Source organism: Tenrec ecaudatus, chromosome 7, assembly GCF_050624435.1.
Source record: "Tenrec ecaudatus isolate mTenEca1 chromosome 7, mTenEca1.hap1, whole genome shotgun sequence".
Lineage (NCBI taxonomy): Eukaryota > Metazoa > Chordata > Mammalia > Afrosoricida > Tenrecidae > Tenrec > Tenrec ecaudatus.
In genome coordinates, this window is record NC_134536.1 from 158670883 (window position 1) to 158742169 (window position 71287).

General features: G+C 48.7%; 1 protein-coding gene across 1 annotated transcript; it reads right to left on the reverse strand.

Moving 5' to 3' along the window:
* Nucleotides 1-31278: 31278 nt before the first annotated feature.
* Nucleotides 31279-48831, reverse strand: TFAP2A (transcription factor AP-2 alpha). Its single transcript, XM_075554141.1, has 7 exons — nucleotides 48738-48831; nucleotides 43796-44230; nucleotides 40610-40661; nucleotides 38426-38657; nucleotides 36513-36631; nucleotides 34514-34655; nucleotides 31279-32524 (listed from the first exon to the last, which is right to left on the reverse strand). Exons 1-7 carry the CDS (start codon nucleotides 48786-48788, stop codon nucleotides 32236-32238), a joined length of 1320 nt encoding a protein of 439 aa, XP_075410256.1. The 5' UTR covers nucleotides 48789-48831; the 3' UTR covers nucleotides 31279-32235.
* Nucleotides 48832-71287: the final 22456 nt, after the last annotated feature.

Consider the following 71287-nt stretch of genomic DNA (forward strand, 5'->3'; position numbering starts at 1 on the left):
TCTACTTCAGAATTTTATTCATGGGTAAATGCTGTCTGCCCATGGGTTTCATTGTCCTAGGGAGCACTGACCTACCTTGGGTGTTTGCTTATTTTTTTTAATTAAATCATTTTATTAGGGGCTCATACAACTCTGATCACAATCCATACAGACATCCATTGTGTCAAGCACATTTGTACATCTGTTGCCCTCATCATTGTCAAAACATTTGCTTTCTACTTGAGCCCTTGATATCAGCTCCTCATTTTCCCCCATCCTCCCTGTTCCCCCCTCCCTCATGAACCCTTGATAATTTATAAATTATAATTTTGTCATGTCTTACACTGTTCATTGTCTCCCTTTACCCATTTTTCTGTTGTCCATCCCCGAGGGAGGAGGTTATGTGTAGATCCTTGTAATTGGTTCCCCCTTTCTACCCCACCTTCCCACCCTCCCGGTATTGCCACTCTCACCATTGGTCCTGAAGGGATCATCCGTCCTGGATTCCCTGTGTTTCCTGTTCCTATCTCTACCAGTGTACATCCTCTGGTCTAGCCAGATTTGTAAGGTAGAATTGGGATCATGATAGTGGGGGGAGGAAGCATTTAAGAATTAGAGGAAAATTGTATATTTCATCATTGCTACACTGCACCCTAACTGGCTCATCTCCTCTCCACCCCCACCCTTCAGTAAGGGGATGTCCAGTTGCCTACAGATGGCCTTTGGGTCTCCACTCTGCACTCACCCTCATTTACAATAATATGCTTTTTTTGTTCTTTGTTGCCTGATACCTGGTCCCTTCTACACCTCATAGTTACACAGACTGGTGTGCTTCTTCCATGTGGACTTTGTTGCTTCTATGCTAGATTGCTGCTTGTTTACTTGTTTACCCAGATGCTATATCTTTTGGTAGCCGGGCAGCATCAGCTTTCTTCACCACATTTGCTTATGCGCTCATGTCAGGAAGGTGTGCATCATGGAGTGCCAAAGTGATAGAACAAAATGTTCTTGCATTGAGTAAGTACTTGAGTGGCGGTTCAATGTCCATCTGCTTCCATAATACTAAACCTATAAATATATGCACGTAGATTGCTTATCTTATAAACCCACTGCCATCAAGTCAGTTCCAATTCATAGTGACACTATATGGCGTAACAAATATGCTTCCTGGGGTTTCTGGAGCTATAAAGCTTTATGGGAGCAGAAAACTCATATTGTTTGGCTGAAAGTTGAGCCACTAGAGTGAGTTCCACAGTTCCAGGTCTGAAGGGTGACTAAGGTGCACACTCCCTTTAGACATATAAAATAAACAAACAAATAAATAAATAAAAGAAAGAGGGGAAAAAACAGAAACTAAATTGCTATCAGTTCCCCCTTTTTCCCCCTACCCTCATGCTATTGCTGTTTCTGAGGGGTTTATCTGTCTTGGCATCCATGTGTTGAAATCTCTTATCTGTAGCGATGTACATACTCTGGTCTAGCAGGATTTGTGAGGTAAAACTGGGCTCATGATAGTGGGGTCGAGGGGTAGGGGTGGGGGAGAGAAGCATTAAAGAATCAAAGGAATGTTGTGTGGTTTGTCAGTGCTATTCTGCACCCTGGCTGAATCGTTCACTTCTGTGTGACCCTTCTGTGAGAGGATGTCCAATTGTCTACAGATGGGCTTTGTGCTTCCACTCGGACCCCTCTCCTTCACATCCATATAATAATTTGTTTTTGACCTTCTGATACCTGATCCTGTCGATAGCTCACAAACTTTCTACAAACTTTGCATCTGACATCGCATCATTCACTGGCACATGCCCTGGGAAAAGAAGATCTGAGCATCAAAAGCCGAAAGTTGCCGACCAAGAATATTCATAAGAAGACTGAACTTATTTCCTTCTTACCTATGATTCCCCACCCACCTAAAGAATGTTTACAACATCAAGTCTCTTGTTTATTTTTTAAGTTTTTGCCAAGATGCCACTTACCTTCGTGCTATTAATGGAGAGATATAAGCTGGATGACAATATAGGCGGTGGTGAATGTAACCATACACAAGAGGCTTCCCTCATGCCCAGCAGTTGGCTAGGGGCTGCTGTCCAGACTCAACAGCCTCCATCTCTTCTTGGATCAACATTATTATTCATGAGGATGCTCAACACCCTGCTCCAGGAGGAAGCTTCTTGGCTCAGTGCGTGGCCTGATCTTGTTTATCCTTTCTTAGGTGTCTTCATCTCAAGAGCTAAACCTTGTGACAAAATGATTCCATTACCCCTAAGGTGAGTGAGAAAGAAGAAGCTTTCTACCCAGGTAAAGAGTTAGTCTCGGAAAGAGTTCTACTCTGTCCTGTGGGGTCTAGGAGTCAGAATCCACTTGCTGGCTGTGAGTGAAGGACTTAAGGTGTTATTACAAAGATGCTGTTTGTAGCATCTTTGTGACAGAAGCACATTTTATTGACTAAGGAAAACACTGATGAATGGAGGCGGATGCTCATCTTGACAAAACGATATATAAATATATTTATCAAAGGATGCAGTGTTTTTCCTCACATGATTATTCTTTAATCTCATTTTCCATGAGCTTTTTGAGGCTCCCTTGTATCATTCTTTAGAAGTCTGACCCACACTCGATAGTCAGTGAAATAGTGTGTTGTCTGCGTTAATTTTTTTGTTGTTGTTGCATGAGCTGATCTTTCCAACTATTTGAATCAAGAAGCTGCTTCCCCTAAAAGAAATTCAAGGACAATAACCTCTTTACAAAGATTTTGAAAGCTTAAATTCCAATTACCATTAGCTTTAGAGAAGACAATGCATTGGTGCTCAAAGAAGTGCTCTGAGAACCTGAGTGCATAGGGTGAGTTTAACAGCTCCCCAGTCACATTATGGATATGATATTAACAAAGAACATTTTGATTAATCTATGAAGTGCTGTTTCCCCAATTTTTAGACCATAAGGAGGTTTCCAAGGTCAGTCGGAAACTGAGCGATGGAATAAATGTGCAGACACTCTCTCTGCAGTTGGTAATGCTGCCATTGGAGGGTGGGTGCAAAATGGATTGGGGGTGATGGTCCACAATGGGACATCAAAGGCCGAATGACCCACTACCATATAGATGTCAAGATTGCAAAAATGATGCATGATCCTGACAGAGCATAATTGGTTCCTATTTGCATATAATTTCTGATATGTTTTATAAGTTAATTGAGGTCAACAGGAACACAAATTCCCCTTGGCCCGTGCCTTATGCAACCCCAGTTCCTTCCATTCTCTGATGAAGGAGGTCAGACTAACCCATTCCAAAAAAAGAAAAAAACTCTGTGTTCCAGCCCAAACCAATGGCTTTCTAAGTCTACATCCGGTAGCTTTGCTAAGTGCGTCAATTCAACCGTGCTGGCCCCGCCCTCAACTCCTTACAGAGATTACTATGAAAGTGTCAGGTAGATTGGTTAGGAGACATTCATAAAAGTCAGCAGATAGACCTGGAAATATTTATAGGCTGTTTAGTTTCTGGTTTTATTTTTCTCTTTCTTTTATCTATTTATTTGTTTTGTTTATTTTATATGTCTATCTATATAAAATAAGCAGGATAAACATTCCCAAAGAGAAAGCAATGGGAGTAATGTTTGAGGTGGGGTTGGTGGTGGGGGTTGGGCATGGGAGAGGTAGAGATCGGGGAGGATCATAAAAAGAGCCAAGTGGGGAGCCAACAAACTTCAGGACAAGGGAACAATAAAGGATCTAAAATCGATGGCAAGGAGGGTATAAAATGCCTGGCAGGATTTGATTCATTGTACTGTAGTCGAGAGGAATTACTGAGAACTGAATGAAGCATGAATATGATAGTGGGGCAAGGAGAAAGTAAAAGGAAACAGAGGAAAGAACTAGGAGACAAAGCCATATAGAGAGGTATAAATATGTAAATATATAAGGATAGGTATATTGATCTATGCACATATATTTATGTGCTAAATGGTTAAGGTAACAGACAGACTTTGGGCCTCCACTTAAGTCTTCCCTCAACACAAGAACACTTTGTTCTAATAACCTGGCACTCTATGATGCTCACCTTCTCGACAGGATCGCTGGAGGCAAAATGGGTGCATAAGCAAATGTGGTGAAGAAAGCTATGGTGCACGGCTATTAAAAGATGTAGCACCTGGGGTCTTAAAGGCTTGAAGTTAAACAAACAACCATCTAGCAGGGAAGCAATAAAGCCCACATGGAAGAAGCACATCACCTGTGTGATTGTGAGCTATCGACAGGATCAGGTATCAGAAGATCAAAAACAAATTATTATATGGATGTGAAGGAGAGGGGTCCGAGTGGAAGCACAAAGCCCATCTGTAGACAATTGGACATCCTCTCACAGAAGGGTCACACAGAAGGGACGATTCAGCCAGGGTGCAGAATAGCACTGACAAACCACACAACATTCCTTTGATTATTTAATGCTTCTCTCCCCCACCCCTACCCCTCGACCCCACTATCATGACCCCAGTTTTACCTCACAGATCCTGCTAGACCAGAGTATGTATATCGCTACAGATAAGAGATTTCAACACATGGATGCCAAGACAGATAAACCCCTCAGAAACAGCAATAGCATGAGGGTAGGGGGAGAAAGGGAGGAAAGGGGAGAAAGGGGGAACTGATAGCAATGATGGATGTATATATAACTCCCCACCAAGGGCGAGGAATATCAGAAACGTGGGTGAAGGGATACAGTGGATGGTGTGACATATGAAAAACAATAATAATATATCATTTATCAAGGGTTCATGAGGATGTGAGGGTAGAGGGGGCAGAAAAAAGAGAGGAGCTGATCTCAAGTGGAAAGATAATGTTTTGAAAATGACTATGGCAACATACCATATGTTCAAGTTTCCTTGATATAATTGACTTATGAATTGTTAAAATATCTGTAAAAAACCAATTAAAATGATTTTTTAATTAAAAATAACAACAAAGTGTCAGGTAGAGCATTAAATGCATAGGCCCTACACCACCAAGACTGTGAGATAGGATTAAAGCAGGCTTAATTAAAGTTACCAGAAATAAGTTATAAGAAGTCAGAAGAAATCATTGCTGCCATATACCATGTATGAGATAAAAGAAAGATTTATGAGATAAACTTTTAAGCTAGCATTTAAAGAATTTTTAGAACTATGTTTTTGAAGTTTCTGAGTGAGAGAAATAGCTTTCTGGACTGAACAAGGGCCAGAAAGCATCTTACAAGATTCTTTCTGCCTCACAGCATCCTAGAGGACAGGGAGGAACTGCCAAGACAGTGACTCTTCATAGGAGTCAGAAGCCTCATCTGTCTTCTGCTTGTAAGGTTATCCAATTGTGAGTGGTTTGGAGAGGAGACATCAATTGGGGCAGAATTCAGAATGAGCACTTGGACTGGGGTTGAAGAAGACCTTACATACCAGGCTGCGAGGCCTGAGCATTGATGCCTAGGCAGCCCACCAACCACTGCAGTTTTGTGGAGAGAGATGGGTATCATGGGATCTGTGTAAAGGAAAATAATTCTGCATGTACAAATCTCACCTGTAAGTGCTAATGGCAATTACACTGGGGTAGGACTGGAAACTAAGAGTGAGACAGAGGCGATGAAGGGGGTCTTCACCTAGTATTCTACTATGTTGTTTGAATATCGGATCTTCTTTTTGACCTTAAAGTGTACTTCTGTTTTGTTTTGTTTTTAAAGGGAGAATATACAAAGTGGAGGAGGGATATAACTCTAGACTACAAAAAAATATACTCAATGCATACAATGGATTGGAGTGAAGAAAAATTGGATAAAAGAAGCTCAGAAGGGAAATAAGCCTTGGGGCTAGCTCACTCCCCGTCACATTACAAACCTACTTCCCATTCTCAAATCGCTCTACAGCTTTTACAGGATCCTGTGTCCATTTAGCATTGTCCCGGTAAACACAAGTTTGGAAGTTCAAATCCACCGACTGCTCCTTAGGAAAATGGGAAGGTTATCTGCACTCATAAAGATATACAGCCTCTTGTACGAGCCCCCAATAAAATGATTTTTTTAATATATACAGCCTCGGATAAGCTACGTCAGATTGCTAGGAGTTGGAATCTACTCAATGGCGTTGTTGGTAGGTGCCGTCAAGTTGGCTCCGACTTACAAGCACCCAATTACCACAAAATGAAACACTACACTGTCTTGTACCATCCTCACCCTTGTTCTTGTGATTGAGCCCATCCATGTCGCTCCTGTGTCAATCCATCTCGTCAAAGGCCTTCCTCTTTGTTGCTGCCCCACTACCTTACCAAGCATGATGTCCTTCTCTAGTGATTGGTATCTCCGGACAAGAGGCCAAAAGTACATGAGAGGAAGATTCGCCATCCTTGCCTTTAAGGAGCATCGTGGCTGTACTTCTTCCAAGACAGAGTTGTTGGTTCTTCGGGCAGCCCATGCATGGTGCTTTCAGTATTTTTTTACTGTTTCTGTTTTGGTCTTCCTTATTCAACGTCCAACATTCACATGGACGCAAAATGACTGAAAATACCATGGGTTGGGTCAGTCTACCTCGATCTTCAAAGTTACATGCTTATTTTCCAATCTGCTTCCATGAGCATAGGTTGTGGATCCAAGCAGTACACAATCCTTGACAACGTCAATCTTATCTCCATTTACCATGATGGTACCCTCTGGTCCAGTTGTGAAAGTTCTGGTTTTCTTCATACCCTGAAGGCTAAAGTCTTTGATCTTCATCAGGAAGGGCTTCAAGTCCCCCTCACGTTCAGCGAGCAAAGTCGTGTCACCTGCCTATGCAGGTTGTAAATAAGCCTTCCGCTCATCCTGCTGTCACATTCTTCTTCAAATAATCCAGCGTCTCTGATGATTAGCTCAGCATACAAAGTCAATCATGGCAGTAGGCTTAGGGAGGTGGCTGCTGTTTAAATTTGCTCACCTGTGAGTGTACAGTAACCCTGTAAAATATATGTCTTAGTAGGTCCATTTTGAGCACTTCAAAATAGTGGCATTGTAGGTTGTGACTTGGGCTGCTGACAAGAAGGCCAGCATTTCAAAACTGCCGGCTACTCAGAGGGAGAAGGGAAAGTCTTTCTACTCTCTTAAACAATTACCGTCTTGGTCACTATGAGTCTAAATTAAACTCCCTGGCAATTAGTTTGAGTTTATTCGGGGGGAGGGGTTGTTTTTGTTTTGAGAGGCTCATTTTAGAGATGGATAAATGAGTTTTTCGTATTAAATGGCTTGCCCACAACCAAATATTAACAATTCACCAAAGTCCACCCCTTTCCACTAAACCACAGCCAATTCCAAGTATGTCCATCTTTATTCCACAGAGAACATTACTGACTCACAGATACATGGTGCTGTAGATTAAAAAGATGGAAATATTTGAGAGTTTTGATCATTGTTTCCTTTCCAGAAAATATTGGAAAGGACTCAGCTATCCATGTGCATCATCACCCACATATCAAAGATTGTAACACCAGGAAGAAAGCTGATGGTGCCCGGCTATTACAAGATATAGCATCTGAGGTCTTAAAGGCTTGAAGTTAAACGAGTGGCCATCTAGCAGGGAAGTAACAAAGTCCATATGGAAGAAGCACACCAACCTATGTGATCATGTGGTGCCAACAGAATCAGCTATCAGAAGACCCAAAACAAACAACCATCTTGAGATGAATGAGGGGAGTTGGAATGGAGACCCAAAGCCTATCTGTAGACAATTGAACACCCTCTCACAGAAGGGTCACAAGGAAGGAACAATTCAGCCAGCATGCACTAGAGCACCAATGAAACATGCAACATTCCTCTAGATCTTTAATGCTTCCTTCCCCCACCCCAACTCCACCCACTATCATGACCCCAGTTCTAGCTTACAAATCCTGCTAGACCAGAGCATGTACACTGGTACAAATAAGAGCTCTCGACACACAGAATCCAGGACAGGTCAACCTCTCAGGACCAATAATGAGAGTAGCGATACCATGAAGGCAGAGGGGAAGGTGGGGTTCAAAGGGGGAAAAGGGGGAATCAATCACAATGATCGATGTATAACCCCAACCCCAATCCCCCCCAAACACAGGGGAGGAGCAACAGAAATGTGGGTGAAGAGAGACAGCGGACAGTGTAAACTATGAAAATAAAAATAATTTATAATTTTTTAATGCGACACCGAGATTTAAAGTGAAGCAAATGTTAGCAGTCAAGTTCTAAACTTGTTGGAAACTGTGTCAGTAAAGAAATTACAGCCACAATAGCAAGGCTACAATAAAACAATCAATACTAACACGGTGTGAATGAGAAGAACTGCTTGGTAGGTTGACTGAGGAATGTGGGTCAACCTCCTCAGGCTTCCCCTTTAGCCTCATCTGAAGCCTGAACAAAGAGCTTCTGTGTCTTTCTGTGTGGGACTGTGGTGTGTGACCGGACAGGCAGCGACTTCACATGGGAAGGCTTTATCTGTAAAGGTTTATATCGACCCGTGCTCAGGCCTTCTGATCCAGATGGGTCGAAATGCTAGTTCAGAAACTTTGTGGTCTGCCCGCTACCCCCACCCTTAGCCCTGGTTTGGGAAATTACCTACTTCGGCTTAATTGCCTTTGTCCCTTGTTGGCAATGAACCCTACCCGGGTTTTCTGAAAGCATACCCAAATGGGGTCATAGATTCTGTAGAACTACCCGGAACCTCCCTGTGGGTGGTAGGACTTTTTTTTTTTTAACTGTAGTGGGAAGGAGTAGGGGAAGGTCAAGTATTCCTTTTAAATGAGGCTATTTCAGGTTCCATTTTTCAGTTTTGAGTTTGTTTGTTTGTTTGTTTTGGTGTAGGGGGTTGCCACCATATTCATCCCCTTTTGCCAAGAGTTACTTTTCTTCCTCCCTTTCACTCTCGTTGATCCGTGATTGTCATCATTTCTGTTTCCTTCATGGTTGGGATCCAACGACTTACTACAGTTCCCAGTCTTGGCCAGTGTTCTAATTCAATGTCTTTCAAGAGTGAAAAGTTCCTTCCAACGCTGTCTCCAAAATCTCAGCTCTTGGGCTCAGCCATTTCCTAGGTTAAGCAATATAGAAAAATGGTGACTCCAGTTAGCCCAAAGGATAAAAACCCCCAAACCAAAGAAGTGATGTGCAGCCTTGTGCAGGGATTTGGATGGTTTTCTCAGTGTGTTAAAATGTAGTATCTTAACGTCCACGTGAGTGAGATTTGCAAATCCAATCACCTGTAGTTACCAAATATGAAATTTCAGCTGTCCAAAGCTTCTCCCTTCTGAAAAGTGTCCACCTTTATCTAGGAGTCTCCCTTGGTAGTAAGCGAGGAACTAAAGGCAAAAGTTGGTCGGTTGTGCCTCCTCAGTGCTGGTGGAGCACCGGTGACAGTGTGGTTACCGCCCGGAAAACTGGGAGCTTGACGCCACCAGCAGCCCCCAGGAGAACGACGGGACTTTCTACTCCCATAAAGACTGACCATCTCAGGGGGGCAGTTCTAACCTGCCCCATAGGGTCGCTGTAAGTCCACAAGGGCAGGGGGTTTGGTTTGAGTTGATTAGAGTGAGTTCATTGCTGCGTGAGTTAGAAAATTGATGTATTTTTGTTTTCTGTGTTTTGAGGTGGGGGAGGCAATCAATAAATTCCGTACATACGAGGTTCAGGATCTCCCTCAAACAAGTCGTGAGTCAGAGGAAATATTTAACAGTGAAACAGAAGCAAGCCTGTGGACAAAGCAGTCAAATCAGCAACTGCTTTTCAACCTAAAATTCAGGGTGAAAGTCATCCATTTAGGCCAGTGATCTCAAGCTTTCTCCATTAATGTCCCCTTAAGAGGGGAAACATTGTTTTTCATTGAAACCCCCCCTAATGAGATCAGAGAAGGCATGCTGGCATAGGGAGTTAAGTGATGGGGTGCTAACCTCAGAGTCATTGGTTACATCTTCCAGCCGTTCTTGCAGATCACAAAGGGATGAAGCAATGTCTGCTCCCATGAAGATTTCAGTCTAAGAGACCCTAAGCATCAGTTCAACTCTGTCCTCACCATGAGTTGCGATCAACTCAGGTTTGGGTGTTTATGTTTAATGAGATCAATTACATACTAAGGTTTCTTTCAGATAGGGTTGAATTTAGGAGGGCCACAAACAATTATAATCTGTAAGGTTCCCTAAGAACCAATTTTCGTGCCTTTTGGGCTTGATCACCCTCATTAAGAATGCATGCCCTGGTCTGATCCCATATATCAAAGTGATTAATCCAGTCCAACTCAATCCACAGAGCTCTATTAGGAATTCCTGTAAATGGCATTCATGTTCATCTGACTCCCCAACAGCCTAGGAACTTCTCGATGGAGTGTTTGCATTGTCTGCAAAGAGTATAAGCGTGTTGGATAAATGAAACCTAAAGATTATTACAACACTTAAGAAGCCGGTATGTCATTCACAGCTCAACTTCTTTGTCCCCTAATTGACCTGAATTTCAGATTTTTGAAGGCATTCTTTGGGTGTTGCCCAAAATAGAAACTCCATGATGAAGCACTAAAGATATTCAAAGCCTTACAAGATCTTGCCTACTGTGTGGCGGAGGATGGTGCAAACAGAGAGGGAGACCGGGTGCCTGTTTGATGTCTTCGGGTTCTCTCTCTACCAGACACAGCGCTGTGGTACAGAACGCAGTAATTATATTGTCTCAAAGCAGCGTGATCAATTTACTCACAAAAAATGAACACCTAATCTGTTCTCACCGTGATGCCCGGATTGTTCCCTGACTGCGGAAGGGGATGGCCAGAGCAGTCCAAATGACCCAGGCAAGGCAATAGGAACTCACTGCCACGGGGTCTATGCCAACTCATAGAGGCCTCTGGGTTTCCAAGACTGTAACTGTTTATGGGAGTAGACAGCCCCTTCTTTCCCTTTCTAAGGGCCCGGTGGTTTTTGAGCTACCAACCTTGTAGATTGTGACGACTACACCACCAGGGCTCCCTAAGGCGACCAGGAAAACAGCCTGCAGTTAAAATAAACCAAAAACCTGTTGCTGCCATTCATTCTGATCCGTGGCCACTCCGTATGGTACAGAGTAGAACGACCCTACAGTGTCTTCATCGCTGTGAGGTTTTCGAAGCCAGTACTTTCTTGTGAAGTAATTGTCAGACAAACCGATAAAGCAAAACTCCCTGATAGCCAGTCGATTTCCACTCATAGTGACTTGATAGGACAGGGTGGAATTGTCGCTGTGAGTTTCCAGGACTGTAGCTCTTTTTCTTTTTTCTCCCCAAGACTGGAACTCTTGACTGGAGTAGAAAACCTTGTCTTTCTCCTGAGGAGGAGCTGGTGGTTTCAAACTGCTGACTTCTCATGGTTAGGAAACCAAAGCATAACTCCGACTCCCCCAGGGCTCTGAAGGACTTGTCGATCGTCTGAAACCTCTGTAGAAAGATGAGAGACACCTACTCCTACACTGCTTCCTCCCTCTCAAGATCCCATGAGATGCTGGAGAGGCTCAACTTGAACAGCGAAGAAAGGCATCTCCAGCAGAGCTACCATTGTTGACCCTTCCCCTCCCCACACAAATACATACAGCCTGCCTCTGCCAAACCCTTCACCACTCAGGGCCCCAAACCTCTAAGCCAAAGTTCCATCCATTTCAGTCATCATGCAGCAAGCAGAAAAAGCCGTTGTGGGTGCTATCAATTACGGATGAGAAAGAGCCATAATACTCATAACAAGTGCTTTATATTTATGTAGCGTTTTAGCATTTACAAAGTATTTTTATAAGCAGGTCGAATTTTAACTTCACAGCCCCGTACAGGTATCAGCCATGTTGTGTGAATATGAAAACTGAATGCAAATGGCTTGCCCTGGGTCACAAAGGCTGATTCTCCTACTGCAGGGAACAGTTCGTTCTATTATTCTAGGGAGCTGGTCCCAGATCCAGCACAAATGTTCAGCTACTCCCTGGTGCCTAAGGCACATGCCTAACCCCCTCTAAGCCTTACTTTCCTGATTTGAAATAAAAAGACACTAAGAATAGCCCCTATCCCAAAGGGCTGTTGGAACGTTTACAGGAGGGGAAAGCCTACAAATGGATGAGCTCAATAACTGGCGACTGATAAGGACTCAAAAATGAAAGTTATTTGTAGTCATTCTTGTGCTGAGATGACATGAATACGCAAAATCAAACGAACTGGGCTCAACAGCTCTCAAAGAGAACAGGAAAATGATATTCAAACGGTCTCCCCCACCCCCAAAAGAAAGAAACCAATAAATCCCTTCATTTCCTTCAGAAGTGGAGCAGTAGACAAAAGTGATCCCACTAAAGAAAGATAAGATGCTTCTTCAAAATACAGATTCTTTAAGTGATGTTTACCAGTAGAACTCATATCTGGTCACTTGAGCTCCAGCCTGGAAAGTGAAAATTAAAACATTTTCCCAAAGTTAGACAGAAAGTCATTTGTGCATCCATTTGTAAACTGCAATCATAAACACACACACGCACACACACACACTGTCATGAGGTTTAGCCTGACTCATGCCGACTCCATAAATAAATCTGAGTCCAACTGCTTTATCGGATTGTCCTACCTGTAATCTATACAGGAGCAGATCAACCGACCTCCGTTCTGCTCCCGTGCCAGTGGGTGATTTCAGACTACCAGTTTCCAAGTAGGTGCATAAGCGCAAACAGTTAGTGGCCCTCCCGGCACCTTCACCTAAGGGGCCCAACCCCTCCAGATCAAAATGCAGACTTCCTAAGGACTGGAATTGCTTTCTGGTTGTTTACAGGACTGTGTATTCCCAAGACCAAGAGCAGTTTCCACCATCAAGCAAATGATCAGAAACTATTTTTTGAATATTGAAAATATCGGGAGCTACCATGTCCATATTATTAAATATTCTACATTGCGTTATCAGGCTGTCACGAAGCCGGTCATATGCGTTTCCACACACGTGTCTATTAAGCACTAACTGAGCGCCAAGTAGCAGATCCCTGGCTGGCCGTGCCAATGGCTTACGGTTTCGGTTCTAACTCAGCCTGCAACACTACAGAGAAAATAAAAGAGTAAATATTACTGTAGGATTTGCAGAGTAGTTTTATTCTGTAACGAGTAACGTTGCCGTGTGTACAATGGCCCCTGTCACAGAGGAGGAGAGGGATTTGGTAGGAGCCAACCACCTGGCTGGACATGGGAGGGAGCATGCAACTTCTTGCTCTAGTTCACAGCCTGAGGGACAGAGAGGCAGAAAAGTAACAATGCGCCACCACCAGTTGTGAAAGTCAATCAACTTTCCTTCTGCTAACCATTCGCACAGGGCTCCTTTTGTTCGTCTTTTTCCCCTATTTTCCCCTATTGCCTGATTTTGAAGTGCGTTGAAATTTCCGTCCAAAGGAAAAGATTCTATTTGCATCCCAGTCACCAACTTCTGCATCTCTGCATCCTTTTCGGCTTGCATTGCTGGGACCGCTGCTCTGATACTGTTGCTGCTCCAGCCCCAAACAAAAGAACACCAGCAGCCCAGTCAGATCGCATAACAATGGTACTGGAACTCCAACTACCGGAGCTATCAGATACAATGTTGCTGCCGCTGCTGTTATTTTAATTATGATTGTAGGTTTACCATCACCTTCCTTCCTGGGCCTCCCTTCAGCTGCAATGATGTATGTTACTTTTTTGGTAACTGGATTTCATTAACATTTATGAACTCTCATAAAGTAGTAGAAAAAGCAATTTGTGTGGAAGAATTTTCCACCTCATTAAACAGTGTTCTTTTGGGGGTCAAGCTGGTATATTTTTTCGTTGTTGGATTTTTTTTTTAATAGGTCCTTTGTCCTTCTCTGAGCCCTGGAGGCTGCCAGGAGGCCCTTTCACACACTGTGGGGCTCAGGGAGCCCTATAGAAGGCGCTATACCCAGCCGCGTTTGGCGCACACTTCCGCCTGGAGTCAACTGCTGCCTCTCAGACTCTCCCAAACCAAGAGAACCCACCCTGGGTCGCTAATGACAGATTTTGACTCTGTAGCTGCCCGTGATGGGGGCACCTGGCTAAGGCTGTTTGAAGGACCTGAAGGAAGCTCACATCTGGGGCCCAAGAGTGATGTTCTGGGCTATTAATAGTTCCTTGGGGCTCCATCACATCCCTGCATCCTATGAGGGTGGTCCCCAGCACATATGGCTCCCTTTGGCTCCCACGCCCTGCCAGAGGTGCCCTGGAGTCCCCACCTCTCTGGCCTTTGAGGCCAGTGGCAATTCAGGGGAAGACCTGTCCTGAGGCTGGGGGAGGCCCCATGCACCCTCTGTTTTCCAAGGGCCCTTCCCACCTGTCTTATGCTGAATTGCACCTCCAGCAGGAAGTTCCTAGACCCAGAAAGCTTGCTTTTGGTGTCAAGCCTGGGCTGCACGCACGTGCTGACTAGGCAGGTGAGTGGGAAAGTGTAGGGTTGGCTCCATGATGGCCACGGGTGCCCAGGCAATTGCTCCCCCAGCCACCCACCAAATCGTTCATCCACCCACCGGCCTGGGGCCCTCAAAGGATGGAGGGTGGACTGCAGCCCCCAGACCCGGGAGGAAGACCAATCTTGGAAGAAGGAGGCTTCCCCTACTCCACCATCCCCAGTGGTTTACGAGGGCCCTCTGGGGTAAGTGGGCATGACTGTGAGGGCCAGACTCAGAGAAGCGTTCCTCCATGGCTCTAGCCCAAGGAGGATCCATTGATGGCCCCAGGCCCCTGGGGAAAAGAAAGGGGGGTGGGGTGGGGAAAGAGGCTCGGGAGCCTTGAAATTCATGATAATAAAGCAGAAGCCAGAAGGCATAGAGCCTGAGGGTGCAGTATAATAGCCAAGTCACCAGGTGACAGGTGCTAGAAGAAATGAACATTCAAAGACCAGCTTATTCTATTCTTAAAAAAAATAGAAAGAAAGAAAAGAAGGGAAAGGAGGTAGAAAAATAGATCAAACTTATTGGGAATTTTAAACATTTAACGCCAAGGAATTGGTGTTGAAACGTGTTGCCAGACTCACTCCCACGTCAGAACCTTTGTGGGAGCCACGAGCAGGTGAGCGAGGCGCAGCAGGAGCTGGTCTGCTGTCCAGCCAAGGAAGGAGAGGTTCCCTCAGGCGGCTGGGGTCCTGGTTGTCCCCACCCCCACGCCCCACCCCTGCTTTGAGGATTTGCTGAGTCAGCCACAGGCGCTTGGCTACTTCCAACCCAGGCGACTGACTGTGCCTCGCAGACTGGTGTGTCGACTTCGTGGTGTAATTATTGTTTTGTTTGCTGATATGTAATTACTCTTTGTCTTCGCTATTATGAATCCACCGAGCTTGACTGGAGTAGCAAGATGGATTCAAGTTGAGGGTTGGGATTCTTTGTGTGGAAAACGTTGGCTCCCCTCACCCCGCCCCCACCCCCCAAAAAAACAGTGGGCCAGTGCTCCGTTCCTCCAACGACACGGGGGGAGCGGGCGTCACCTGAACCCCGCCCCAGCTGAGCGGCTTGGGAAGGCAAACAGGATTCGCTGAGCTTCAGATTCCCCTCCTGAACATTTATAAAAAGGGAAGAAGAGGGAGAGGAAGAGGCAAAGGGGGAGATTGAGGGAAAACAGGGCTAGAAGGTTGAGGGCAAACATCACCTCTATTCCCCAGGTGCTGTAGTGAGTCACCTCCAGAGGCCGCCTCGTCCCAGCGCCAGGCCCACTCCGGGCTCACCCTGCACCTTTCCTCCCCAGCCTCCCATCCCAACAAGGCGACCCTCTGCCACCTATGGGTGTCACGCCCACCCAGGAGCCCCTGAAAGACTCCAGCAAATCACCGAGGCCGCCAGCATTCCCCTCCGTGGCGGACGCCCACGAGAGGCGCTCAACCACCCTGCGGGAGGAAGTGGGTGCAGCTGGGACCCTTGGTGGCGCCCTCCGAAGCCCCAGCAGCCTTGGGGAGGCATGGCAGTGAGCCCTGCGCCCAGAAGGGAGGGTTCGGGGGCCCAGGAAGTGATCCATTTTCTCTAACCATGGGCCTGCTTGTGTCAAGTTAGCGCTGTCTCCTGGGCTGCCCGGAGGAAAATGGGTTTGAAAAGTACTTGCAACAGAGTGACTCCCCCACCTAAATAGCATTGTAATGTGGCCAGCTGCTGCCCCGAACTAGGGTCCCTAACGCGGGCCACTTCCTCCCCCTGAAATGTGTACCTCCTTCTTCAGTAATGTAGGCACCTGGGAAGCTGGTCAACTATAAAAAACCTCACTGCCCAAACGCCTAGGTTGCCATCAACCATGTTTTTGTTTTACGTAAGATGAGCTTTGTGTGTTTAGCTGCCCCCTCCATCCTATTTGCATGCGGCTTTTTAATGGGCTTTTATTTTAGCTTTGAGGATCTGCTTGAAAATCTAAAACTAGAGTTGGGAGAGGGGCGCCCCACTTGCAGTCCCGGTTGGATTTGCTTTGGGGGGGGCCTCCTTTGAGGAGGCGACGCCTGTGGGTTTCGACTGCAGATGAATATTGATGCCAAGGTGGGCTACGTGAAGGAACGGATAAGATACGTTCCGTTTCATAAATGGCAGGGTTTCTTTCTCGCAAACAATGCTCCAGTCAGTGTTTGTGTATGAGACAAGTAATTGTGCTCCAAATGCTTAAATAAATCATTGATGGGTGAAATTACACATGCTCACTTAAAGTGTAATGTGATTAAGAGATTATGAAATTGAAGCTAATATCTTGTCTCCCAGCTCCTGGTCCCAACTCTTGACACCAGAAATTTATCAACGACAACTGTCCTGCAATCCACAGATTCGGTAGGTTTCCGTTGACAACGAATCAAAGGTAAATCCTAAAAAATAAAAATATGCGTGTATCCATATTGCGCTTGATCGTTGGGTTTATCAAAAAAAGGACATAAGGGAAAAGAGAGACTGATAACCTGGGGAAGGGCTGGTTGCTTGTTTTATCTTTTATTTTTTAAAAGTCAATGAGGCTGGGGGGTGGGGGTGGGGAGAAGCGCCCTGTCGGGGAGCAGATTACTCCTGTCTGGCCTGGGCTCCGGTCCCCGCACCGTGGGTAAGTCCTTTATCGGGGGACGGCCCGGCCTCGCCCGCAGCGATCCTTTGCCTCGAGGCGCGCGCTGGGCCGGGACGCGGGAGCCGCTCGGCGGCTCCGTAATGACCGGGCTGCATCGCAGCTGCGCCCTGACCCTTTGTGATGGCGCCGATAGCGCTCGGATGAAATTATGTCCTTCTCCGGGTGTGAAATTACCATGTTTATTAATTGAGGCAGACATTAGCTTTACCTTTTTTTTTCTTTTTTAAGCCGTGCACATTTGCGATGCAGGGCAAATGATGCTTTGACGGACGCTCGCCTCCGCCGGGCGCCCCTCCCCTGCCGGCGCCCCCTCCCTGCGCCAGCTCCCGGGCCCGGCCCGCGTGCCAGGTTCAAAGCTTCCGAGAAAGCTCGAGCCAACCGGCCTCAGGTTGAGCAAGCGAGGGTACCTGGCAGCGCGCACGCGGGTGGGTTCTCCTCCCCGGGAGCCGGGAGCCAGCAATCAGAGCCCCCCATTCTGAATTACCGCTTTCCCTCTAGATTTGACCAGGAAAATCCAAATCGTTGTTCAAGACAAAGACACATGGACCCAGAGACAAAGGTTTAACATATTAGATCTTTATTAAAGATGATGGCAATGATGTACTGGGTTTGGCAAAGACGTGGAGTTTTATTTGGGTGTTGTGGTGGTGGTGGTGGTGATGTTTGCTTTTTTATGTCTAAGATGGAGGTGGTGGTGGAGGGCCCTACCTCTGTGCTTAGCCCTCATTGTTCCGATCTGGGGGCACCCCCTTGGACTAGAGCGGAGAAGCTGACCCCCTTGCCTCCTGCAGGCCCTCTCCTTCGGTTTCCTGAGGAACAAGTACCTCTGGTCCTCCTGAAAACTTCCCACCGTGGTGGTGGTGTTAAGCAAAACTGGGGTACCGCAGGCGCATCGGGGACCGTAAGTTGGCCCAGGCAAGAGAGGAGGAGGCCTAGAGAGGAGGGCCGCCCAGGATGCCCCTACGATTCCGGAACATTTTCTTTATAGCCTAAATAAAGTCCTTGTGCCCCAAGTCTGAAACTGGAAGGAGGGTGTTCCCAGAGGGCTCTCCGGGTCGTTTTTTCTGCACAGGCTGTCGTCCTCGGAGCAGGGCTGGCGGCAGGCGCTGGCCTCCTTCCGAGTTGCCTCTGGGTTCAATTGCCCATTCGGACCTCGCGTCCCCGTCAGCCTCGGGGCAGGGGCGGAGGAGATTTGGAAGTGGGGGGGCGTCGACCTCAGCAGGGAGGCGCTACCCGAAGTTTCTGCACGGCATCTCAAATGAATCCAATTCTTAACTCCCTGGGAGAGAGGGCAGAAGGGAGGGTCTAAAACCTGGGCTGCTGGCTCCTCAGAATGATGGCTTCCGCTTTAACAAGATGTATTTGTGTCTCCATCTTCAGACACACAGACAGCCACACGGGCTGAAAATGAACTGTTGGAATCAATTTCCTTGGACTACGCAACTTTTTTTTTCTATCATATTTCAGCAATGGGCTGAACGCTGTAACCCAGTTGATTCAATTTAGTATTTGCATAACCACGAGAAGAAGGTGGCTTTTGCAGACTCCATGAATAGGTCTCTTGTTTGTTGTGTGTGGGGTGGGGTGGGGGAGGTGGGTGTTGTGAGGTTGGGTTTTTAAATACAGTTGGGAAAGGAGCGCAGTAGGAAGGCATCTCTGGAGGCTGTCTGTGTTGCTCAGCTTCTGAGAAACGGGAAGCCTGTTGGGGGAGGGGAGGGTTAAAGACGATTTTCTCACTCTTCTAGATTTGCCTCTTATCCTATCTACTCGTGGAAATGCCTACATTCCAGCAGTCAGTTGTTGGGGTTTTTGGTTTTTGGTTTTCATTTGTTTCAGGCAACCCAGACTTGAAGATAAACTGTTTGGGTAAAATTGTTTGAAATAATTCGGTAGCAAGAAGAAATTCTAATGTTTTCTTCTACTCTGTATAGGAAAGGAACAAGAGGATTTTCAGGACAGTCTTCAGAAATAGAGCCAATTTTAATAGGTTCGCAATCAGTGCACTAATTAAATACTTCACAGCTCCCAAAATTAATGTGCTAACATTGAGAATTTTCCCCCCATCAAATCATACAAATTGGCCTTCTGTAACACCATCCTCCACCTAAGTAGCCCCCTACTCCCACCCACACACATACACACTCCCTGCCTCAAACTCCTGCCGCCCCCATTTTCTGAATGGCATTACAAAGAATTTTGTTAAAGAAAAGCCAGGCTAATTGCTGCCAGAAGACCCAGTCTCTTAGAGAAGTCTGGTTTTCATAAGCCAGAATCAGTAAGGGTTGTGGTTAAATCTAAGCCTAGTAGAAGGTTCTTAAGGTTTTCTCAGCAAAAGAAGGAACTACAAAGAAACAAAACCATTCAGTAGAGAAGATGGTCTGAGAGCAAAATTGTAGAAGGTTCTATACACTGTTTCCATCAAGATGTATCTTCTTAGGAAAGCTTTCTCCTCAGAAAAGCATTCTAGCAAGTTGTAGTGCTTTTAATAAGTAACTCTAGCATCTCAGAGAGTCTCAGCTCAATTCAATTGATGCTAATGATGTGGCTCTAACTTCTACAGCCTAGGAGTTATGTTCGAAAGAAGAATCAATGAATTTTTCAAGCACAAGATTCCCAGAGGCACCTCTCTAGTCAGCCAGGTTAGCCTTCATCTCAGCCCTCCCATTAGAATCAACGTGCCCCTTCAGAAGCAGGCAGGTGCAAGGTAAGTTGGCACAACACAGCCCACAAACACAAGGTTCTACAGCCCACTTTGGTGAAAAGCAACTGAGATCGAAAAAGCTCCCAAGTGGCCCTCAAAAATGAAACTATTGGTCTCTCGCATCTGGAGGATATCAAAGATGCCTGAAAGCAATTAGTTCAATGGATTAATGGACCCTAAGAACATAAATCTCCAAAAGAACTAGATAGTGCTCAACTAACACCACCAGGTATTCTGGAAGAAATCACGGTAAAAGGTCCCAAATAGAGGTGTGTTAGTCCCGCTTGACTGGAGAAACAAATCCAGAGACACTCATATGTGTGTAAGAGAGAGCTGTTTATGAAAGAGTAATTGTATATTAAGAAAACATCTCAGTCCAATTCAGATCAAGTCCGTAAGTCAGAAATTCGTCCACATCTGTCCGATACCCGTCTATAAATTCCTCTTCAGACTCATGCAACACATGCAATGACACCGAATGCAGGAAGATCACAAGCTAGTGGGTGGGAAGTCTTGTGGATCCAGTGGCGGTGGAAGCATCTCGGCACTGGTGTGGGTCTCCATGTGGCTCCTCCAACTCCAGAGCTCTGGCTCCATCAGCATAGCTCCATGTGACTTGTCAACAGGAATTTCAAGCTGAGACAGTGTGTGTCCCATTTCCAGGGAGGAAGACAGGAGTTTCCAGAATCCTCAGGAGAAGGCCATGCCCACACAGAGGTATCATTGGCTGGCTATGATCTGATTGACAGGCTAGACTCCACCCCTTCACTCAAGTTGACAGGAGATTATGTAACTGCCACAGAGCGGAAGCAAAATGTGAAACAAAACTGAAAATCCTAAGAAAGATCAGGCTTAATGACCAGATAGAGATGGGTGGAACCCCTGAGACTGTGGCCCTTCTTCACCCTTCTAGCCTGGAAATGAACTCTCCCCCTTAACTCAAGCCTTAGCCAAACCATAGACAGATCTGTAAGGGAAACATTCGCATTAGGGAGGTGCACACACCTTAGAATAACCAACCATTATAGGATATGTAACTCATGTGCCAATAAAACTGTTGGGTACATAGATAAATTGGGAGAGTTTGGGGGGGGGAGAAGAATGAACCATTGGAGATCAAAGTGGTACCCCTTCCTCAAGGACAAAAGTTCAGAAGGGTGAAGAAAGGAGAAACGGAAACAGAAAACAGAGGGAGGAAGTGCGATAAGCCATGGTATATTTGAAGGAGTTCCAATGAATGACATGAAATGGGTATGAATCGTTGAATAGAAAACTGATCTGCTTGTTAAGCTTTTATCCAATTCACAATAAAAAGTTCAGAAAGAAAGAGGCAGATAGACTCTCCTCTTTCTTAGGCATGCCACTGAGGAAAGGCAGTCTTTCCCAGAGCTTGTCGTCCAGGCAACCAAGACAACCCTCTCCCTGGCTTTCCTGAGCTACACTAGCAAGACATCATCAGCTTTGCAACAGCGTTGGGATGCCTTAGTGGAGCTGGGTCTTGGAGAGATCAACATTTGTGTATTTGGTGGAGAGGGACTGCTAGAAATGGTGTCATATTTTAATATTATTGTGTTTTCAGCGAAGGGTTACACAGCAGTTTGGGTTCCCATTCAGCAATCTCTATATGAAGTGTTCAGGAACACTGGTTAGGAATGGTTTCATTTTCAACAGGGTGTTTTAAGCCTAGATTTTTTTCCCCCAGAAGCAGTTTTCTCTATCCTATGGTCCCTGAAGCTTTTACAGATGAAATCCCAGCCCTGGACCCCCTGGAATTCACCCTTCTGTAATGATGGGTTCCTCCCAAACTCCTCTTGACCCAAGAAGCTGAAAGCACTTAGGTCTCCTGAAGCAAGGAAAGGAGAAAGCCACTCAGCTTTCCAGCCTCCAAATTGATTGGAAATCTTCAAGACCATCCTGGTTTAGGAAAAACATCCTTCAGGTTGGACTCAGCACCTACATGCTCTATGGTTGATGATCCAAGAAACCATTTTGGTCTTTGGAAGGCATTGTCTTCCCATCCAACTGCTGATGGAGAAACCCAGAGACAATGCAACCACTATTGAGCATTCTGTCTATTGTCTGTTGAGCACCGTCTCCCCCACTAGAGGCAAACTACCTCCTCCGGATGCTTAGTATTTAACTTCTTTGTGGTCCCCAAGATCATTTCTACATTCTGATTCTTTCTTTCTACTTCTCTCCTCTTCTCCTGTTTGGTTCCTTCTCCTCTCTCTCCCCTTTCCTCCTCTATCCTGTTCTCTCTCCTCCCTTCCATTGACCTGGTGTCCCTGTGTCTTTCTTTTGTTGTGTAATTACCAAAAAGAGATGACAAAATTAACAAACGAATATATATATATATATATCTTCAAGTAGCTCTCCGCTTTCCCTAGACACTCCTGGCAGTTTCAGTTTTGACAACTTTTATTCTTTCTTTACAGTTTTATAAGTATAACAAAATGATTTCATGTCCTCAAGACAGAGAGAGCTCCTTAGTCAAGAAACGTATCTCACTTCCCAGCGCCAGGATTCCTGTCAGCACAGCTTCCCCCTCCTGCCTTTTCCCCCACACGAATCTCCTTGCTTTCTGTCCCTCTGTCAGAACATCTATGAAGGCATATTAAAATCAAGTATTAGAACAATGGTCATTGAGATTGAACTTAAATAAATACCTGAACTTCAACAGTACCGCAAATTTGACTCAGCCACTCTAGTCGCCCCAGAGACCTCACTAATTTCACCTAACTCTGGAACTGCCTCCCCTTGGATCACCAGCAGGGTCCCAGGACAGCAGGAGAAAGCTGGTCACTTCCAAGTCCAACCTAGCCTTCTTTCTGTGGGCTCGGAAGTGAACTAAAAGCCCCCATGGAGCCTGGTGCTAAGAAGGCTCTGGGGACTCCAGGACAGGGGAGAACAGGAAACTCTGTCCATTTATATCACCTTTTCCCAAGCACAGTCGTTGTTCTGAAATGAATTGTTGCAGAAGGAAACCCACCTGCGAGCTGTCCCAATATAGGTATAGGAAGATTGGGGACCTGAAGGAAATGGTTCACTACCTTGAAGTTCTCTTTCTATAAACAAACAGCAACGCCCCGTTTCCCCCAAGAGAAGTACCATCTCCTTTATCTGTGCCTGGTTGCGTACTTGCAACACCAATTCAAACCCCATGCTCTCTTTGGCACTTGACTGCATGATTTGTTTCCATCGCTTCACAAGTGCCAGCCTTTGCTCTCCGGAGCTGGGAGCCCAGTCAACAGGGTCATTCGGAAGAGCAAGAGCGTGGGCTTTCCGTATTCAGCACGAGGGGGAGAAGGAGCAGGTCACCGAGAGCGCCTGCTGCAACTTTTATTTGTGCGATTGGATATGTACATGGGAATCAGCCCTGGGATTTTTCCTTACAGCAGTTCGAGGCATAGACCATCAGTAACACAGTAGCATCCTTTAGACAGGGGCCTTCTGTGGGTTCTGCTCATTAGGCCGCCGAGCGTGTTTCTGCCTGTCCTTTGATCCCATCTGACTGCCCGGAACTCCACAGAGGCAGCTGATTTCTTGTTTCCAAAGGTGGGCGGGCAGGGGGGGTGGGAACTGAAATGAAACATGTTTGTTTTTTTTTTCCGGTGAGAATGACCTCTGGTCTTTTCTTTCCAATATACCTTAGAAAGAGACCTGTTTGGGTGTGGGGTGCGACTGATGCTTTTTATTTCCGTGTGTGCGTCTCTCTCGCTCTCTCTCTTCTCCTAGGCACGACTCGGTGAAAAGTTGTTGCGATTTGGACGCCCCCCCCCCCTCCGCCCCCGCCGCCCAGTTTCCCCGGGTCGAGGGAAGCGGACAGAACACCGAGGGTGTTTTGTTAAATGCTCCCGCCGATCGCAGGGGCAGGGACTTGATAAACGGGAGAGCGTTTTTCTGAAAAGATTTGATTGAAATGGCGTGTGCCAGGGCTGATGGGAGCCAGCGAGGGACAAAGCGCTGCGAAATCCATGGACACTCGAGCAATTACGCCTCCGCGCTGAAGGTGGATTAGCGCGCTGGAAAGAAGCATGTGTTTGGCCCGGGGCGACACTTCCCCCCGGCTGAGCTTAGAGAATGGGAGCGCTGAGAGCGGCTGGACCCGGAATACCAACTATCTGCGCAGCCCCCCCTCGTCGGCCCAGCCCGCCCCCGCCCCCGCCCCTGAAAAGTGGGGACTGGCTGGTACAAAGAGAGGAGTGGGGGAGAGGGGAGTGGCGCTAGGGGGAGGGGATCCCAGAGGTGCAAATGGGCCTGGGAGACAGCTTCCCGTTCAGTCCGTCTGTAACACGAGGCTGAGGCTCGGAGGTCGCGATCCAGCAGTGGAGGAGGGGTGCGGGGGCTGGGGGGGCACTCCAATAAATGCTCCCCAACAAAACTCCTCGTTACTCAGGCCGGAAGGCTCGAACAGGTATTAAAGGCCAGTCAAATTGTTGCCATCCACTAAGGTCTTCAGGACTTGGAAAAGATCAAGTAGCGGATGGTCCCCACTGCAGTGGGACGAGAGGCGCCCAGGGCCTGCGTGGGTGCCCGGTGGCGCCTTCGGTGCTGGCGAAGAGTAGCCCTGAGGCAGACAGACAGGGGGGGGGGTTATGCGAGGAGTGGGCTCCCCAGGAGACTGGATCTGCTTAGAGACCGGAGGTTGGGCGCTCCAACTTCGTGCGGGGCCGAGTGGCGGGTGTCCCGGTTCGGTTCGTGCCTTCCGTCCCAATGGATGCGCGGAGCCTGGGACAACTGCCTGCAAACCTTGCCACTGCGCTCTGGCGTGGCCCTGCGCACTGCACCCGCCCGCCCGGCCCGCACAATTGCGCTGCAGCTTAATGTGGTCCAACTTGGAGCCAGGCCCTTGAGGGCGGGAGGGGGGGCGGGGGGGCAGTCGCCCGGGCCACTCGTACCCCCGGCCTGGTTCACCTGCCCGCGGCCCCCCCGCAACTCCCAATCCCAGGCTAGGCCCGAACCTCCAGCCCCATTCCACCTCCACGTCCCCGCCTCTCCAAAGCCAGACTGTCCACATCAAGTGGAATACAGAAGAGGCGCAGGACAGGATTTTTTCAGGGAATTTCTCTGGGAGTGCAGGAGGGCGTGGACCCTGGGAGGCTGAGGCTGAGGGAGGTGGAGGGGGGAAGTGCCCTTCCCTAGGGCTCTGTCTTTGGGGACCGACTTCATGCTGGGGACAAAAGCTCAGCCTAGACTTGGGGGCTCCAGAAAAGACAGGGGGGAACCTGAAATAGGATTTGGGAGCTGACAAAGCACACGGAAATTTGATCCTGGTATTAACTTAGCGCCCCAGGAAACAAAAATTCCTTTAAACTATACCAGCTAAATTTAGTTTGGTCAAAATTCTCTCTCTCTCTCTCTCTCTCTCTCTCTCTCTCTCTCTCTCTCTCTCTCTCTCTCTCTCTCTCTCTCTCTCTCTCTCTCTCTCTCTCTCTCTCTCTCTCTCTCCCCCCCCCCCATCTCCATCTCTATCTCTTTACTTGGAGAGAGAGAGAGGGAGGGGAGGGAGAAAGAGAGAGAGAGAGAAGTGGTTATGTGTTGGGCTGTCATTTGCAGGGTCGCAATTGCAGCTGTTTGCATGAAAGGCTGGGCTTTCTACTCCCATAAACAGCTACAGTCTCAGAGAGAGGTCGCTATGAGTCAGCATTGACTCGGTGGCAGTGAAACACACACATAACTATGTATCGTCTAGACATAGAGTCTAGATATATATAGTCATTACGAGTCAGGGTTGACTGGATGGCAGTGAGTTTTAAATATATATGCACAGATAGTTCTGATTTTTAACAGGTAATGAATACAAAGCAAAACTCACAAGAAAAGCTCAAGGGGAAGCTTGGAGAGATTTATCCTGGGCTTTGGGGATTGCGAACGTTGAGAATGGTAAAGAGAACCGACCAGCTGTTCGCCAGCCCTTAGGGGCTGGACCAGGCACTACAAGCTCACTTGGAGGGCTTGTGTTATGACTGTGACTGGAATTCAGCTGGTACAATCTTTGCTTCCATGGGAAAAAAAATAGTCATGTCAGCTAAAGCATAGTGATGGAGTTGGTTAGATGTTTTAATTTTTTTTAATTCCTGTCCTGCTCTTGAAAATATCCCCACTTCTAAAGGCACATCAGTAAGGGAAGACAAACTAATTTTACCAAGTCAAAGCCAGACTCATACTGACATGAAGGAGGAGGAGGAGGAGAAGAAGAAGAAGGAAGAAGAGGAGGAGGAGGAGGAGGAAGAGGAGGAGGAGGAGGAGGAGGAGGAAGAAGAAGAAGAAGAAGAAGAAGAAGAAGAAGAAGAAGAAGAAGAAGAAGAAGAAGAAGAAGAAGAAGAAGAAGAAGAAAAAATTATGTGGAAAGATTGCCTCCTTTGGGCGTTCATAAGCTTCCATTGCTCCAGCAGTATGCTAAATGTCACTCTTTGGTTAGAAGCAAACTTTTCTGTGAGAGCAAAGTTGGCCTGGTGCTGCTTTTTCTTTTTATTTCTCCTCCCCCCCCCCTCCCCTCTCCAAGAGGCTTCAGAGATGGAGAAATGGGGCTTACAGAAATGGGTACACTTGGGACATCTTTTCAGAAGCTCCAAATTCGATTCAAAGTCTTTGCCTCTCACCTTTGCTTTTTAAAGTGATTATCTTTAGCACAGGATGGTCCCATATGCATGAGTGCTGTGGTTTTCCATGCCCACCATCTCTTCTCTTCCCACTCTGATGGTCAATGAGTAGCTCCTGGTGGGAGCCACTTCTTGGGGGCTGACTGGGACCATTTCACATTTATGCCCAAACAGAGATGAGTTTGAGCTTATGCCCTCATAGGGAGAGAGAGAGAGAGAGAGAGAGAGAGAGAGAGAGAGAGAGAGAGAGAGAGAGAGAGAGAGAGAGAGAGAGAGAGAACAAGCCTTGTTCTTGCAGAGGATGGCTTACTCTGTTTATAAATATTCTACCCAGAACTAATTCATCCCTGCCTTCAGGGGGAAAAAAGTTGGGTAAAGGCTAATCATTAATGGGGTCATTATTTCTTGTTAATTTGACTCTTCCTTCCTTCCTTCCTTCCTTCCTCCCTTCCTTCCTTCCTTCCTTCCTTTCTAGACACGCTTCCCCTAAAATAAACTAGTCCCGGGGTTGAAGTGTTTTTTTTCCCCTTTCCCCCCCACCTTGAGTCAGAGAGGACCGCATCATGAGGAGTAGCAATAACAAGACACTGAGCTGGCAAACCTGTACAGGGATCAAGTTTAATATACAAAGAACTGTTCACTGAAATTCACAAGGAAAAAGATCCCAGAGCATCCTAAGAGCTGACGCAGAGGTGGGGGCCCTGCCAGCCCCTTGCCTGTCCCAGGTTTCATTCTTTCGCCATGGGGCAGCTAGTTGGTTGATGGTCCGTGGGTTTGTCTGGGATGTGATTGAAGTCTCTTGCTTTCTCCTCCTCCTCTCCACCTTCTTATCCTTTCCCCAGCATTACATTTCTCTCTTTCTTTTTTAAAGTGCATGAGCACTAAATGATAGGGAACCGGATGGCGTTTCTTCAAATGCTTAACTTGTCTAATCAAGCAAATCAAAGGACACATTGCAACACTATCACCTCAGCCTCAGGACCGCCACCATCCCTGCACCTGTAGTGCAGAGCATGAAAATACTGTTGTTGTTGTTGTTGTTGTTGTTGTTGTTGTTGGTGGTGGTGGTGGTGGTGGTGGTGGTGGTGGTGGTGGTGGTGGTGGTTTTTAATATTGTCCTTCCTGCCTCTCTAGCAAGTTGACCCGATTTTAATATCCCTTTGACCCAAGCCCTGAATCTTCTTCCCTCTTTGCCGCCTACCCCACAGCCCATAACTGGGTGGCTTCGGGGGAGCTCTGTAACTGGGGAGGAAGCAGCTGTTGGCTTCATGCCGTCCTCCTCGAACTTGATTATTCTTTGGACACGTTAGGCAAGCATTAGTGATTGATAATGACGCTAATTAACCCCTTTCCTTTCCAAACAGGACGCTGTTGCCAGCAGGATGCTGCAAACAATAAATATAAAACACTGCATACATCAATATCTGTTTAAACCACAACTCCATTTGGGCACCGTTTAACCACAGAGCGCTTTCAGTTTTCAATCCGGCATTTATTCAAGCACATCTCTAAAGGCTGGGGGAGGCAGAGGCAGAAGGGTGGCTAAGAAAGGGGGACTGTGGCTTTAAGACCAGAAAAAACAAAAACAAAAAAACCGCAGTCCTACCTGCTGAGAAGTTAAGCTGTAATGGAAGCCATGCTCTTTCCACCACCCCCCCCTTGTTATTTATTTGTTGTTTGTTTGTTTGTTTGTTTATATTTCAGGTCCATTTAAAAAAAATCTTAATTCATCCAGCTTGGTTCTGAGCCCATTGAAACTTAACACAAGGTCTATGGCCACATAAGCTTCCTTCTTGGTGGGGGCAGGCAGCTCTCCTGCCTGGCAGAATCCTTGTGAGTTTACTTTTTGTTGAGAAAGGGGTAGAGAGACACATGAGTTCCGAGAGATGCATTTAGATTTTAGGCGGGATTGGGGGAAGCCAGGACACATGTGCTCCAATGGTGCCGGCTACCATAACCTGAGCTATGAAGAAATGTACATGAAAAGTAGAATTTTGATAAATGAATATTCCTAGCAAGTGAATAAAATGTATTCAATTAACTAAAACCCGGTGCACTTCTGAACTGAAGTAGAATTGACTGTAATTGATTTATTTGAAACCAGAGGTTAAGGACTGAATTAGCTAAGTACAACTGGGTATTTCAAGCCACTGACTTCTCAAATGTCAAACCCCTCCTATTTTAAATATTATTTCAGCTGCGGGGCATTGCGGTCCTGATGGTAGTTCCATCAAGAACTCAAATTAGATTCATATTCGATTTTGGGACGGAGTGGATTGGATTGTGATTTTTTTAAAGGTTGTCAGAGAGGGGGCAGATAACTAAAAGTGGAAGCAGTGGGTCCCTTCTCTCAAGATTGGGTGTGGTAATTAGCAAACACCCTCATAATACAATTTATGTCCCTTAATTTGAGTTAGCCCAGAGAACCGCTGTTGTTAGGGCACCAATACCTGGCCATGTGCTTTTCAAAGTCCATATCCTATCGGTCACGGCACAGAAAGGCAAAATACACAAGAGTCGGTACAAATTACTTTTAATAACTCTCTTGTGCCCTTGCCCCTAGAGAACACATGTAATTGCTTTCCATTTTTTGGTAAAAATAAAAAATGAACAGTATCATGATCATCGAACGGCCCAACGACAGAATAAAAATAACGAACTCTCAGCATTGGGAAACTGTTGTTTATTATGACCTCCTGAAGTGGTAACCCTCGATTTCCTCTCAGTCTTTCTCAGGATGCAAGGATTATATTGGGTTCAGGTTTTCCAACCTCCCAAGCATCTGTAAATCCAGATATGAATGAATGGTATTTAATAAGATTGTTTTCGTTTTAAAATGAGTATTTATGTGTCGTTGGAGAAAGAGCAGCAGTGGAGGGCTGTTTATGAATGCTATTGTGCCCGAGGTTAGGGTCTCCCACACAATCTGAGATGCAGCCAAGAAAAACAGCTCTGAAAGAGAATGCTGCACTTCACCTGCTACCAAGCTGTCTGCATTTCATTTCTGTCAAGAGTATGTACAGTTAGGGTTCATTCGCCTCATTGTGGTACAACTACGTTACAGCTAACCAGTCTCTCTAGGAAATAATAAATAACCGCTTTAAAAAACAATTGCCGTGCTTCCTTCGGAGGCTTCGATTTCCATTTGAGTTTTTGTTGTTGTTGTTGTTGTTGTTGTTTTAAAGAACCCACCATTGTTATGAGCTCTCTGGCTTTGGAAAAGAGAATTTAGACGCCACTAACTCTCCTCCGTTTGTCCAGATGGAGTCTACACTGCCTCCCACGAGGAGATTTGAAAGCAAAGTCCTGCAAAGTGGACACTGGCTAATGGACACTGCGAAGTGGACACCGGCTAATTCGGAATAGTAAGCCATATGAGCAAGTGATGAATGTCCGCCAGTTGTCCTAGACACCTGCCAGCATAAATAACCTGCGTGCTTTCCCATGGCCTCTCCTACAAACCTTTCACTTCACTGCCTCCATTTTCTTCACACACACACACACACACACACACACACACACACACGCCCCCAAAAAACCACCCAACAGTTAAAATCCTCATTTCCAGATCAATTGACAAAAGAGCTTTGAATTCACCATCTTTCTGTTGAAGAAGCCCTCCTCCTGCGTGCGCTTGGTTGCTCGGTCCTGTGATTGTAGAAGACCCACGTTTCCCCAGCGCTCACAGCCTGCTGGGCATCCCACCTCAGAAGGCCTTGGGTATTTCTAAAGCACCTGGGGCTGGCACTCTGGGGCAAGCAGAGGAGATCTCAGGGAACAATACAACTCCCCCCATGCACTGGGTTACCTCAAGAGCCACTAAGCAGGAGCACATTAGTGAATTTCTCTTTAAAAAAAAAAAAGATTAAAATGCTTGGGACACAACATACCCACCCTGTCCAGGCTCCTCTTCTTATCCTGTCACTCCGCACTTTCCTCCTCCCAGGTTTCACTCATTTACATATCTTAGCCAGAGAAACCTGAGGGAGCTAAGCCAATGCAAGTATTTCCTTTGTGGTAATGAACTAACAACTTAAATTTCAGTTATCCTAGGAGGCAGATTCCAAACTACCCGCTTCTAAAAGCAGGGGCTTTTTTCCCCCTGTCTCCATTTTCCTTATCGTGTTTAATATTTGGCTCGGGAGGTTTCATATTTTGGTTTCTGAAACACAAATGAAACCCTAAGGGATCACCATCAATAAAATAAAACTTTTATTTCTAATAATAAAATTAATGTGTCTAGTAAGGAAAAGATAGTATGTCATTCCTTTAGCAGTACAAACAATCTTTTATCCAAAAGAATACATTGGTTTTTTATTGTGTCATTTGTCTGAATACAGACTCGGTGGAATATCTAAATGATACCCTGCTCTGAACTCCAAGTGGAAAGTAAGTTTTTATTATACTTGAGGGAAACAATGGGTTCAGCTGCTTACTGCAAGGAGCAATTGCCAAGGGAGAGTTAAACTCAATTACTGTAACCATACTGAATAAAAAATACTGCCAAGAACAAAAATACGCCTGGGTAAAGACAGCCACTGAATTAAAAAAAATCGACATAAAGTGTATCAAATATTTATTTATCTGGGCAACAAAGGACTATGATACATTGACAGGCATGGAAACTACTGCCAGCACAATTCAATACAATACAACTAGAACAGCTTCCAATATGGCCAGCGAAGATACAGAATACCAGGTGGTCTCAAAGGTTTGAAGTTCTTTGAACAAAAAGAGAGAGAAAGAGAGGGAGAGAGAAGGAAAAAAAATTCCTAACCCTTGGTTGAAAGACCATTGCCATTTATTGCTCAAATGAGGCTTCAAGGGAAGACAATCGAATAAAATAAACTTTTTTTTCTTTCTCCCCATAATACCTAGGAAGGGTTATAAAACCACTCAAGTTTTAAAAAAATCTTTGCAGGTCTGAGATCCCTTTTTTTACCCCCTTTCAATTCAATGAAAAAGCTAAATGGAATGTTAATTATAGAAAATTTTATTTTACTTTTTAAAAATCTGTTCAGCTGTTTCATGGTTGCCTTTAACATGCTACAACAGGGCAAAATTCATAAATCCCAGCGGGGAAAAAAAATCCCCCAAACCTTGGATTTCTAAAGAAGTACCATGAACCACATGGAGAACTAATAGGGAAGATTCAAAACCCACTAAACAAGAGGTAAATGAGATCACCAGATAAATTAAAAAAAAGGGGGGGAACTTAAAACAGACTCACCATATTTACAACTCCCATTAAATTACACATAAATAAATATATACAGAAACATGAACACTGATTCCCTTATATAACCATGAATCATGTTGCCAGAGAAAGTTCAAGTTGGTCGCTTTACCTTGGAGAAGAAAACCTTCTACAACTGAAGACAGGACATGGAACTTCGTGTGTTTTGTGTTCAAGTTTATTCACAATACTGATAAAAATGTCAATATCCTTTTTGCCTCTGTTTGTTTGTTTGTTTTAAGTATGGCTACAATCTGAACTGAAGTATGTAAGGGAAGATGGTGATTCAGTCCCATGAAGGTCATATAATTTTTTTTAATGTTTTTTTTTTTTAGAAAAAAGTTTTTGTTGTTGTTGTCTGTTGCTGTTGATTTGTTTTGTTTTTCAAAGTTCACAAACTCAGACAGAACTTTTCTTTGCTGGCTTCACAGCCTGTTCTGTTCTCTTGGGCTCCACGTCAGGGCCAGACGAGTTGGTGCCGGTGGGGAAGTTGAGGCAGAGGGGCTGAGTCTGCAGTGGCTCCCCTCCCAGGGGCTCAGGAGGCCTGATGGAGAAGGGTGATGGAGGCGGCAGCAGCAGTAGCAGCAGCGGGGGTGGGGGGGCATTCCCGGAGCTGTCGCCTGCAAGGTAGGGGTGGGGGTGGCAGTGGGGGCTGGAGGGCAGGTGGGTACAGGGGCTGGCAGGCCACACGCCTCACTTCCTGTGCTTCTCCTCCTTTTCGCTGCTTTTGGCGCTGTTGTCCGTGTGGCTGTTGGGGTTGTTGCTGAGGTACATTTTGTCCATGGCCTTGAGTGCCTCCGTGAGATAGTTCTGCAGGGCCGTGACGGCGGCGCACACGGCCGGACTGCCGAAGCCATGGGAGATGAGGTTGAAGTGGGTCAAGCAGCTCTGGATGCCGGGCTCCAGGATGGGATTGGGCCGGGAGTTCCCCAGGGGAGAGCGGTCCTGAGCCAACAGATCTGTGAACTCTTTGCATATCTGTCTGTGGCACAAGGAAGCACAGAGAGAGAGAGAGAGAGAGAAGTGAGGCTCCCATGTGAGCAGAACCAGCAATCACGGATGCCCTTAGCTCAAGCCTGACCCAGCAGGGGCAGATCTGACCCAAGTTTACAGAGACTGACTTAGTGGTAGGAGTCACAGGTTGGGAGACCCCGGTGACCTCTCAGCCTTCACAAAAACATCTCTCCCACATGCCTACCTGCATACGTTCACACACCTGCGTACGTTCACACACCTGCGTACGTTCACACGGGGAGGGTCTGTATCTCTCTCTGGAGGCCCCACATGGTTTGTGCTCAACGGTAAACCTAAAGGTTGGTGGCTTAGACCGACACGGAGGTGCAGCGGAAGAAAGCACCTGGTGATCTGCTTCCTTACAGGCGACAGCCTAGATTAACTAACCTTCAAAGTTCAAGTCCGCCATACAAGGGATCCCCTGGAATCGGAGTCTGTTCTACGGCAACTGATGTTTTCACACTCAGGCACAGAATATGCACACATAAGCACTCCTCTCAAGTGTGTCAAACTTCTGCCCTCACACCAAACACCGCTGTCCCAGGGATTCAGTTCACACACTGCCAGAAAACGGACGAGTTCGGCCAAGAGTCAGGACGGAACCCAAGCAGCTCGCCAACGCTATTGGGCAATCATCTGTCTTCTCTGGGCCTCTGTGGGGACTCAGCAGGCGTTTGTGAGCAGAATTACCCACCAGTCACCTTCAAATCAGGGTGCGTCCAGACTGAAAAGTGCAACCTTCCTTGGGCCATGCTGCCTTCAAAAATATCAATAAAAATATCAAAACAGATGGGGGAAAGCCTGCTCTTTGGCGAGGGGGGGGTAATTCAGGGCAGCTTGGGAGAGAAGAAATAGATATTTCCATGTTCCCATTGCATTTCTCTTCCTGCACCCTCAAAAAAGTTCAAATCTTTCGGGAAAGTGGTAGTGGAGGTGCTTATGACGGAGAGAAAAGTGGGAAATTACAGAAAAGCCTTCGAAAGCCAGCAGATACGGCCTGTGGGCAAGCCACTCAGCCAGAGGCTGGAGGCCCTGCTAAGCTGGAGCCTCCCTTCCGTCCTGGGGCAGAAACAGCCTGGCCTGCAGGAAGCTTGAGAGCACACTAGCTGGGCCCCCGGCGGTAATGCCAGCTCATGTCCCCGTCCTAGGCCTCATTCGCCTCTGCCCGCTAGTTTTCTGTCCTATGTGATATCCACTCTAGTAATGAAGGGGGCTTCCCCCAAAAAAGCTTCTTTAATTTCCAGAAAACACATCATGTTCTTTTCACATGGCACCGACAGACGACTAGGCGGCCCCACTACTGCTGAGAATAGAACTTGGCCATTTCAAAACCTATTTGATAGCTCACCTCTAATAAAAAAAAAAAAAAACCTCTGTGTGTGTGCGTGCGTGCGTGCATGCGTGCGTGTGTGTGTGTGTGTGAGAGAGAGAGAGAGAGAGAGACTTTTGAGTGGAGGGTGAGGCAGGAGATGGAATCGGTATTAGGGTTGGAAGTAGGCCAGCTTCTGGCTTGCACATTTTGCAGGCCACTGATTGCTCTTTACCCTTGGAGAAGAGACTGGCAGGAGACAAAAATGGATCTAGGCAAGCCCGTTGCCTCCCAAGGATCTGTTTCTGGTTTTTTGGAAATAACCTCGCCACACATCCAAACTCAGCTTCCTTCAAACCTCCACTCCACTCCCTACCCATGCATATTATTGATAAGGGGGAGAAAGGGAAGATGTGGAGAAATAGAAAACAGACGGGGGGGGGCGAGGGGGGAACCACTAACAATCCCATTTTATGTTTCCCCTTTACGACAGATGATGGTTCACAATCAATATTAACAGCCACACTGCTCAGCACAAAAGGAAAAGAGGAGGTGGGGGAGGAGGGGAGACAGGAGAACAAGTGAGGAAATTATTTTTGTTCCTCTTGACAGTGAGGGACAGAGACCCGGCAGAGATAAATGCCTTACTTTGTAGCCAGGAGCATGTTTTTTCTTGTCACTTGCTCATTGGGATCGGAATGTTGCCGGTTGAGAAATTCAGCTACTGCTTTGGCAGGAAATTCCGTTTCACACACGTATCCAAAGTCCCTGGCTAGGTGGACGGCTTCTCCTGGCAAGAGGCAGAGGAAAGGAAGTGGGTGCGAGAGAAGGGAAGAGTTGGAATCAAAAAGCAGCGTGGAGGGGCCAGCATGTGATAACAGAGTCCCCCTCACTCCTAGAATTCTTATTCTCATAACCCAGATGCTGAAGGAAACCACTGGGCTCTGATTTCCGGCTTTTATTTCCTTCTCTGTAGGATGTGACCACTGCTCCAGAAAGCCCACCCATCGCCACCCACCAACCCCACCTCGAATGAGTTTTCAAACCTCTCTCTTAAAAAACAAAATCTTCTTTTATCCCAGCTTCACACCTATCCTCACGCCAACCTCACACCACCATAAGTGATATTCATAATTACTCCTTGAACTTTTTTTGGCAAGAGAGCAACCAGGGGTTTAAATTTTAACTTGATCACATATAATTATCTGTTCACCCAAAACGATTACCAAGAGGATTTGAGGGTCACTCCACCGAGTCTGTCTGTGTTGTTGATTTTCAAATCTTTGGTTTTAATTTCCTGAACCAGTTGGTTTTTACTGCAGGGCTTCCTGCCATTAGCTCCAGCTCCGGAAGAACGCATGCGCCAATTACAGCATCAAAGCCCTCTCCACAGAGCTTGTTTCCATAAAATGGAGCGGATCACAAACAATAACAGTTCTCTAGAAACTGCCTCCCTGCCACAGACTCACCCCTCAAATCCATGCTCATTCTCAGGCTACACCCAGGCCACCACTCCCCCTTTTTTGCATATCACTCTTTTGGGGTAATGGGAGAATGGGTTCTTTCTGCTCTGGCATTGTTTTGAATATACTGTTACCCTCCTTGAGTTTCTGGCACGGAACAATTGCTTATTCTTTAACATAGGACAGCGTCTTGGACACCATTCACAAAGGGTAACTCCTAGGATTCTTCTCCAAAGTCATGGTTTGAACTATTGTTAAATAATTTCTAAAGCTAGAACTTGGCTTAAATGGAAAGGGGATACTTCCAAATACGAGACCTAAATAAGATGAAATGTCTTCTTTAAATAATAAATGCCCGTTTTTAAACCCGCCTTCGGTTGAGGCCCTCTCCCCCACCCCCTTAGCCTGTGACACTTCCAACAGAACACAGAAGAAAGAGTTGTTGTCCGTTCATTTCAACATGCCCAATCTTGAGTCAATTTAGTATCAGAAAAACTACAGTCATCTAGAGGAAGCAAGAAAGTGAGTGGATTCCGGTTTATCTGGAGCAAGAAATGAGGGCAGGGTTGGCTTTTTGCTTTGAAGATTTCTGTATCTGTGTGTGTTTGGCAAACTGCTGTGAAAAAATTGCTCAGTGCGGATTTCTTTTTCCTATTCATACCTGACCAATCCAAAAGCACACCGTTCTTCCTCCAGGAGAGGAACACTATGCAAAGGAGATAAGGGAGTATATGTTTGGAAAACAAAAACCTAAAAGGGCATACAAGCCCGAGCCTTCAGGACAGTCTTAAATCAGGATGCAGGTCAAAGATTCCCAAATTAATTCAGGAAGTAATGGTCACGCATTTCTCAAACACAGATGTCACAACAACTTAAGTGATTTACTGCTGAGCTCCTCAAAGAGTTAGAAACTTGAAGAACAGGCACTTCTTAAATCCTCAAGTTGTTTAGGTCACAAAGGGGGGGTGGGTGGCGCTGAGGAAGTGTAATTTTGTGGGAGAGGGGAAAGAGTGAGATGATAGGAATATATGCAAATTGGGTTTTGACATGTAAGAATTCCGCTCACTTCCTGGAAAGATAAAACAATGGGTCCAATGGACACAACATACAACCAACCGTCTGGCCGGAACATACCACGCATAGCCCCAGCAGGCCCTTCCCATGGAGGGAGGAGCCTCACTTACCCTCCACCAGTGACGTGAGTAGTGTGACGTTAGCAGCTTTACGTCTCCCCGCTGGCAGGTTTAATCCTATCTTGTCCAGTTTTTCTCTCAAAGACCTTCCTCCATTTTTAGACTTCGCTCTGTTTCACAAAGGTGCAAGAAAGGGTCTGTAAATTGGCTCATTCTGCTTCATGCTCTCGTGATTTTGAACGTTTCCTCAAATGTGCTTTTCAAACCCCCAGAAGCTTGGCCAGAAGACATTTAAGGGCGGGAAACTTAGGAAAGAATGCTGTGGAAACATCACAGGGCACAAATTCTAGTTAAATGGTACAGCACCCCATGCTCATGATCACTGCAACTCTGATGGCAGGGAGAGAGGGTTTCATTTCCCAACTCTCCAAGGAAGAACCACAAAGGAGCACAGCTTCCATCCAGCTCAAGGGCCTGAGCCACTTTTCAGTCCACTGATTTCTGTGTCTGTTCTCTGTTGTTACCCTCACGCAGATCCCAACAGGGCCTTTAAATCGTCTTTGCCAGATCTGCTCTTAAGTTGTTCACAGTAACCAAAGTTATCATCACTCTCACAAATGTGAGAGCGTGCCTCAGACTTGAGCCCCAACGGGGAAATTGATCTCACCAACTGCTTACTGACATGCCATGTCACCGGACTAACTGGGGATGTTAAAGACTGCCGGCAGCCTTTCAAAATCTCACTGATTTCAGGGACAATTCAGGCGGTCCTAACTAGATGTCTAAATAGACTCCCATCATCAGAAAGTGGTTAAGATAAATTGTTTAAATAAAACAGCAAATTAATTAATTTCAGATTTTATTCCCTACTCAAGTGCTCTTTAATTGTGTGGATTAGATTAAACTCCCCTAGGTAAACAGTCTCCAACATTGAGGGGGGGAGGGGAGGCAGAGGGCAGAATAAAAGTCTGTGTCGGGGAATGATTACAAAGGAAAAGCACAGTGTCAGCTAGGGAAGGACAAGATCAGAACAGCTGATATTAAAACCTCTCAAACTTGGCTTTATAGGCTTTGCATTGGGATAGCCCATCAAAGCAGAACTTGGGGGTGGGGTCAACATCAGTAAATGAATAAAATGTCTAAAGAATGAAGTTCTTGGTCTATTTTAATATGTTTTTCAAAGCAAAGGAAAATGGGTAAATGCAATCCAAGAGCCTCCACTTCACCTCGCTGAACAGACCCCATGGGAGGATGAAGCCCACCTGGCCCAGAGGGAGAAAACTGCAGGGGGTGGAGGAGGATGCTTTGCTTCACGCCTTAAAACACTTACACCACAAAAAAAGGTTTTTCACCGGCCAGGGGTAGGAGAGAAAGGACGCAACAGATGTCGACTCCAGACAATGCATGTCAACTTTTGCACTCAGCCTGGCACCCATCAGGGCCCCCAAGAAACCTGGGCATTCAATGCACACCTCACGGCCCCACGCAATCGGGACAATTAAAAGCGAGCGCCTGCGGCACGGTCGGTGGGGGCGCGTGGGCCTTGCTTTCTTAAAAAGCTCTGCTCTTAGAACTCGATTCAACAACGCACGGTCCGAGTGCCTACACCGAAGGACGCCAAGAGCGAGGAACGGGGAGAAACTTTTCCTCGGCTGGCGAGGTGTTCGCGGAGAGGGAAAGGCGGCTGCACGGCGCCCCGCGGCTGCAGCAGCCGGGACTGAGCCCGCGGCGCAGTCAACTGCGCGTGCGCGCCGAAAGCGCGCGCCGGGCCCCGAGCGCGGGACCAGGACGGAGAGCGCAGGCGCGCGTCCGCTCGCCCCGCCCCCGGCTCCACCCACTCGAGGCTCCCCTCTCGTCTTCCCGCCCCTTTCTTCTCCGGCGAAGGGCGGGCCGCGGAGCGCCCGGCGCATGCGCAGTGTGCCGGCCGCGCGCGCGCGCGCGCGCGGGGCGGGGCCGAGCCTCACCTCCGCAGCACTCCGCCCAGCAGCGACGCGTTCAGACACTCGGGTGGGGAGAGGCGCCGCTGTACTTCCGCCACCGTGACCTTGTACTTCGAGGTGGAGCTGAGGAGCGAGAGGCGACCCGGAACTGAACAGAAGACTTCGTTGGGGTTCACCACGCCGCCGAAGAGGTTGTCCTTGTTGATAGGAATAGCGGAGACGGCGTTGCTGTTGGACTTGGACAGGGACACGGGGCCTGCGGAGAAACACGGGAAGGCTTCGAGTGGCCACCGATGAGCCCCTCGCCCCCCCACCCTTCCCGCCGCCCCCTTATCTGGCCCCGGCCCCAGCGCTTCCCCGCCTGGCAGGCTTGCAGGCTTGCAAGCTGTATAGCCTCCCCCTTCCTCGTCCTCGCTCTCCAAGTCGGCCGGGCCTGCCTTTCTGCCTGGACCCTTTCTTTCTCTTCACTGATCATGATGAATTGTGACCCTCTCAGCATCCGAGGAGCGTGGGCCCCACATGTGATGGCTTTGGAGTCAAGGTTTAGGGTGCAGTAGACTTGGAAAGGTAGAGCAAGTCGTGTACGTGGAGGTGTTTTGGGTTGGTTCTTTTGGAGCGTGATGGTTTAGTGTAAATGAACATTTCAGTAAAAGGCACCAGACTGGGGGATGTGTGTTCTGTGTGGTCTCCATTATCACAAATGCCCCGTCTCTCCCTCCCCCCCCTCCCCCCCACCTCAACGCCCTCTTTTCTTCCCCAATCCTTCTTATGGTCTGTCCTGAAAAAGACTCAGGGTTTCCAGATCCATTTCAAGCTGAGTTTTTATCTGAGAGGCAATGAATACCAGGGCTTACAGGAGTGTGTACTTTTCTTAACCAAATACTTCATAGTCTAAACTCTGGTTAATTTGCTTTACTGGGAAGGGGATCAGGGGTGTTTTCTTCCTAGTTAAAATCATAAGCTTCCTGGACCCACCTTAAGAAAAATCCAAGCCCAGCCAACCTGAGACTGTGCTCCTGTTGTTTCATTCCTCAAAACCAATCCAAGTCAGATGCATTCACAACTATTGAAGTACAGTATGCATTTGTATTTAAAAATGCCACCTGGAGACATATATAATCATATGCACACATTCTCATCAAAGTGCGCCTCCCTTATGTGATCCTTAATGGGGATATTCTAGAAGTAAAGGGGGGGGAGCAGCTCTAGGTTTTGGATAGATCACTTGTGACATTAATAGCTCTGGGGAGGCTAATAGAGACAATAGGAGTTAAACGAACTCTTGAGAGATTACTAATAAAAGAGCCAATTACCATGTCGGCTTGGAAAGAGCATCTCTTAAGATTTATCCCTTGCACATCTAATTTGATGTGACAAAGACTTCACAGATGCAAAAATGAAAGTTTAAACTAGTTAACAATATACTGATTGGGGTTAGAAATGAGAACAGTTTTATTTAGCATCATCCTCTGGTGGTGCCCAGAGCCTGAATCCTAACATTGCTGCTACCAAAACACCCACCCCACACACAAAACAACAAAAACAGCCTGCTACCAATGAGTGAATAGCATTTATTCCCGTGAACTTTATATCTATTCACTAAACACAATCAAATGAAAAAGCCATCCACATCACTTGACACTTTTGTATTACCAAATTCTGCTCAGAGCAGATATGCTAACTAATCTTGACACCCCCTGAAGATGGCTGATTTTAACTAAACCAACAGCCAAATGTTCCTTAACCTAATTCACAAAGTTTTAAAACCCTTAAACAGCTAATTGAAAATTTGTTCATTTTCCCTGTTTTAATGACAGCTGTTTTACTCAATTGTCCTTATTTTAAAATTAGTTGTCATACTTTACATTTCTCTACATTCACCCAATGGATTAAAAGCTATCAAGCTGTTTCAGAATTGAAATGTAACTTCCAAATCAGTTCAAGTATTGCACAGTTTATGTGTTTGTCCTGGCAACATTAAACTAGATTAAATAGTCAAACCAAAAATAAAAACAAAGCCAGCCTGTTGCCATTACGAACATACAGAAAGCCAATCCTGTAAGCATTGCTGTTGTAGGCCTATCTATTTGCTAATTCTGAGCCTTTAGGAAATCCTATTTGAAAGAAATAAATAACTGCTCTGCTAGTTCTTTTAAATAGCGCAGTGCCTGTAAGGACATGCTTGGAATGCAGAAGGAAATGGCTTACCTTTCTTAATTACAGTTTGATCTGGGATGTTAATACCCGGGTCTTCTACATGCTGCAACAAAAGATACACATGGATGTAAGTGTATAATCAAAACAAAAGGAAATGAATATTCCTTGCAAGGTAGGGGGAGGGGGAGGAGTAGAAACGAAATTCCTCCTCCCTTATAATGCCATTTATATATAAACATCTCATCTTGGCTTATTGGAATTTGGGGCTTTGCAACTCAAGAGGTTTCACTGCACAGCCGAGGCCAATTTCTCTCTCTCCCCCCCCCCCCCCCCCCCCCCCGCCCCCAGCCAACCATCCACATCGGAAAGGGGGTGGGGTGGGGAATAAAACTTTCTTTGGAAATTAAATTAAGTTCTGGAGTCCCAAATCTTTCAGAGTCCGTCCAACCTTTAAAAATGAACCAAGCTTTAATCTGGTGCCTCAGCAGCTATGGACTGGGGCGATCCAGTGTGGAGGCAGCGAAAGCCAGAGAAACACAATAGAAATAGCAGGGGTGGGAGGAGCAGGGGATCATTGGAAACCATTTGGAAATGTTTTAGGTAGTGTGATAAAGAGCTCATGTATATATATGCACACCTTTCCTTAGGGAAAACTAGGGGGATTGGGGCTTTTTTTTTAATTTAAGACTTCTGCCTAAAGTGAGTATCACACAGGAATATGGAAAAGATTCAAAACCAAACAATATCCCTTTGAGGTTGCTTTCCTGTTGTCCACTAGCAGGTATGTTGTGCTTAAAATTTATTTTCTTCCTTTCCCTTTTATTTTTATAACAGATGGATGGGTATGAGTGTGTGCGCTAGAGTTAAAACGTGATTAGAAAGTAAAATGAAATCATGTTTTCTAATGCAGAAACGGCCAGGCAATACAATGTCTGGCTGTGTTTACAAATTAGCACCAGGGCTGCTGAGATAGAAGCTTTTGCAATCGTTCCCAAACACAGGCATTACCATTTAAAAAACTATTACTTCCTTCTCTAGTTTTTGCCCAACAATAATACAGATTCAAACATTTTCCATTCTGTCTTGGATTTATGCTCCTGTTAATTGTGCCTGATCGCAATGATTCCGGGTGGATGGTACTAAGTTGCTTTATTACAGGTTTTATTATACTCAATGCTCTCATTTGTAACTTGCCTAAAGTGCTTCTGGATTTAAGTATAATTAAATTGAGAAATGTTCAGAAATGACTACTGCTGCAGTTCTTGTGTTTTAACTATATGGGGAAATATGATCCCTAAACCCATAAAGCAAATGTAGTGTGGCATAATACTTTTATTTGTATTATTTCTAAACCTTGTCCATACAGGGAAGACTGTTAAGTTTAAAATCCCACTGAGATATTAATGATTGAATAATTTTCGCCATCCACTTGATTTTCTTAAATACTTCACAGCCATTCTTACTGAAGGTTAGCTGTTACTGTGGTGGGAAAATTGAAAACAACTCTTTTCCTGACCCAAATTCCTTTGAAAGACTTCTCCTCCTAAAAGGTGGGGGAGGGAGAGGGAAGAGCTAAACTGGGTTTCCTTGTTTTCATTTGATCTTTTGGCCAATTTCTCCTAACTGACCAATTTCGTCACAAAAGGAGACTTTACAGGTGTTAGGAATTTCCCACCAGCCACCTAGGAATTTTCAGAAAGTGACGCGATTGATTCTAGATCCTGATTGCTCCAAAAGCTTTTGCAACATTATTTTGCAATTCAAATATTTCCAAAGAGCACACCAGGACCAGGATTCCCAGTCTCTTTGGGAAGGAGCACTAGGACAATCACAACTTCCAACTTGAACCAAGCAAACAGAAACGTCTCCTCATTTCTAAATTACTTTGCTCCCCATGTTTTACTTCAAAAATATTAAGCATCAACCTCTAGCACATTTACATCCGAGCCGATACACAGAAAAAGCTTATAAAGTCGTGCGACTGGATCAAATGCTTACTTTTCTGCTTTCCCTGCAAGCCTGCTAAACACAACCAACACATTTCCTGATTAACCGAGGCAAATGAGAGACGCAGTAAATTTTCTATGCAACTTAAACAACGTTTTAAATTCACCAAGTAAGCGGGTAAGTTCATCTGACCACTTCCTTTGCAGTCTAATGCGGTCATCATCAAACTGTCAGCGGACATAGGGCTGCAATCGGTGATGCAGTCATTTGAAATAGCATTTTAGCAAAAATCACATCCAGATACATTTCCTCGCCAAAGAAAAGGAGCTTCGACAGGAGCCTTTACAGCTTTAATAAAATCATTGGCTTGTTCTAATTCCATTTCGGGAGGCTTGTGAGGGCCCCATAAATATGTAGAATTGAAGCGGGGATGCTGGCTCAAATTTAATTTCAGAAAAGTATTTTCAAATTATCAATAGCCTGGTTTTCATTGTAAATAGTAGATGTGCTAATGTCATGCTTATTTAGAAATCATTTTTAACTGCATTTATTGATAAGTGAATTTAGAACTCAAATAACGCATTACCCAACAGTTTCAAAACATTTAATTTAATATGGGGTATAGCGGATTCTGATAGGCCTTGGGAACCCAGCTAATGATTTATGAGGTCACCACTTAGCACCCCTAGAAAGGTCCCTGTGCTCAGATTTGCTGCTTGTTTTTCTTTAATCAGGAGAGGGTGAATACATCACGTTGGGGTTTCACTAGTGCTCATAAAACCCTGCTAAAAATTATTCGCTTAGCAACGTCCTTTACACTTTCTGGTTTGCTTAATTTGGAGAGCATATAATGGAGGGGTTTTTTTGTTTTGTTTTTTCGGTTCAACATCTTTCCCAGGACAGGAAGAAATCCCCACAGCCAGACACAGCAGTGGAATTAGCTCCTCTCCCAATCCAAACAATTTACTGCCATCACAAGGGGAGAATATTGTTCATGGTGACACCCTTCTGATCGATTTCTGTGTTGGTGGACTAGGCAGAGCCCGGCATTGTTCGAGGGAATCCCAGAAACCATTGTTCTAGGGCTACAACTCTCAATTACTTAAAAAAAATTTTTTAATGTAGTTGTCTATGTGGGTCCTCAAAGCATTTACACACACACACACACACACACACACACACACTTTAAAAAATAAATAGCATTGAGAAAAACGTGGGCCCACCGGTTGTATGCAAATCCTATGTAGGTGAGTAGGGGCTGCTTTCCCAGCGGCTTGGGCGGCCTCTTACCGGGACGTCCTCGATGGCGTGAGGTAAGGAATGGATTGGGAGGTCTCCGAGTCCTGAGCCGAGCCCGTGTGGCCCGTGCAGAAGGTCCTCGTGCCGTCGGTAATCCCTGCGAGGGTCCAGGCCCGACAACTGGTGGGGCAGCCCCCGGTGCGTGTGCAGAAGCCCAGACTCCTGGCTCTGCCTCTGGCCGGGCCAGCCCGGGTGTTGCGGCTGCGGTTGAGCGTGCAGGGGGTTCAGGCTGTAGGGGTCGTTGACGTGGGAGTAAGGATCTTGCGACTGGGGATAGATGGGCTGGTAGGGCGGGGGGAAGTAGGGGGGCTGGAAGTCGGCATTGGGAGTGTGGGACAGCGGCGGGGCACTCGTGTAGGGAGATTGACCTACAGTGCCCAGCTGGGGCAACCGTGCCGTCCCGTTGCTGGTACCGTCGTGACGGTCCTAGGAGAGAACGAGTTGGGAAGCAATGAGTAGACCACCAGAAGCACACCCACCAAGGGAGGAAGGGGGGGGGGTGCACATCAGCTCTGAGTTGTGCCTTTTAGAAAATACCCCAGAAGTGAAAGAGCCCTTCGAAAACGCAGGGGGATTTGTGCAAATGTGTGGGCACAAGAAACTCTCCGCAGGCGTCTCTTTCAAAGGGACGGAAAATGACAGAAAAGGGCCCCCAGGAACACAACCCGTTAAGCCGCAGCGTAAAACCTCCCTTAAGCAAAATTGCAACTCCTACTAAATATTAAACAACAGAAGCGGCCTTTTATCCGTTCCCCCACCCCCCACCAGACTTGAACCTGCCAGCCGCTGTGTTATTGTTTATGCTGTTCCATTTATTTGGAGGGGGAAAAAAATCATAAACCTTCAGAGGCTGCTACCATTTCACGACTATTTAAACAGAAACTTATTTCGCACAGGAGCTGTAACGAACGCACACGTTTAAAAGACAAGTTTGGAGAAGGTTTGAACGGCAAGATCGGGGGTCGGTCTTTCCCGCTTCCTAGGTTAAGAGCCTTTATGGTTTGGATGGGGTGGTGGTGTGAAGGGGTGGGGGGATGGCAAGTAAGGGGTTGAAATAAAAAGATGGAGCCTTATGGGGTTTAAAAGAGAGAGGTGCCCCCCAGGGCGGAGGCACCCCCGCCCCTTCCACCCCAGCCCCAGAGGGCAGAAGGAACACCCCGACTTTAAGTTCCTCTCCAGCAATTTGCTTGCAAAACAAGTGAACCCAGTTGGTTGCAGAGAATGTAAGCCCTCCGGGGTACCGAAGGGCCCCCGAGGGCACTGGGCAAACCAGGTTGCATGTTTCCTGCCTACGGATTAAGCCTCAAATCTGAAGCGTCTCGGGAACCAGAGGAGACTGGAGGAAATAAAGAGGAGCGTGGGGAGCCAAGCGCCGGGAGAAGCAGCAGCGAGGTAGATCTGCGCGAGGGGGAGAGACCCAGTGGAAGGAATGATGCATTCGAAAGAGGGATGGAAAGGAGAGAGGGAAAAGGAGGTGAGAGCCGGGTGCAAATGCAGAGAGGTGCCCAGGAGGAAGCCCGGGCGTGAACCCGGAGGTCTCGGGCAGCTTCGCAGCCCCAGGTTTCCAGAGCCGAATTCCTAAAGAAACGGGGATGGAAGGGGTGGGGTGGGGTGGGGTGGGGTGGGGGGGAGTGGGACTCACCATCGCTGAAAAACTGTGAACTAACATCTGCGCGGAGTCTGGGCTAACGAGTCAGGGCGGAAAAGACCCAGCCACGCTGGAGACCCGGCTGCCCCGCCGCCCGAGCGCGCCCCGCACAAAAGGCGCCGCGAGCCCCGCGCCACCCAGGACTCGCGTCACGGTGCCGAGGCTCCGCCGGGCGCCCGTGCCCCGCTCGGCTCCATCCGACCTGGAACCACCGATTATTCGTGCTGCGCCGCCAGTTGGTCACACAGTCAGTCTCTATCCTGGCGCGATGGGTTCGGATTCAAAGTTGTTTGGAGGGGCGGGGGAGGAAAAAAATAAAAATAAAAATGTGCAAGCCCAAACACGGAAGAATTAGAAGAAGAAGAAAAAAAGTGTGTGTGTGGATGTGTGTGTGCGTGCGTGTGCCTGAATCCGAGTCCCTTGGCTGAGCGGCGGCTTCGCTGGAGCTTCTAACACCCGCGCCGGGCAGCGTTCCGGGAGCCTCCTAATAGCAGATATTCATGACTATTAATATGACACGAATACTTAATACGGGAAGAATGCCCGGCAATGCAGCGTGAAGCGGCCGGGCCCCTCGCGCCGGAGCCGGCTCTCAATGCAGTCCATTGACGGCGCCTCAGTGTAGCAAATCGGAGGTGGGGCGAGGGCGCGCGCGAGACAAAAAGCGGGCGGGCGACGGAGCGGGCGAGCGCGCGGGGGGCCGCGGCGCGGCGGCTGGCGAATCACAGGGAAGGGGAAACATTTTAAAAGGTGGCAGGGCCGGCCAAAGTGAAAGAGAAAGAGGGAGCGAGGGAGGCAGAGGAGAGGGAGGATGCGTCTGCGTGCGCCAGGGAGAAAGCAAGTGTGGGCGAGGAGGGGAGGCTGCAGAGGGGAGAGCCAGCGGGGAGGAGGGCGGAGGGAAGGAGGGAGAACTCCGGAGGAGGGAGGGGGAGGGGAGGGGGAGCTGAGCGCCGCTCCGTGGGGGGGAGGGGGGAGGGGGAGGGAAGGCGAGCGAGGACAATCGGACCCAAAAGGCTGGGGCAGACCTCCGGATGCCGCGGGGGTAGCGCGTCGCGCGCCGGAGCTGCCGGGGACGCCGGCCGGACGTGCGTCGGGCTCTGGGCTCGGTAGGCGCTTCTCCGGCCGCGGCCGCCGCCGGCTCCTCGGTTCCGCGGCTGGGCCCTAGACCCGGGCCCCGACGACCCGCTGGGGCGCCGCTGCTCCATGGTTCTGCGCGCCTCCCGGAGCCAGCCCGCCGGGCCGGCCCGGCCAGCCCGGCCTCTCCTGGGGTCACCGCTCTGCGTTGCCTCGGTCGCCCCGGACCGTGCGCTCTGCCTTCGGGCTCCGGGAAGTCAGCTCCCGGCACGCGGAGACCCGAGGCGTCGCAGTCGCGGCGCCGTTGGCTCGGGCTCCAGATCCAAACCCGTCGGACCGGCTGGGCCACTCCTGCCCGACGGGCGCCCCCTCCCCCTCCGCCCCCGGTTGTCGCGACTCGCTCGCCGGGGCCGCCCGGCTGTCAGTCAGAACCAGCAGCATTGGGCCTCCTGCGTGTCCCTGCAGAGCCAGACAGCCCGAGCCCGCTCGCCAACGCCAAATCCCGGCAAAGTTCTCGACACCGCCTTCACTTTTCTCTTTTCCCTCCCTCCGGTCTCTCTGCTTGGCCACGCGCTCTATCTCTCGAACACAGCCACACGTGGGCACCGCAGGGTCCCTCTGGGGGTGCCAGCTCACCCCCCGCCCGTGGGAGCCCGCACCTCCGACCCGATCGGGCTGCAGCGCCGCCAAAGTGAAGTTGGGGAGCCACAGAGCTCCGCCGACCCGAAAAGATCCATGCCAGGGGACTGGGCAGCGCGGGTTCACCCAGCCGGCACCGCAAAGCACCCCTCCGTGCCCCGCAACCGGGACAACAAAGCCTGCTGTGCGGGATGGGGTGCGGGTGCCTCCAATGAGAGTGCGACCGAAGTCATTAGGGGCGCGTGGCTCTCGTGGGACACCCACCCTGTGACCCAGTCACTAGGGGGAACAAAGGCGGACAAGGGGGTGACGGGCTCAGGATGGAAGAATGGTTTCCAGAAACAAAGATTTTTAAATAAGCTACCGAAGGGAAAGGGGCTGAGGGGGGGGAGCGAGTGAAACAATATTCGCATAAATCCAGTTTCTGATTTCAAGCGAAGAGGAGACCCCTGCCGCTCCGCACCCACGGGTCGATCTCCGCCCCACATTCCCAGCTCCCAAAGACAAAAAGACAAGGAAGGAGAGGGGTGGGGTGGGGGTGGGAAGAGGCACAAGCCGGTACCAGTTTATTTAGGTAGGCTCCCAAGCACCCCTCCGCCCCCTCCCAGTGACGCATCGCTCTTCTCAGTGGGAGCTGCAAGGGAGGTTAAAGCAAAGGCCACCGAGGCTGGTTTTCCAGCGCCTCCTCTGCTGCCCAAGAAGCCGAGCTCAGGCTTCTTGGAACCCCGGGCAAGTGGGTTCCAAAGCGGCGCGCTCGATCGGTCCGGCGGCTCTGGCAGCGGTCCCAGGATTCCCACGGTCACACAGCCGAGCGCTGGAGCCAAGCGGGGGTCGGTGCACTGGAATCTAGCGGCGGGCTGCTCCCCGCGCCGCGCAGCCTCCCTGCCACTGCCGCGGATCGTTCGGACTCGGGGTGGGGGAACGCTGCTGAGAACTTCTAGAATAACTGCGAGAACCGGGAGCCAGCCCGGCCTCCGCAAAGCGCCCTCCCAACCTGAACTGGACCCAGAGGGGCAAACCCAGCTCAGGAGTGAAGCGTACAGGCCTTTCCCCAAATTGGGAGGGCTTGTTTGTTTGGGTTTTTTTTTGGTTCGGAGGAAGAAGGGGAGGAAGGAAGGAAGACCAAAAGGCGTAGAGGAAGTTCAAGAGGCAAAGGGGCTTTCTCTTCCAGGTGCCTTTGGGCCCCCGAGTCGCGCGGGGGACCTGCGGAGTGCACTGCACAGGCGCGCGCCCAGTTGGCAGAAATTGTCTCACACCCCCTAGTCCTCTCTCTGCCTCACTCCTGGGCGCCGTGAAAATGGTCAGAAAAAAAAAATGGGGGAAAGTGGGATACTTCCTTCCCGAGGAAAGAATCCGAAGGAGGGAGCGACCGAATGCTCCCTTTCCGGCAGCTCCCCCACCCCCACCCCACCCCGGGTTCTTCGGGCGAATCGGAGGGGCGGGCGCAGCGCTGGGGAAAGTTTGTCCCACCCGCGCTTCGCAGCTGACGGCGAGGAGAGGAGGAGCCGCGGGAGGGTCGAGCTCGGAGCCTGTGGCCGGCCGAGAGGGTGACAGAACCGCTGCCACGCTTACCTCGCAATCCTCGTACTTGATATTATCCGTCAGTTTCCAAAGCATTTTCATGGATCGGCGGGAACAGATCTGCCCCTCTCTGCCTCCCACCCTAGTGGAGCTACTCTCAGGGTAAGCGCAAAGTGCCGGCTGCCGGCGGTGAGCACTGCACGGGAGGAGGAGGAGGGCGAGCAGGAGGAGGAGGAGGAGGGAGAGAAGGAGGAGGAGGAAAGGGGGGAGGAGAAGGAGGAGGAGGAGGAGGAGGAGGAGGAGGGAGAGAAGAAGGAGGAGGAGGAGGAGGAGGGAGAGAAGGAGGAGGAGAAGGAGGAGGAGGAGGAGAAGGAGAAAAAAGGGAGAGAGCTCCTGTGCGCGCTCGGAGATCTCCCTCTAATGGTAGAAACTTTTCTCTTTTCCAGCTCTTTACCAACAGCCTAATCGCCTCATTAGCATATCAACAATAGTCCAATTGCTCGCCAGCATCGCGACCTGCCGCCGGCCTCTCCGACTAAGGTATAAAGGCCTTCCAGAGTCCTAACACCCTCCCATAACACTCGCCCGCGTGGGAGCCCAAGAATTCTCCCCGAGCCTCGCCGCGCGCGCGTACCCCGGCGGCCGGCGCACCGCCCGCGGGTCCCACCCTGCTCCCCTTCCTCGACCTCAGACTCCCCTTCGCCAGAGACTTCCTCCGCTGAGCCTGACGCTGCGGAGGGTCCGGGCGGCAGCTCCGGGCTCGGGCTCCCAGCCCCTCTTCCCCAACCCCGGGAGCAGTTGGCGCTTCCCGCTGTCGGCTCCGGCCGGCGCGTCTTCCTTGATTAGGACGAATGCTGTTCTTTCGCAGTTAACTCTGACCCCCAAACCAAGACTTCAAGAATTTCCCCCAACCAGAGATGGCCTCCGCTGCCTGCGAGCAGCCACAATCCTTTCTCCTTGCGCCCGGCAAGTTTTATTGGCTTTGCCTTCGTCGCCCCCCTCCCCCTCCGGTTGGAGATTTTGCCAAACGGCTCCCTTCACGCGGCTGGGGTTTGCGATCCATTAATTGAGGCGCGTGTAAAATAAAAGTTGTACCCTGAAGATGTGCCTTGACGGCTCCTGGGGTTAAATTACGTTCCTTACGTGTCTGAGAAGCTATGGCGGACTGACAATTAAGCTCGGCGCTTGGGCTACAGGATTCCTAGGTACGAGGTGGACACGGATACTGAACAAGGAAGAGGCACCGCTGCTGCTGGAGTTACCGAGAAATAGCTAGTACACAAGACGTGTGTGCGTGAATCTCTAGACACCGAGTCATACACACATCCAAAGACAACTAACTCTTCCCCGTGCTGATATGCTCCAGTTTTCCCAAGACCCTCCTCCTATTTAAATTAAAGTAGTAAGAGTTTCGGCCAGATTTGGTCATCTTCTTCCCTGAAGGCCAGTCCAGACGCTATGCTACACAGCCGCCTGCTGTCCCACCAAGCCCCCCTTTTCTCTCGTGGGACTTTGAATTTTTATTTTACTTTACGAAGAGAAAACATGCGTTCTTTTCTGATTGAGCGCCCTCATCTGTCCTCCCCCCACCCCCACCCCGGCCAAAATGGGCCCTTTTCTTTCTCGATCTAAATCACCACCAACGCCCTGTAACCCGGTCGGTCTCGCTTCTGAGTGGTTCTGTGACGACCTCCGAGTCCATCTGGAGCTGCGCCCTCCAAAAGCTGAGGCCTCCCAGGTTTCCACGCTTCTGCTTCCCAGGGAGCCTAGGATTGTGACACATTCGGGCGTTCCTTAACAGGTGGAAGAACGGCTCCAGGAGGGAGGAGTCCTCCCTCAAGGCTTTGGAAGGCTAATTCTTTCCTGACGGCAGCAAATATTCCAAGCTAGGCATTGCAAGCTGGATGGAAGAGGCCCCCACGAAGCCAGGGCGGCTGCAAAGGGGGATTCAAGCCCTGGGAGCATCCGCCCACCCCACCCCACCCCATCCACCTGAACACAAACACAATCCCTCAGCTCTGCGGGTTTGCAGCCTGGGGTCGCCTCGGCCCCAGCGCCTGCACCCGGAGCCCCGGAGGGGCTGCCAAGGCCCAGCCGCCTGGCACAGTGGTTACAAGTCAGTAGGCCTGAGGCCACGGGCACAGACACCTCCCGGAGGCCGCCACAGCCTCCAAGCTTAATCTGTAGACCAGATCCCGGGCCTGGGAACGGAACAATTTGCGCCCCCAAAGGCGTCCCCACAGTGTGTTCGGTGTGCTTAAGGGATATCAAAAGTGTCCTTGCTTTCCCTGGGTTTGGGTCAAGGAAAAACTGAAGTCCTTTCATTTCCCGCCCCCCCCCCCAACTTTCCCCTACCCCGTCGAACTCGTGAGCTCTGACTCCTCACCCATTCTTGTATTCTCGCCAAAGACGCCATTGAGGTGCAGACCGCGGCCTGAGCTACCTGCCCTGCAACCCGCCAAGTGAGAGCCCTCCAGAGACACCTAGAGCCAGTTGAGTTGAGTCTGTCTGAGTTTCCTCACCAGGACAAGTCACTTCATTCCAGGTCAATGCTCCGGATGCGCCTGGATCCCCAGACAAGCATGGGTGCAGGGGCAGGGATCTAGGCCTGACCTGAGGGCGTGTGCTGAGAACATGGAAGGCTCTGAGTCTCTCTGTGGGAGACTGAGGTGTCCAGGGAAACAAGGAGATAGGGAAGGGACCTGGATGGCCTTATTCTCCGCTGGTTGTCACTACCCAAGGAGACCCTAGGTACCCAGCATGCAGAGCTCCGTGAATCCGGCCCCCCTAGGGGCCCCAAATCTACTTGCCCTATCCTAGATTTAGGTCTTCTGTCACTTGCTAAACGGTCACCCCACAGGAACTAGTGCCGTGTACTGGTCCTTCCTCTCAGGCCACAGCCTCTCTGCTTCTGAACCTCCTTGGGACCCACTGGGAGCCTAGCCCCAGGCCCAGCCGGGGTCCCAGGCCTGGCTCACCGCCTGGCAGCAGCTCTGCAGTAAACTTTGTCACGGGTTCTAAGAGGTACAGACACCCCACCCCCCACCCCATGCCAACACCACAGCCAAAGACCTCCCCACTCCTCAGCCCTCAGAGAAAAGAACATGGGCCTCAGGTCCCTGAGGACAAGAGGGGTGGACAGTGTGGATTTCCAGGACATTCTTCAGCGCTTTGGAGCCTTTCTTAAACTCAAAGTTACTCTAACCTCGGGAATGGACTTGTATTTAGTGAGGTTTAAATGAACGGGGGTGGGGTGGGCTAAATAAAGACTTCAAGCTTAATAAAAGTAGTCAGCATAAGAATTGCAAAACGCGAAAGGACTTGGTTTCCCCAACTCCGGGAAGGTAGTGTGGACGGGAAGGCTCTGTATTTGTTACTGGTCAACCTCGGAACAGAGCAGAAACACTGGACCCTGAAAGCGCAGGAGCTCCACTTCGGGTGGGGGCAGGTCCGGGCGCTTTTTTTAGAAGATCCCGCGGGCTTTGGGCGCACACAGTCAATCTCACCAAACCCAGGCCTAGCGCGGCTGGGTTAAAAAAGGACTTGGCGGTTCGGATTATGAAATCAGAGGCAGGGGGGGAGGCTGCTAACTTAACCAACCTGTCCCGAGGCGCCTTTCATGCCGGAGGGAACAATGTGAACATGTGTGGAAGTTGGAAGACGCACAAGAGAAAAGCAACATGACCAGGGCGGGTTCAGGTCTCTGGGATCCATAGCTCAGCCGACCCAAGGTGGCGGCCTAGCAGGATAAACTTGGGTGGCGTTCATTTTTTGGCAAATTCGCGACCCTCGGCCTCATCACCCACCACTCACACCTCCGCCCCTACCTTGTCACCTCTATCCCTGGCCCAGGCAGAAAAACCGGCTCCAGGAAGCGGCCTGGGTGAGTAGATAAACTTTACACAAACTCTGAGTATCTCCCAAAGGAGCACGCTGGCAGCCGCGACCTAGCCAAAGTAACCATCCCTGTAAGTCCCCCAAACCCAGCGGTGCGGGGACACCACCAGAGGGACAGGTGCACCACAGTCCCACCCCGCTCGAAGCCCAAGGGTCCCCGGCACAGACCCAGAAGGCGCCAGAAAGCAGGGAGACTTCCCCCGCCCTGTGCCCTCCCCGCCTGCTGAGTTAGTCATCGACCCAAGTTTCTACTGGGGAGGTGGAGAGAGCGGTTGGGCGGGGGGGGGGGGGGTGCCGGCGGCTAGAGCACAAACCACAAGTGACCCCCGGGGCCACCTGTGGAGCGTGGGCCGGACTTTCCCCAGCTCCGGGCCCCCAGCGCTGGCGGCTGCCACCAGCGCTCGTTTTTCCTGTCCTCTCTCCCTTGGGAGCGGTCCTGGGCGCTGCCAGGCGCGCCTCACCTAGGACTCCCCTGCCCTGGGCCAAGGCGCCGACTCTCCGCCTCCCCCTCCGGGCCCCTTCCCCTGTACCACCCCCGCCCACCTCGGTCCCAGTCCAGGCAAACCCACGTACCTGCCAGTCCCCCATTTTGGCAAGTATGGACATCGCGGCTCCGCGCTCCTGGCAACTGGTTCCCGCCGGGCATGGGCTGGAGGACTCGGCCGGGCCCGCTCCCTGGAATCGCTTAGGCAAATCCTTTTTTACCTGCTCACCAACATCTCACCTGGTCATAAAGAGCTGGGTTGCTACCTGCCGACGCATGCGCGCCGGCCCAGGAATTCACTCCGCCAACCCTCGTCCCAGCGCCTCACAGAGCTGACCTGGGAAATGATGGATTTATAGCGTCGGCAATCTCACCATCAGCTCCAGCTTTTCCCAACAGCCCTAACCCGCTTTCCCGGTCAGTGCTGGGCTGAGGAACCCTTGCCGACACCGACTGCTGGGAGGCGCTGGGCGCCAAGCATGGAGGGTGCCCGTGTGTTTTCGGGCACCAGCCATAAAGGCGTCAACACACGCACCCACCCCCGGACGGCCCCTCTCTCAGAACCTTGGGGCTGGGGGAGTCTCCACCCCTGGGTGAGAGGAAAGATTGGGCGGGGTGGGGGTGGGGTGGGGGGGTGAGCATGACTTGGGAGGCCCCGCACCACAGGGTGCCCAGAGTGGGGCTAGGCCTTCGCTGGAGGCTGCCCACCCGCGCAGGAGACTGAGGCACCCTGGGAGCTGGCGGATGGGAGTGGGCACCCCCAGAGCCCCGCCGGTGTCTCATCCCACATCAAAGTGTTGCTCAGTAGGCGAAGATGTTGACGATCCTGCTTCACTCCTGGCTTCTGGGGTTGTGTCCAAGAACAGAAAGCCAAAACAAAACCCCAAAGCCAATACTCAGCACACACACAAACGCACACATATGCTTACACCTCTAAGTAAGGTCCATCCCCCTCGGTTTCCCAGGTTCACAATGGCCTGCCCCTCCCCCACCCCCTGGGGCTTCCCTGCTCTTTATCTTTTCCACTGAAAACTTTTTTTTTTAAGGGAGAACGGGGGCGTTGGTGGCTCTGGGATAAGAAACTGAGGTTGGGGTTGGAGTTGGGGTTTACGTTCCCATGACAGATAAAATCGCTCAAGTGATTTCACCGCTGTTTCTAATTAGAAGGGAGCTTTAAACGAAGCCACGGGATTTGGGGCTCCCGAAGAGAGCTCACCTCCCTCGGGAACCACACCTGGCCAGGAGCGAGGTGATTAGTCTCCCGGCTGAGCTCCGCACACTATCGGCCCGGGGCGCCGGGGAAAAGGCCCAGTTCCCTAACCAGGCTGCAGTGGAAAGGGCAGGGAGACAACAGAGGAGACAGTTTGAAATCGTCTCCATGGGCAAGTCGGGCAGATGCGTGTGAAAGGTCGCAATTGGCGCGGCGAAGTGGCCTGTGTAGACACCAGCAGCATTCGCGGTGGATGAGGTGTGGTGTGGTGTCTGCTGCGTCCCCGTGCCTCCCCTGAACTGCGGGACATTATCCCAGAGCAGACTCCCTGGTGAATGTGAACTTTCTTGGACCTACCTTTTGACCTTGCAAGGAGGGGTGGCCTAGGTGGCCCCACACCAATCAGGTGGTTCAACAAGTTTGAGGTTATTTGTGGATCTTTTTTTCTCTCCAGGGGATAGGAAAGGGTACTTCAATATAACTAAGCAGCGTTTTAAACAACAACCAAAAAATCATACATGGTACTCTTTCTGGCTTTTTCCACTGTCAAAATAGTGCAGTGAAAGCCGAATTCCTCAGGGTGCAAGTCACAGTGAAGGCGCGCCTGTCTCTCTGATGGATCCCAAAGGGGGGCGCTGTGCTCTACAGAACGGGCACTATTTCTGGCACGGGCCGGCGGCCTGGAGGTCCAGCGCAGAGGCCAACTCAGATCCAGCTGGAGTTGTCTAGCAGGGTCTGGGGAAGCCCAAGGTTTGGGAGAGGATGAGATGGGGGTGCAAGGTGCGTCATCTCTGCTCTCTGCACCTTTTTTAGGGGAAGGGGTTGTGCCCAGGAGAGGGAAGCCGAGTCGCCACAAGGGTTGGTGGGAGGGGACTGACAGGGTGAGTTGGAGGCGGAGCGGCTGGACCTAGGGCCTGAGAAGAGGTTTCAGAGGAAGACCACAGGGGGGGGGGGGAAACTAAGATCAGCAGCCATTTAAATTCATTGGTTGGGGTGACCTAGGGCGAGTGAACTGAGCTTCTCTGAACCTCTCCTGGTTCCCATTTGAAAAGTGAGGGACTTGCTGTCGGAACTCCATGGGACAAATGTGCACAACGCACCAGCGGGGCCCACACTGCGCGCTGGAGAAAGCGGAGGAGGGGGAAAGAGGGGGGCTTGTCTAGAACTTGCGGCTCTGCCTACACTCGTGCGTGCCTAGCCTCCTAAACCGAGTCAAGGAAAGATGATTCAGGCAAAGCACAACCGAAAAGATCAAACAAAACAGTAGTCCACTGCGCCTCCCAAGACTGGCTTGTCAGGGTCTTGGTCTGGCACCTGTGCTTCGTCCCCAGTCGCGGACTGCGAAACTCAAGGCCTTTAACCTCCACAGGATCTGCTCTCCGCCAGCGCCCCAGCCTGACGCCGCTGTCCAGGACGCAGCCAGGGGTGGGGGGCGGGTGGGAGCGCCCCAGTTGACTTCAGAACTCGCATCCTGCCCCCAGGCTCGAGTCAACCATCCCAGCGGGCTGAGTGTGTCCCCTTTCAGGACGCTAACATCCCTCCCCCCTCCCCCCATCCCCAGCAGACTCCCAGCGCTGGTGCGAGAGACCTGTGGAGTCTGCAGCCCTCTGGCCTGCTGGGCGACCACAAAGCAGGTTCCACAGTCACCAGGGTCCAGGACTCTTACCCAATCACAAATCTTCCTGAGTGCCACTTAGTGCGGGCGGCTCGCCCTCCGGATAGGGCGGGAGCTCCTAGCTTCAGGTTACTGAGTTTAGGCTCCCGCAAGCCCCACGGAATCCACTCTTCTGCTTCCAGCGCTACCCCCACCCCAGCACTGCGGCAAGACCAATCACAGTGTTAGGCTCCGCTGAACCAAACCGGATTCTCACCCCAACCCCATACCTCTTTGGTTCTCTCAACCGCTTCAACCCACTACCAGATGCCCGGTCCCACAGTGCTTCTGTCCCAGGCCCTTTAAAGCTCGTGTGATGCCAGACTCAAGTCTGAGTAATGGGTTAACCCATCTGAAAGTTCGGGTGTCGTGGTCCCTGCTTTGGCTTCCCCTTGGAGAAACAGGGGGTCCTTGGGTGCCTGAGCCACGTGCACCTCCCCCTGCAGCAATTTCTTGGACCTGGGGCGCGAGCCCACCTAATCAATTTCGGTTCTTCCTTGAGACTTTCATGGAGAGGCAAACTTGATCCCCTTGGCTTGGAGTGGGGGAAACCGAGAGGCAGGGCTGTTCTCAGGCGATGGTAAAGAGGGTTGTGGGCCAGGGGTTGGCGGGTGTCTCACCACACCTGGATCCAAGGCTTTCTCTGGGAGCTATTCCTCCAGGGCGCAAAAAGCGCGCCTGACGCTCCAATCGGATTTAGCGTGAATGATTCGGATTATCTTGGTAACCACAGGAGAAGAAAGAAGTTAGACCTCTCACTGAAAGTGCCTAGGAAGAAAGCCCAAGAAAAGCCTCCGACTCTGAGTTATGCCTGAGGTGCCCCAGCTCCCTTGGGCTCCCCCTTCCACCGGGAGCTCCAGGAATCTTGGGCTCAGAAGACCAGGTGAGCGGGCGGCAGCAGAGGCCAAGAACCTGGAGAAGTCCGAGAGGCCTAAATTCGCCCCCTCCACTCTTGGCCTCTGGGTCCTCCGGGTCCCAGGTGACAGGTGCAGCTGCCGCCTTGGCCGCCCGCTGTGCCAGGGCTGCCGCTGCGCACTGGAGCGGAACCACTATCAGAGTGAGTTTGCGCTTCTGTTTACAAAGCAATCCTGCCGTCAAAAGAGGAACGAAATCACCACTTATCACACCCTGTCAAAAAGTAATCTGCCCCCAAGGGAAACCTTAGTGTGCGGAGTGTGTGAGGGAGGAAAGAGGAACGCTCCCAACTGTCCTTCAGAGGAAATCGCTTGGCCAGGCCGCAGTACCCTGGGGCCAGGACAGGAGATGGGTCCCTGGAGCTCCGAAGTAGTAATATGATAGGGGAGCCCAACCCAGGCCTGGTCTTGGCAGAGCGTGGTGGCATCGTACTTGATTCTATTGGCTCTAGAAGGAGCCCATCTGCAGATCCTCCTCCAGGAAACCTACCTTCCAGAGCCCGTAAAGACCTTCCCAAAGCCCTGGGAATGGATCCACTGAGCACAAGGCAAGTCTGGAGCCAAAGCTGCTCCAAGGTCCCTTGTGATCTCTTTGTTCACAGGATCAAGAAGGGCTGAATAAAGCAACTTTCAGAAACGACTGACCAAGGGAGGAAGGGTTTTCGGTCCCTAACCCATTTCAGCTCCTCTCTCCCTCAACTGTGCCTGAGAGGACGTTTTAAAAGATCACCAAGTGTGTGGCATGTGTGGAGAAAACAGTGCCCAGAATGCCCTGGGAGCGGTACACAACCCTGGTCCTGGCCCAGTCTCAGGTGTGTCCTCCCTGGCTTTTCTAGAGTGAGGCCACAAACCCTTCCTGCAGCCAAATCTACTTGCAGGGATGGGGGTGGGGGGATGCAGATGGTTGGGGGAGTTAATTTTTGGAATTTTAAGAATGAGCCCTCTCCATAAGCCATCCCATGCTTCCAGATACCCACTGCTAAGTGGTTACCTTGCTAATCTTGGTCTCAGTAATTCACCACTTAATATAAAGGAATTCTGGGTTTATTCATATGATGCCCTGGATGTCCCAATATCTCATACACACTCCTCTGATTCTCCAGCCAACATAACACACAGTATGTGTGCATAGTATAGCCTAGGTCAGCATGTGACTGGATGCATGAGTTTGGATGCATGTGCTATGTGGTATAGCTTGGGTTTCTGACAGTGGGCATTGGTCCTGCCTGAGACACCAAATGGCTTGTCCAGAGCCTGGGTGGTTAATTTATACAGGCTAGGTAGAGTTCTCAATGTTACATCATTGAACCAGTAAGTGAAGGCCTGGGGGGAGATTGTGTCACTCTGTAGAACCTCTGATTGAAGGATGTGGAGCCTTCGCGTCACTGAACAAAACATCTGTAAGATGAAGGAGCAGAGATGGAAAACCTACAGATTCTTCAGTAGTGCCGAGGGAGAAAAATCTCCTCTGCTCTCAACCCCTGGGCCCATGGGTGACTTAGGGTAGTGGCCTTTGAATGGATTCACAACCCCCAACCTGTTTGGTAGTAACGAGGCCCATCCATCACCTGCACGACCCAGGAGCTCGTTTCACCTGTGCTTTGTGTTAAGATCAGCTGGAGAGGGTTTGTTGGTTTGGGTAAAACTCTGATGTCAAGCCGCGTTCCGAGCCAATGAAATAAGAATTGTTCAGGGTCGAACCTAAGCAGATACATTTTTTAAAGCGTCCCACGTGATAAGAATGCACAGGCAAATTTCGAGAATGGCTTAGGGCAGTGGTTGCCAACATGTGGTCCAAGGCTTAGCAAGATCAGCACCACCTGAAAACGGGCTAGAAATGCAAATTGTAGGTCCCTACACACTCAAGCTCTCCGGACAACTTGCGTCCACCGACTTAAGGAAATGTGAGATTCTCAGATGCGGCGCTTTAGGATTGGCTTGTAAAGCCTCAGCTACTCTTCCCCTTGGGCCTTGTGAAAACTGGAAAGGTCTCCTGTACCTGTCCCTTGGCTGGGAAACCCGATGTGCCTCACTCAGGCTTAGGTACGGTGAGGCAGAGACTTCAATGTTTCACCTCTCGCACAAACGGACTAGGATCTGAATGAACAGAATTAAGAACAAGGTTCGCACCCACCCTCTCCACAGTACAACCCCTGCTTTCCCGGAGGCACGAGGTACAGGTGCAGACCCACGCCGGAGGGAGGGGACTCTGCGCCCCAGTAATGATGCTCACTTGAGGCCAGGTCAGCTCTGACTTGCTAGGTAATGGCCCTGTTCTTCCCCCAGTCGCCCTTTCCTCTGCGCTTTCTCTTCCATTTCCTTCACTTTTCCAAACCTACTTTGGAATTTCTGCCACATCTTCGGGGCGCCGCCCGTGGGGGCGGGGGTGGAGGAAACCCAAGCCCATTCACGCCACAGGACCCCAAACTCACTTGGTTACACCTGCTCACCCATCTGCCCCCTACTCTCAGGCAACCCCCCACCCCCACCCCTTTACTAGTTTTTTTTTTTTAATGCTCATTCTTCAAGACCCTGGGTCTATGGACGAGACCTGGTTGAAAGTCTTTTCTAGCAGCTGGCGGCCCGGCCAGGGGGGCGAGGTCCCGGCAGCCTCGCACACATGCCTGTTCTGTCCAGCAAGCGCTCCGGACCTGGGGCTCCGCGCGCCGCTAGTGCCCGGCCAGGGCCCGCTGCCCTTCCGGACGTGTCCTGCAAAGGCAAGGCGAGTGCTCAGTTAGCGCTGCCGTGCCCTCGCTGGGGAGAGGGGGGGGTCCCAGTCTTTCGGGTTGCGTGCATCTTTCCAGGAAATGGCGGTATTGGGGTACGCAGGTGGGAGGTGCCGCGGGAACGAGCGCGGGAAACCGGGGTGGGACGGGGTGGGGTGGGGCGGGGCGGGGGGGGGGCGCTCTCGAACTCCCAACCTCGCCCACTAGCACCGCCGCCTCGGCCCCCTGGGTCTCCGCAGCGGGCGGGTGGCTCCGGGGCTGGGCCTGGGGGCGGTGGGGGCCGGAGGGAGCACACCAGGCGACCCGCGGGCCGGACCTCCTCCTGCCGCGCGGGCCTCGGCGGGGCGCGGGCTCTGGCGCCAAACCTGGGGCGGCTTTGGGGCGGGGGAGGGCGGGGAGCGGACGGAGCTCTTTGCCATTCAGAATTGAGAGGCCGGTGGAGACAGCGAGTCTCCGAAAGGGATGGAAGTCTCCTGGAAGTCTGGGAAAGGAGGCCCAAAATGTTCTTCCATACACGGTCCGGGTTCCCCTTTGTGCAGGCCTGAAATCTTCGCCCCATCTTCCCGCTCCCCGGTGGGTTTCCAGGGTCAGGATGAGATTGGCCTAAAGCTCCGATTAGTTTGCGTTTCAGCAGCCTAATCAGAACATACCCGTCAGGGATGCTCCCCGATTTTGGCCAAGTTGACACTTTAACTTACAAAAGCACGGCGAGGCCTTCATTTAAAAGCGCTTTTATCTTTTGCTTTCTTTCCCTCCTCTTTTAACCTGCCCAAAGCCGACGCGCAGACGCCAGACTCCTCGGCTTTTTCGAAAGGAGATCTGAGTCCAAAAGGCCCACCATCAGCTCCATGGAAACCTATCAGCTCTCCGTGCTGTGGACGCGAGTCGTTTCTCCCGCGTTGAGCCTGCCAGCGTGCGCACACCATGCTGAAAGGGCTGGTCCACGGTGAGCGGAGGGTGCTTGTGCGTGTTTTCACGTCGTACAAGATTCTTTGTCAAAGATTTCAAAATGACAGGCTGGCCACCTCTGCATTGGGGGTCACACACTCAGAAATTAACCATGCGGGTCCCTGGCTCCTCAAGGAGCACTTTTCTTTCTTAAAACAATACAACGTTCAACAGGACTGTAGAACTTTGGGGAGGGGGGGTTTCACATAGCCTTTTCTGTAGCACAACATGGCGAGTTGCACTTTAATTGTAAATTGACAGTTTTAACAAGGCCAGCTAAGGGATGTGAGCCCTTTGTTTTTTGTCTTTAAATTGACATAGCCCACTCCAGTTCGTCTCCAGGCTCCGAATGAACGTGTGCTTTCTGCATCTCAGAAGATGACCCCTTTTAAATTCAATAATTTCAGCTGTGGATATAAGAATTAGACTACTCTCCTTTGAAGTGGGTCCTTGAGGAAGATGAAAAGGGAAGTTTTCACCTCGGAATTGAAAACAAACACCAGAACCTGACAATTTGTATATCAAGTTCCTTTCTGACTGGATTCGCCCTTTTTGAGAGTCTTTCAAATCTCGAAAGTTAAGCAGTTGCCTGTGGTCTTCGGCTTAAATATTTTATTTCTATTAATGACAAGCTGGTTCCCTTTTACCCCAGCAACTGTTTGCAAGGAGAAAAAGTCACCCAAGATACTTAAATTTATCTTAAAATTTATGATTTTACATCCGTAGCTTAAATTACCCTCTCCAGTGGACTGAATAAAGAGTAAATACATCAAAACTGTTTAAGTATAGTTATTCAAGGAAGCATGGTCTAAAACTCAGGTTAAATAAAACATGTAAAAAAATACACATCTAGTTTACAGATTCTTATTGTGTTTAAATATTTATACAAGGGGAAAAGAACTGCAGGATATTGATATGATTTTTAACATCTTTTTTCTTTTACTGCTAGAAAGAGAAGCTAAACAAAGCAAAAACTTCTTCAAACAATGGGATTTCCCTGGACTTGGCAGTTTGGGTGTGTTTCAGTGCCAACACTCGATAGGAAAAATCTGACTTGTGATGCTAGAGATTACATATTGGCCTGTCTCAAAAAGAGGGGATATTTATTGTGCTTTCTAGAATTTTATCCCAAGGAGCAAACCATCAGAATCTCAGAAATGTAGAGACTTAGCATTCATAGTATAACGTCTCTCATTCCAGAAACACTCAGCTAGTTGATGGCGTAAGGGGTCAGGGCTAAATAACCAAGCAGTTGGCCTTTCACTCACCAACCAATTAACCCCCACCCCCGAGTTGCAGAGGGTTGATTCAGTCTCAATGAGACCCCATGTGTGCCAGAGCAGAACTGTGCTCCACAAGGTTCTCAATGGCTCGCATTTCAGAAGTAGATCCTGTGGCCTTTCGTCCAAGGCACCCCTGAGTGATTTGAACCATCCACCTTTCGGTTAGTAGCCACCCAGGGGCCCCTCATCATCCACATTGCACAGTGAGTTAATCGATGATGTTGTGGCCTGGATTATGCTCAGGCTCCAATACCTGATTAAAATACTTGGAGGGCTGAAGAACATTCGCAAGCTCAAATAGCCCATCTGCTTTCAAGAGGTTCAGATGAAACCCAAATGCTGTGTATCCATTTTCATTGCAGACAGGCACGTCCAACACTAACAGAAATGGCTTGTTCCCCGTGTGTGTGTGCAACCTGTACTGCGAGAAGAGTTTTAGTTGGGAGTACAGAAAGAGTCCCAAACCAGAAAACGATTGTTGCTGGTCTGTGTGCCCCTGAGACTGAGTCTCCGATCTGTTCGGAACTGTGTGTTTACTGTTGCCTGATGTTATGTGCCACTAAAATTCTAGAAAGAGAACTTCACTGCAGTGCTTCAGCATTGTCATTGTCTCTTTTAATTAACTGATGAAACGTCTTACAGTAAGTAGTCTTTGGTTTGGGATTCTTCCCACCAAACCACTGTTGGGTCAGGAGTTACCAGGAAATGAAAAGAAAGCAGTAAAGATGACATGCACAAAACTATCATCGACTGAGGAAATTTTAAAACCGAATCATCTACTGACAAAGAAAGTTAAGTTTATCAACCCTCACGACAGCAGGTTGGCCTAACCCAGAGAGCTAAACTGCATCTTCATCCTGAAATCTGACTAGACTTATTTTGGTCACTCCAGTGGGATGAGCCCCCAGAGCTTCTACATGATGAGCCCCTCATTCACCTCTACAAGGAAAGTGCAGCCCCAGAGTGAACAAACCCTATGAAGAAGACAGTCTTCCTCCATGTAAGGAATGCTTTTTAGCTAAGGCACATTTAGAAGGAACACTTAAATCAGGACAGCGATGACTTCCTCTCAAATCCTCTGTCCCATTCGAAAGCTGATGCGTGATTCAAAGCAAAAGGAAACTCCCTGCCACCGATGGATGGATCGAGTCAATTCTGACTCACAGCGACCCCTGTAGGACAGAGTCCAACTATCCCTTTGCTGCGTTTCCCAGAATGTAACTCTTGGTGGCAACCGGAAGAAGCCTCTGCTTTCTCTCTTGGAGCAGCTGCTGGTTTTAAACTCTCTCTGGTTAGCAATCCAATGCGTAAGCTACTATGCCACCAGGGATCCTTAGATGGATAGTAAGTGATCTTAATGCCACCAATCAAACCAGCACAACAACAAATCCCCAAATAATCCCTTTCCCAAGTCTATAAAGCGGGTGCTCGAGAGAACTGAAATTTCCTAAACATTTGCTGCCCCCACGTGTCTCTTTCGAAAACTGAGCGTTAAATCATGTTTATTCAACCGTCTCATACATACAGCATGTGCTGTTCAGCTACACTGAAGTACAGCGAGGGAACACCCTTCTGATTAGAGAGGAGTGCACCGGAGAAGCGGGAGGGGCAGCGGGGAGGGTCTTGATGAGGTCACAGACTACTTGTGGAACCTCCAGCAATGACAACCTCTCCGTGCCTGGGTCTCTTCTGCCTTTCCGTAGCTGTCGGAATGGCTGGGTGGGAGGACGGCAGCCAGGGGTTTCCCTGGGGTCCCATGGAGCTCTACTGCATGGTCATTCTCAGTGAGGATAAGAAAGGAGAAGTGGGAGACGCTACCTATCCCATGTTTGGCTAGGTATTCAATGCGGGGATGTGCCAGAAGCTGCTCATGGATGCATTTCCGGTTGCATCATTGGAATCTCTTACTTCGGCTCTCTGTCATCTTGACAAACCTGCTTCTTGGCGCTTGAGAAGCTCTATGTGAAAGGAGACAAAAAGGAATTCATTTCCTACTGCCCACTGATTATGTGGTACACAGCTGTGGCTTCTCGAATGGAACTCCTCTGCAGTGTTGATGGTCTACATCAGCTCACAGGTGCTTCTAGATCTTGGACGAGTGGTTTTATTTATTTAGTTTCTGTATGGGCGTGCGTGTGTTCACTTGGGGGTAGGGGAGCGGTATTTGAATTTAGAAAGAATTTTTTAAACAGTGGTAAAAATATCTACCAAGATACTTGTCATTGCAGCTATTTTCTGGTGTACAATTCAGCCTGGCTCGTTCTTAAATTGTGGTTTTAAGGAGCGGCACGATGGATATGGCTACTCTTCTCATCCCTGCCAGTTCAAACTATTGTGGTTAAATTCACTCTGACTCAAGTTAACCCCGTGTGGGTTAATTGTGCTCCATGGGGTTTCCAATGGTTGCTTTTGGTCGGGGGAAATAGATCACCAGGTCTTTCCTCTGAGGCACCTCTGGGTAGGTGCACATTTTTGTTGATTAGCAGTCAAGCAGGTTAACTGTTTGCCCCACCCAAGGATCCTCCTCGACAACGGAACCTCAACTTTGTTCAATTATCAGCCAGGCGGTGGGGTCCTTCCCTTGCCCAAGGGAATGGATCTTCCTTAGTCTAAGAATGAGAAGTTTTGCTGGTCCTCAAACTTTGCTGTCAATCGGAATCTGGGGGTGGAGCTCTGGAAAAATGCTGATGCTCAGGCCCCATCCCCAGGGTCCCAATTTAATTGGCCTAGGAGGATGAGACTCTAAAAATCTCTCCAAGTGGTGCTAATGTGCAGCCTGAATGAGACCCACCATCTAAGTCAATAGTGCTTTATTTCATCCTCTTCTCTGACGATTGATTTAGGAATGAGCACATGATACATTTTTCATGCAATGAGCTGAGAGGAAGGTTTATCAAAGAATTTACTTTTAAAAAGGAATAGGAGGCATCAAAGAACAAAAAATCCTATCGGTGGGTGCTCATCTTCCCGATACGATCACTGAAGACAAACATGTGCATAAGCAAATGTGGTGAAGAAAGCTGATGGTGCGTGGCTAGCAAAAACTATAACGTCTGGGGTCTTAAAGATTTGAAAGTAAATATGCAGTCATCTAGCACAGAAGCAACAAAGCCCACATGGAAGAAGCACACCAGCCTGTGTGACCATGATGTATCCAAGGGATCAGGTATCAGGCATTACAAACAAAAAAATCATATCATTCTAAATGGGGGGGGGGTGCCGAGTGGAGACCGAAAGTCTGTCAGTAGTCAGGGTGCAGTGTAGCAACAATGAAACACACAACTTTCCTCTAGTTCTTAAATGCTTTCCACTCCCCACTATCATGATCCCAATTCTATCTTAAAAATCTGGATAGACCAGAGGTTGTACGTTGGTACAGATAGCAACTGGAAACACAGGGAATCCAGGACAAATGATCCTTTCAGGACCAGTGGTGAGAGTGGCAATTCTGGGAGGGTGGAGGGAGGTGGGGGTGGAAAGGGGGAACGGATTACATGAATCTACATATAACCTCCTCCCTGGGGGATGGACAACAGGAAAGTGGGTGAAGGGAGACGTCAGACAGTGTAAGATATGACAAAATAATAATAATTTATACATTATCAAGGGTTCATGAGAGAGGGGGGAGTGAAGAGGGAGGGGAAAAATGAGCTGGTATCAAGGGCTCAAGTAAAAAGCAAAAGTTTTGAGAATGATGATGGCAACAAATGTACAAATGTGCTTGACACATGGATGTATGCATGGATTGTGATAAGAGTTATACGAGCCCCCAATAAAATGATTTAAAAAATTTAAATACCATGGATAAAATGAACACTTGGAATGTAAAATTAAACAGACACACACACACACACACAAAGGAATAGGAGGTAGGGTCATATTATTTCTCTCCCCACCCAATATTTTGGTTTTTATTATGTGATGATAGTGTAAGAGTTGCTACTTTGTGACCATGAAGGCAGCTGTCACCTGTGGGGACCGCAGAGTAGAAAGAAAAGAATAATTCTGGGTCTTCAATGGTCTCATAAACTGTTACTTGGTCTTAGGAATTGTTATCATGAGTATGAGACCTTTCGTGGGAGCCAAAACCACCACAACAGATACACTAATTATTCTTTAAAAAAACATGTAAAGAGTAGACACACATGTTAGATTGGATTCCTCAAATCATGTCTACGGAACCCCTGAGTTCCCAGGGAACCTTTCTAGTAGTCCACAAGGTCTCTACATGTGGGATTTGTGTGGGTAGGTCCATGTTTACATTCTAAAACGTGCGAGGATAGAGTTTCAGGATATTGTTCCATCTCTCTGGCATCCAGTCAGTGCTGACTCACAGTGACTCGACCCCCTGCGGGTCTTGAGAGACAGTAACTGTTTCTAGGAGTAGACAGCCCAGTCTGTCTTCCAGGGTGGTGTCAAACTGCCAACCATGTGGATTGCGGCCCCCTGCCTAACTCTGATACCACCAGGATTCCTTATACCCTTTTCTATGCGAATCTTCCTTATACTTCTGTTTTCAAGCTAGCAGTTAATTTATTTGCAAAAACACAACAAGGAAAATGTCGACCTCGACCTTCTTCTGGTTCTGGTTAAGCCTAGATGTGGCAAGGATTGTACAACTCTTCTTGGTGTGACTCAACTGTTGAATCGTAGGATATGTGGAGGATGTGCCAATAAAACTGTCTTTTCAAAAACCCAAACCAGAATTTTTTCCCCTCACATTTCAAACTATTCCCTAAGTGGCTTGCGAATACATATTTCCTGGTGTGACTTTGTTATCACAATCATTTTGATGTGATTATTAGAGATGCAAAATGCCTTCGCATTTACCTTCATTATGGTCCCATCATATCAAGGCTGTTTAATTTCTTCTTAAAATTGAGTTTCACTGACTAACACACTTGAAAACTCCTGAGTTCAAATCTGGTTTTCTTTTAAAGAGCTATTTTGAGGTCTTCTTTTTTGTTTTTAAATTTTTTATCATATTTTTCCTCTTTAATGTATACACACATCACCGTTTGATGTTCTATAAAACCACTTAACTCTTCTCTTTTGTCTTGATCTTGACACAAGTGAAACATTAATGTAATACATATGCAGCTGTCTGTCCCTACATAATTAGGGATAATTAAACATCGGATCCACCAGATTCAAGGACATACTCACATATATGAACCCTACTTTAAATATCATATATTAGTGTCAGAAAGTTCATATATTAATGTACTATACCTGATGAAGCAATGTGATAAGCGGATGTGCCTATATTTGCTTGGAGGAGCTTGAACTTGACTTTTCCTCTTCAGCATTCCCGTATTTCCTAAGCGCGCTGGCATGTTAGTGAAACATGTGTCTCGTTATGTGACTAATATACATGTGTACACAGACATAAATCTGTGCACATAGGAAGAGAGGTATTATTTTTATCCTGAGCTCCATCTATTACAACAAGAAACTTAAAAATGCCAAAGTCCTTAAAGCCGGAAATGCAAAATTCCAGGTTAACCTGCTTGGATTTTCAGAAATGTTCACGATTACCACATGTAAGATGCATCTTAAAAATCTATGTGCTAAAAAAATAAATAAATAAATCTATGTGCTAAGAAGCACATTTATGGGGTAGAAAATATTCATGTGTCCTTATCTAGAGAATCACCTGCCTCCTTTGTACTGAGATGTATGGAGATTATTGCCAACATAATCGGAAGTATATGGTGAGAAGCAGATCATGTGAAAGCTGGATACTGAACAAAGGAGGCTGCAGAAGACTGAGTGCATCTCGGACATGGTGCTAGTGAAGGGTAGTGTAAGTACCACGGCTTGCCTGAAAAATGAGCAGCTTTGTCTTAGAGGAAGCTCGGCCAGAATGCTCCTTAGAAGCAAGGAAAGTAAGACTTCATCTCACATACTTTGGATATGGTATTTGGAGAGACCAGTTCCTAGAAAAGAATGTCATGCTAGGTCATGAAGGTAAGTTAAAGGTAAGACCTTCCAGGAGATAGATGGACAGAGTGGCTGAGCAACGGACTCAGCAATAGGGGGCGCTGTGAGGACAGTGCAGCTCTGGGCAGTGTTCTTTCAGTTGCACATGAACTTGCTGGCTACGTGATGAGACCCACAGTGGTAGGAGATGTCCTTTGGGAAAAGGGCGGAGTGGTAGTGTGGAGTCATTATAGCCAGTGCAGGCTGTCTTGAGGATCGGGACTATTTCAGATGCACTCTTCATGACTGGGCATTAGTCATTTCTACAATGATTCTCAAATGCAATTTTCTCAAACACAATATTCATATCCCGTTCTGACCCCTGCCCCAGAGCTAAATGATGAGTGGGTTGTTATTTCACTTGCCTGCGAATGGCCTTCAATTAATTGCAACTTCATATACAACAGAGACAAACTGGCGGTCTTGCGTCATGGTCACCAGGCTTGATTATGTTTGAGTTTTTCATTTTTGCGGCCAGTGTATTTCAAGGGCCTTCCAACCCAGGCGGCTCATGTTCTAGCACCATATTGGACAATCTTCCAGATGTTTTATTGTCTAATTTTTGGAAGTAAAAAAAAAAAGATGTAAACACCCAGGCTTTCATCCTAGTCTGCCTCAGCATGGGAGCGCCTCTGAAATCTTGCTCTTTTGGTATTTGAAACGCCACTGGCACAGCTTCCAGTGTTCTAGCCATGTGCAAGCCTCCGCAGGACGATGAACTGGACGACCAGTTTAAATGCAACACAAGCCCTCAAAACCCGTCCTCGGTAAGACAGGCCTCGATGTACAGTGTTTGGGAGTGTGGATAGGCTTTATGACTATCCTAGAATAAGAGGAAGAGAGTTTTGGGTGGAAGTTTTGAAGAATGGAGTTCCGGTGTTAACATGCCAGCCGATGTCCTGGGGCAAATGGCTCCATCTCTCTGGGTCATATTTCGTCACCGGCAAAGCAGGATTGGCGGCTCCAGTGACCTTTGAGTCCCTTTAACTGTCCCCTGGGTTTGATGCAACTGTGCATGCATCTTTCACCTGATTCCCAAACAATGCAGCCTAAGACAATGGGCCTATAGACAAAATAGCCAATCAAGAAAGCAGCGTCTCAAGACTGGAAAGCAATGTACTTCTTCCCTTTGGGGTGGAAATTAAGTAAATTGTCCCACATGCATGCTATTCAATTCTATTTTCGTTTCATGATGTAACAGCCAAAGTCGTTTCACCTATTTTTATCTCACTCTCTATCCTAATTTATAAAATCCAGCTAACTTCCGGCTGATGTGGGGGTAATATTGGCTCCAGGAATGAGAACTATGTAAACATATGCTAATAACCATTCAAGGACATCATAAAATTAAGACATTTCCTTCTTGGAGTTGAGTCACACAAGCTTATGGGCAGATTATGTACAATAATCTTTATAGGCAAATTCTACCACCCGGCTGTCAGTTTGTCATCCGCTGGTGGCTTACACGTCGCTACGATGCTGGACACGATGCAGTTCAAACAGCAGCAGGGCCACCCACAGCGGAGAGGTTCCAGATTAAGACAGACTAGGAAGAAAAGTCCCTGGCGTTCTACTTCTGAAAATGGCAATGGAAAACCTGATGGGTCACAGCAAGACATTGTTCTTCCTGGCCCTGGACATGTCCTCGGGAAAGACCAGTGGCCGGTGGAAGTCATCACGTTTGATGAAGTAGAGCCACCCAGGTGAGGGAGCCCCTCTGTGGAAGGAATTGGCACAACAGGATGGACTTCAATCTGCTGGCAATCTTGAGGATGACACACATCGGGTTGTCATTTTGTTATGCTATGGACTGGGCTACCACGAATCGGCGCTGGCTGGATGGCAGCTAGCTATCTAAAGTTAAGGTTTCTGTTTAGAAGGGGTAAGAACTCCAGAATTAATCTTGCAGCATGATTCATTCCCTAGACCATTCTGTAACTCTCTACCTGTTACATTTGCCTATCGAACTGCACAAACACCACTAAGGGAATGCATTTATTTCAGCCCGAGCTGCCTTGGTCTGAAAGGCCTAGGGAAGTTGGCCTGCCTCTTTGTTTTCAGAGTAATCGATAGCAGACATCACCAGCAAATGGAGAATCGATTCACTTTGGCAACATCGCTGGAGATTTGCTTTTCAAATTTTTATTGTTTAGAGCCTTTTTTTGGTTAAATCCTTTTTTTTTTTCAATACTTAAGAATCTTCCCTGTTGGACTGTTTTCGACTTCCTTGGATCCTGCTGACAGCAGTTTACACCTGATTTTTCTTGTTCTAGCTGCAAGAGACTAGACATCTGTTAGGAATGCTCCTTTACATGATACCTATTCCCATTCTCAGTCGTTACCTCTAAGTTAGATGTGGTTCCTTCAAGTCAATAAAGGCTCCTTAAGCGTTACTCTAGGTGTGGGGGCTAAAACAGCGAAAATGAAAACAGAGTTCTGGTCCTTGTAGAGTTTATATTCTAGAGGGGGGAAACAGACTATTAACAAGATAAATAAGTAAAAACGGTTAAGTAATTTTAAAAAGCTGTTGAGTAATTGTTAAGATTGTTAAGTCATCAAAAATGCTCAGTAACTAAGGCTAAAAAGGAAAATATATGAAGAGAGAGTGAGTTAGGAAGTACGAGGAAGAAGGGCGATTTGACATCTGCAACAAAGGAAAGCAGAGTAAAAGGTCTGGCCACAGGAGAATTGAGAAATGGGGAGGAGGGGAGAGAACTATACGGGTGAACCAAGAAAAGACTATCCGGCGCTGAGATTCCCTCGTGTTTAGGTAGGGATGATGGGAGACCAGTAACATTCCGCAAGAAGATGCTGCCCACGAAGTAGGAGGAAAAGCGTTCATCACACCATGGAGACAGAATTGCCCACCAGCAGCTAGCACCGCGCGGTCACCGCACGTGGAGGAACCAGCAGGGACATGGATCCGGGATCTACACGGATTACCTACAGCCTGCGGTAGGCGCCCGTGGCGCTGGAGCCAGCCCACAGCCCCACGCACAGCCGAGTACACGGCGCTCCACAGCATTCTCACGGCTTGATTTCTTTGGAAAGTACATCACTGGCCCTTTCTTCTTTTCCATGGAGGTTTAATTAGCCTACCATCCAGTTCAATGGTTCCGTGATCAACTTTGGAACTTTTTTCCCCCTTTGCTTCTTTTACACATTGATGCGCTTCTCCCTCCCCCATCACGTTCCCTCCATGTCCCCAGGTAAATCATCAACCCGTTGCTCTCTGTTTCCCTAAACAGTTTCCCTGAACAAGACTAGTCCAGACACCAAGCACGAATCCATCAACGATGGCGGTCCGAAACGGATACAGAGTTCAGACAGCAGAGAACGGTAAAAGGTCAGACTAAATTCACATCGGGTCCATAGGGAGATCAAATGACCAGGCCTGACATTTGGGCCTAGCACCGTTGCTAAAATCCCCTTTATAATGCTTCCCATCTGATGTGGGGCGTTTCTCTTTCTAGCCAATGTGCAGTGGGGGCTTCTCCCATGGA

Bases quoted from the DNA above. Each gene is read 5' to 3' on its own strand.
- TFAP2A (XM_075554141.1), bottom strand. From the start codon at position 48,788: ATGAAAATGCTTTGGAAACTGACGGATAATATCAAGTACGAGGATTGC. The intron at 44,231-48,737 runs GTAAGCGTGGCA...GTTCTCTCCTAG, and splicing joins TCAAGTACGAGGATTGCGAG to GACCGTCACGACGGTACCAG. The intron at 32,525-34,513 runs GTAAGGCATTTA...CTTGTGCCACAG, and splicing joins AACATGCTCCTGGCTACAAA to ACAGATATGCAAAGAGTTCA.